Below are 67897 nucleotides of genomic sequence, written 5' to 3'. Positions count from 1 at the left end.
TTAAAAGTGTGAATGGTACAAAATGGAAATAGACATGACAAAGACAGACAAACAGATATGTAAAAGAGAAACTTAAATGGAAGATATAGTAAGAGAGCAAAGAGAAGGAGGCAGAGGCAATTGCAGTGAGGGGATGTGTGGGGGTCCTTGCCAGGGTTTGCCCTCGTCACTTTCTCAACGTCTAATGCGAGTGATTGATTTTTCTGCCTGCTCTTATCGAGGGGAGCAGCCAGCATCAATAACAATGTGGAATTAGACACATCGCATCTTCCAGCTGAAAAGAGAGTAACCGGGGGATCGGGAACAGCAGAACTGACTGGGAATGGGAGACGGAGAGTGTCTGTTTATGTGCATCTGTGCTGAGCCTAAGTGTGCGATTAGATAAATGATTTCTTATTTGACTTTAAAGGTGCAGGCGAGCCTGATGTCGTCCTTTATGCTGCCAAATTCCACCCTTTCCAAGAGCTGAGGGAAAATCTTTAAGAGTACAGCCATGAACTTGAGTGCGTCGTATTCATATCTGTATAATAATAATCTGTGATTGGTGTAGGCTCTGTTCTCAGCACAAGAGGCGGTGAGAAAAACGGAAATTACCATGTTTCAGAAACCTGGCTGAACGTGTGGAAAAGGAGAGCAGTAATTGAATACTTTCACTAGACAGATTTCCCATTTTCCAATTTCCTGCCAGGCACGTTAATAATTTCGCCATCTCATCTGTTATTCTGTTATTCCAGTGAGCCTTGGATCCAGAGGCTTAATGCAGTTCTTTGGAGGTAATTGGAAGGTACAGATGCAGGGGGGTCATTTGCATTCATGCTTTCTGCAAATCTATGGCACAACGACCACTACTTCAACATAGAGCATGGGAGTAGAACACATTCTTGCATGTACGTGCAATGCAACACATCATATCACTGAATTCGGCATTCAGCAAGATAAACTCCTTGACACAGAATCACGTCACAATTATTGTTTATTGTTATTGCTCTGTTCTGTCTTTCACACATACAAGTACAGTATAAACATAATTTGATTTTCCACCATCCAGTTGAATGTTGACACAGTTTCTTTTCTCACTGTGGTGCGAAATCAGGATTAGAATGTACAAAAAAAATACATCAGTGATAAACAAACTGAAATCAACTAAAGCTTTTGGGCTCTCAAAGAACTGTCACTTTAAGAGCTCAACATGGTATCTACAGTATTTCTCATCCATCTTCTCTGGACACTTTTTCAGAAATATTTATTTAAATAAATAAATAAACATATAATGACAAACCCAAATATCCCTCATGGTGTGAAAAAGCTCTGCTCTTAACTCATGCCACTATATGTTGTGCTGCGATGCTCAAACTAACAGAACAATTTACACTCTTCGGATGGCAACTTACAAATGTCTTACACTGTTAAAAATACAGGTTCCAGAAGGGGGTTTCACAGTGATGACCTGGAAGAAACGTTTTAGAGTCCCCCCCAAAAAAAACTTTCAGTAAACTGTTAAAGCCCTATTCCACTGCATGGTACAGTGTACCGTGTATCCTGTCTGTAAACCTTTGGAGAGACTTTAAAGAAAAGTTTGCAAATTGTTTGCAAAAGTCATTCCTCTGCACAAGTTGTAAATTGGCAGGGCTGGTAACCCTGAATCTTTCTTCTTACAATTTCACACAAAGCAGTGTGCATTCCGTCTTTTTTATCATCTCTTCTCACACTGAAAAACGAATTATGTTAATAATATAATTGATAAATAGAAGAGTAGAAAATACTCAGTCCTCTACCACTCACTGACCTTGCTTGTCTCCCTTCATTGTTTATTTTTTTATTAGTGGACCTTTGTTCTAAGGCCATTTATCCTTACCTGGGCCATTAGATAAAGGAGGGCACTGAATCCAACCTCCACATACTCCCAAAACAAAAAACAGACTCTCACTGCCTGCCCAAGGCCCAATCAGAGCACTTGAAAGTGTAAAGCATTTCTCTTTGCTTGTAAGTCTTAAAGCCACACACACACACACACTTGTCAGTCTCCCTGTTTCTCCGACTGTCCTCCATGCAGACAAGTGCCTGGCCATTGATCGGACTAAACCTTGGACCGTATTCAGTATCCACTCATTGATCACAAGGTTCAGGTCTTTGGTCTGATAGGGCTCTTGAATTAATCAAATACACATATGCTTCTGTTCAGCCTCAGTATTAACCACCCAATTCTTCCACAGAATGAACAGAGGTCTGTATTATTCTGGCTTCTATAGAGCTGTTAAAAAATATATATATATTTAAAAGCTCAAAAAAACTAAACAGCTTTTAAAGAAAAGGCCTTGCCAACCTGCATTCCCTAAAGGTTTACATAAAGGGATTCAAGGACCTCTACTAAAAACGAAAAATTACATTATTTCCATTCCCATCTTGAAATCGAGGGACATTGCTTAAGCACAACGCCAGATCTTACTACATTACTAGTGATAAAATGATGTGCTGCTATTTTTTCATTACAAATTATATTGGCACAATTATTAGAGTCAAAAGTTTAATTGAAATATTAATATGAAATATAGTATCATTAATGACAGCATCACTCAAGCAGCACGAACTCATCAAAACTTTTATATTTTGCATTTACTATATATATATATATATATATATATATATATATATATATATATATATATATATATATATATACGTATTAGGGGTGTAACGGTAAGCAAAAATCACGGTTCGGTACATACCTCGGTTTTAAAGTCACGGTTCGGTTCATTTTCGGTACAGTAAAGGAAAAGAAATGCAAACATTAAAGGAGCATTGTGTAGGTTCTGAAATTTCTAACCGTTACTGACACCAGTGGCCATTAGAGGAACTGCAGCCAGTCTCATGCTTGTTCTCAGTGCGCAAGCTCTTTTTTATTTTATTTTTTACTTACGAGGAGGCTGGTCGCTTCTTTCCATCCGCAGAGTCCATTTGAAAACACTATTGCCGCTGCTTACTATAATGGCTGGCGTGACGAGAACGCGCATGACGTCACATTTTGTGAATTTTCGCGCCAATTCGGGCCCAACAGCACACAATTGAGCCTACAGGCTGATAGAGGCAACCGTGGTGAACAGTCGAGGTGTCATTCTTTTTTTTACATCATGGTTGGCTCTCATGTACAAATGAAAACTCTATCTTAAAGATTTTTTTAAAGTAAAAACCTCCACATAGCTCCTTTAAACTGCAGGTTGTTTATTACTATAAACTTTTTTTTACAATTTGTTTACTGCTGCAAAGTTCTCCACTAAATAAAATACTCACAGTCTCAAACCAATATCATATAATAAAATATAATGAAAAATATAAATAAATAACTATGATTACAGTGCAGCATTACCAATCCCAGCTTGTATGCCTGCTCATTCCCACGACTGTGGGAAGTCGTGGCCTAATGATTAGAGAGTCGGACTCCCAATCGAAAGGTTGTGAGTTTGAGTCCCGGGCCGGCAGGAATTGTGGGTGGGGGGAGTGCATGTACAGTTCTCTCTCCACCTTCAATACCACGACTTAGGTGCCCTTGAGCAAGGCATCGAACCCCCAACTGCTCCCCGGGCCCCGCAGCATAAATGGCTGCCCACTGCTCCGGGTGTGTGCTCACAGTGTGTGTGTGAGTTCACTGCTCTGTGTGTGTGCAGAGAGAGTGTGTGTATGTGTGAGAGGGAGAGTGTGTGAGAGAGAGGGGGAGGGAGTGTGTGGGTGGGTGAGAGAGTGAGTGTTTGTGTGTGTGAGAGAGTGAGAATGTTTGTGTGTGTGAGAGAGAAAGCGAGAGATAATTTTTACTCTTAAATAAAACTTCTGTGTGCACATGCTTCTTTCAAGTCATTTCCATTGTCAGTTTGAAATACTCTATAACGTTTCCCCACACTTGTTTGTAGTTCTTCATGTAAGTGCAGATAGTCTTGGCAGAAATGCATTATGTTCCTTGTTGTCTTCTGTAAACAACATTGAAGGGATTATTTTCCTCACTTCGATTTATATAATATATATATTAGTCTATATAGACCCATACTAATACAAAATTACTAACTTAAAGGTTAACTATTAGTCAAGTCTGCTTTATTGTCAATTCTTCCACATGTACAGTACATACATACAGAGAATCGAAGACCCCCGGTGCATACAGATAACATTAACAGGGCAGCCTAAAAATCTAGGTCAAATATAAAATGTAGATACAACTATACAATAAGGGAATGTAAAAAAGACATAATAAAATTAAAAATCAAGTTAAATAAAGCGGCACAAGGCAGATCGAGTGCAAATCAGTGAAGTGAACAAACAGTACAGATAAAAGATTTTTAGTGCAAAAAGAAGCTTTTTCAGTCTGATTAAATTGACAAAGGGCTCAAGAGCTGTTATTTTATTTAACTGACTGATGAGGTAGTAGAATGACGCCAGTTCGATTAGCAGCTTTTAATAAATAAACTACACAAACGGCCTTTGACAATACTACTGACCTCAGACCAAAACATGGCAAGTTAAGTAAATTAAGCCTAATACCAGTAATGAATCGCAAAGTATGGAGGAAAGTGATCATGTATTTTCATGTAACGACTCGCAAATCCTTTATTATTTTGGATTGGCAACCACGTAAACACATAGTAATACATAGCGTAAGCTACATTTAAAAGCATCAAACTAGACCCGCTGTTAAATGTTAAACAATACAACTAACGTTACACAAATATGCCGCAAGTTGTTTCCCCCTTGCCGTCAAGTGTTTTAGTAGGTACCGATAGTGTAGGAAAACAGTGACGTTTTCTACTACGTAATTACGCGCATGCGTAGAACGGATCGTGCAGGTGGAACGGATCGTGTACCGACACCGGCCTTAGAATCAGCTGTAAGGCGGGATTTGCGCTGAATGTGGAGACTTCCGCCACTTAATATGTTCGTTTGGAAACACGAAAATGTACCTACGTTTCAGGTACAAAATATTGCATTCGGTCATTCGGTACACACGTGCACCGTACCGAAAGCCCTGTACCGAAACGGTCCGGTACGAATACACGTACCGTTACACCCCTAATACGTATATATATGCTATTCTTTTGACATTTCTATTCATCAAATAATCTGGAAAAATGTATAATGATTTACACAAAAATAGCACAAGAAACATAGCTGTTATAGATATTGGTAATAAAGATAAATGTTTCTTCAGATCAAATCTATTATGACCACATCAGCATCATGATTTCTGGACGATCATGTGACACTGAAAACTGGAGTAATGGCTGCTGAAAATTCAAATTTGCCATCACAAGAATAAATTACAGTTTATTTACCAAAAAAAAAACCCAGTTAATTTAAATTGTGATATTTCACAATATTAGTTTTTACTGTATTGGTCAAATAAATGCAGCCTTGGTGAGTATAAAAGGCTACTTTCAAAAAACATAAAAAAATCCTACCAGCCCCAAACACTCGGAGGCGGAACCTTTTTAAAAGCTACACCTTTGTACAACCCGAATTCCGGAAAAGTTGGGACGTTTTTTACATTTTAATAAAATGAAAACTAAAGGAATTTCAAATCACATGAGCCAATATTTTATTCACAATAGAACATAGATAACATAGCAAATGTTTAAACTGAGAAATTGTACACTTTTATCCACTTAATTAGCTCATTTAAAATTTAATGCCTGCTACAGGTCTCAAAAAAGTTGGCACGGGGGCAACAAATGGCTAAAAAAGCAAGCAGTTTTAAAAAGATTCAGCTGGGAGAACATCTAGTGATTAATTAAGTTAATTGATATCAGGTCTGTAACATGATTAGCTATAAAAGCTTTGTCTTAGAGAAGCAGAGTCTCTCAGAAGTAAAGATGGGCAGAGGCTCTCCAATCTGTGAAAGACTGCATAAAAAAATTGTGGAAAACTTTAAAAACAATGTTCCTCAACGTCAAATTGCAAAGGCTTTGCAAATCTCATCATCTACAGTGCATAACATCATCAAAAGATTCAGAGAAACTGGAGAAATCTCTGTGCGTAAGGGACAAGGCCGGAGACCTTTATTGGATGCCCGTGGTCTTCGGGCTCTCAGACGACACTGCATCACTCATCGGCATGATTGTGTCAATGACATTACTAAATGGGCCCAGGAATACTTTCAGAAACCACTGTCGGTAAACACAATCCGCCGTGCCATCAGCAGATGCCAACTAAAGCTCTATCATGCAAAAAGGAAGCCATATGTGAACATGGTCCAGAAGCGCCGTCGTGTCCTGTGGGCCAAGGCTCATTTAAAATGGGCTATTTCAAAGTGGAATAGTGTTTTATGGTCAGACGAGTCCAAATTTGACATTCTTGTTGGAAATCACGGACGCCGTGTCCTCCGGGCTAAAGAGGAGGGAGACCTTCCAGCATGTTATCAGCGTTCAGTTCAAAAGCCAGCATCTCTGATGGTATGGGGGTGCATAAGTGCATATGGTATGGGCAGCTTGCATGTTTTGGAAGGCTCTGTGAATGCTCAAAGGTATATAAAGGTTTTAGAGCAACATATGCTTCCCTCCAAACAACGTCTATTTCAGGGAAGGCCTTGTTTATTTCAGCAGGACAATGCAAAACCACATACTGCAGCTATAACAACAGCATGGCTTCATCGTAGAAGAGTCCGGGCGCTAACCTGGCCTGCCTGCAGTCCAGATCTTTCACCTATAGAGAACATTTGGCGCATCATTAAACGAAAAATACGTCAAAGACGACCACGAACTCTTCAGCAGCTGGAAATCTATATAAGGCAAGAATGGGACCAAATTCCAACAGCAAAACTCCAGCAACTCATAGCCTCAATGCCCAGACGTCTTCAAACTGTTTTGAAAAGAAAAGGAGATGCTACACCATGGTAAACATGCCCCGTCCCAACTATTTTGAGACCTGTAGCAGAAATCAAAATTGAAATGAGCTAATTTTGTGCATAAAATTGTAAACTTTCTCAGTTTAAACATTTGCTATGTTATCTATGTTCTATTGTGAATAAAATATTGGCTCATGTGATTTGAAAGTCTTTTAGTTTTCATTTTATTAAAATTTAAAAAACGTCCCAACTTTTCCGGAATTCGGGTTGTACCTAAAGGGTCTATATTGGTAACTTAAAGCGTATGTACTAGTACCTGAAGGGTACAATAGTCTACCTTTTGAAAAGGTACCACCCAAGAGACAGCTTTTGTTTCTTTCTTTCTGAAAGTGAACAGTAGTGTACATTTATTCAATTTATGACGTAAAATGTAAAGGGGTCATATGATGCGATTTCAATTTTTCCTTTCTCTTTGGAGTGTTAAGCTCTTAGTGCATGAAGAAGATCTGAACCGTTTCATAAACCTAGGAGAGGAGGTCATTCTGACTTTGCTGAATCAGCTACTGTAATTATGTTATTAGTTTAAGTATTTGCTATTGAATGTTCAAATGCAGAGTTTTTCGTGTTGCGTGTGTGCGCACGTCTGTGAGAGCGGGAGAGAGAGAGAGAGAGAGAGACGGTCACACAGTGGAGTCAGCTGCCTTAACCATCCGTGGCTTGTGTACTACAAACACATATGAGCTTCATCAGTGTGTCTGTCACACCACTCTGTTCCGCTTTCAGGCTTGAACTGATGGTAAAACTAAGGACATTATTAACTGTCTTTACATTTATTTTGAAAGAAGAAGCTCGCGATTATGGAAAGGGGAGTTACATTTCCGACGAGGAGGGACTTTGTAGGAAACGATGCGTTTGAGAGAGGCGGGGCATAGAGGACCTACAATAATGTACAGTATTTAAAAAAAGAATGTGTTTTTTACCATTAAAGAACATTAAATATATAAATGTTAACTTTTTCAAAATCCTAAAATTACATAAGACTCCTAATACTTTCAGATCTCTTCTTTATGTTTCATGACATATTGTTCAATCTCAAGCACACCACAGTGGTAGTATTTTCAACCTTACTTTCAAACTGAATATATACATTCAGCAATTGGAATAGTTCAACATTTTGTTTTATTTGTTTATTTGCTCATCCACTTGTTTGTTTCTGCAGTGTCATGATGACTTTATGAGAATTAGATCGTTTTTACCCAGTAATACCCATGGATAAGCAATACCTATGCCATTATGCAGCCGATTGGCTGAGAACATGCACAAAGGCATGCAGATATAGCCTACATGGTTCAAAGTAAGTAACAAATTCAGGAAAATCTTGAACCTTATGTGTTGTCATGACCCTTTGTGTTCTTAAAATCCAAGATACCCCACTGTTACGAGCCCCTGGAAGGCAACTGTAGTGGAACACACACCCCTTCACTTTCCCTTAAGTGTGAGCAAGCACACACACATCTCACCCACCCACCCATCTTTACACCCAGACAAAGACCATCTTTGTTCACCCCGCTGTGCTCCATGTCTTTTGAGATGGGCTAAAACTGCTTGTTAAAATTCGTGACATCTATTGGGGAGAGCGACCCCCTATTGCTCACAGTTTACAACTCTCCCCCAGTTGTTCATCGCCTCCCCCACCAGCCCTGGCAGAAAAGAGGAACACAGCCTTCCTCATAAGAAAAGCAGCCAAGAATTCCAAAGACAGCCGATGACTTCTTGAATGAGAGAGCTTTATTAGCAGTCAGATTCGGAACAGACCTCCCTCGTGCAAGTTGACAGTCCCAGCAGCCTCAGTGTCAGCATTGGAGACACTCTCATCACTGAAGTCCATCAGAGCTGAGAATGAGAACACCAACTCAGCTCCATTCCCAGGCTGCTCCGCTCATTCAATCAATACATCAATCTCTCAGTTAAATACAGAATGAACACCATCAACAGAGGGTGACAATTAATGCAGCACCTCGTTAGGTATTGGCCCACACTGTTATCAAGATCGACGAGGAAGGCTGTTAAACCAGCATCTTTTTGCAGCTTTGAAATCAATTAACTCCACCATTGGCTTCTAATGAGAAAAACAAAGATTTTTTTATTTTTTTTTTACATTGATTTCATCCTCTCAAATGAGTTTGTTTGGGACCACAATGCATTTACTGAAAGAGCCAGTCTTGAAAAAGCATTTAATTACAATTTCTAGAGCCATGAAATAGTGGCCCTTATAATCTCAGCAGATAATTTCTTATGATTGGACAAGAATAGGAATATAGGTGACATTAATTAAGAAAGACAGTGTAACTAATGTTCTCCCTCCCAAACGTGGGCCTAAAATTATGATTGCCTGAGGCGACAAGTGCTGCAAGCCCTGAACAAATCAAACCAAGAGGAGAGGAAGCTTGTGGCTGTAGCAGAAAGGACAGTCGCTTGAGACGTGTGTCCATGTCACAAGGACATTCAAGTTTCGTACCTAGATAAACCGCATCCATCCTGCTGGCTCCGTTCTTCATAAACCTGAGGTCACCTGATCCAGGATGAAAGTATGTTCGAGGACTCTAATGAGCAGGAGGGAGGAACGCACTTCCAGGCTGGTGTGATGGACAGCTAGTGATTAGGTGGAGCAAGAGGTTAAGTTACAAACCGCCCACACCCACAAAAGTACTGCAAGAAAGACACATTTACATTTCTCATTTACAAGGGTGTAACTTTAGAACTGTACCCTCCCTGTGTCACACGTGCTGACGGACAAGAACATACTCACACAGAGTTGTGTAGAGAGGAAAGGTTTGCATACCTTGAAACTTCAGCTCCCAGGGAATCAACAATAGAGCACAGCAGTGGCGTTCCAAGGAGTACAAATTCCATTTATCATTTTAGCAATAATGTATACATTTTTTCAAAGTTCTGAGGTAAAGTGATGAAAAATGTGTCTGTAGAAGCTACCAGTCAGAATGACTTTAACTTTTTCTTTTTATATATTTTCGGAAACCTTGCATAAAGAATCACACAACTCAACATTCTAATAAAGCAGAATCCGCCAATCAGACAGTTGCTGCTACCATAGAAATAGAAATGGTTGCAAAAGTACAATAAACTGTTCTTTTAAATTGTAATATTTCACAATATTATTGTTTTGACTGTATTTTTGATCAGATAAATGCAGCCGTTGGAGCATAAGGAACTTCTTTCAAAAACATAAAAACAAAGTGTATATTTGTACATATTTTAAAATTCTGCTATAAATGTTAAATATATTTTATTTTAGGCCATAATTGGTTACTTCGAGTACCTAGTTCTATATTGTACTGTTGTTGCTGATTCAATTACATCATTTGCAATGCTTCACTGGTTGAGTAGTTCATTCCATCATAACAGACGTTAAAAGATAGTCATGTACCTTGATCTGCTCTGCGTCTCATTAATACAATCACACATCAATGCAGGAATAAGATAATTAGGTAATTTTTGTATTGGGACGTGAGCCTGAAAGGTATAGGCTGACTACGTGCGTGTCTCCATGACTATAATTATGATGTCTAAGTTCTGGACCCTTTAGACACAGCTGTCACAGTGAAACTATCATCACTGACACCTGCTGTGTCCATATAGCGTGATGATGAGAGGTTGACATTTCTGTACGGACCAAGAAGCTGGTCTGCTGAGGTATGATCAGCAAATACTAGCACACACTTTTTTGTATGTACAGTTATCAAATGTAATGTACTTTTCTTTTTTTCAGCTCAGTGAGCATTCAGCTGTGCAGAGAAAAAAAAAGCTGCTGTCTCACTTTTAATTGGTTTGTCAGTACAATTGTGTCACTATTTAGGGGAGACCACTGGGGCTGGTTGTCTCAAGGGGAAGAAAAAAAAAATTAATTTCAGTAGTTCAGTAGTTGGTTTCATATTTTTGTAATTAATATTATTGTAAATAAGTTTTTTATTGTTTTATTGATTGCATTTATCATTTTTCCCGTTGCTGGAAAATGAGCTTCTAATTTTAAGGAAGGTTACATTTTCACAGCTCACCCCATAAAATGTGACAACATGTGCCATTATTGAGAAAAAAAAAGAGAGGCTGAGAAAGGCGTCTGGTGCACAGACAGGTGCATGAGAATTTACGTTGGGGCAGCAACAGGAGAGTGGTGGCTCGGTTTTCCAGATGGTTCCTCTGGAGGCATATTATCTGCTCCATCACAGCTAGCAGGTTGAACCTGAGACTGTTGAAGTGTGTATGGGGGGTTGTAAATACTGTGGGCAGTTCGGTGCCACAATGATGCTCCCAACCCTGCAGCTTGTAAGTGATCCTTACCTGGCCTGTCCCAGCTGTGGGGTAGGCTTTCCACCCCCCTCCACCAGCCTAGTCATGGGATAGGCCTGCTGCCTTTATCCCCAGTTTCTCTATCCCACCACAGGATAAACTTACTGCTAAATGACAGGGTTGGCCCGCTCCCCGGGTAGTTGCACCACCAGAATACCTGGACAGGAAAAGCATGTGACATACTTGACTCATGCAACTCGAGATGTGTGGGCATAGGAAAAACAAACAGACTTTTATTAGTTTCACATTCGTACATGAAGGTCGAGCACTTTGAAGTACATGTAATTCTTTTCAACGCCCATATAAATGAATAACTAGCAAGGCCCCATCCCTTTTTGATTTGCAGCCTTTTTTGTTTCTCTGGACTTCACTAATTACACAGCGTCTACAGTTTCAGTGGGCATGTTTGATATGAGTTTATCTGAGCTGTCCTTCAAGCAATTAAGGTCAGCATCCAGCACTCTCTCAAAAGCATAGTCACGGCCTCGGCAAGCAGCGAACGGATCAGACCAGCTCAGATCAGGTGAGGTCTCTGGTACTAGGTTTCCACTCCTGCCGTCCCACCGTGACAACACACAATGGGTGTGATCAGTGTTGTTCCTACATGACTGTTCACCCTGAGCGACCCGTCCTAATGGGCTATTAATGCTCGTGTGGCCTTGGATAGATCAGTGAGTACATTTACATGTAAGGTTATAATCAAGCTAAAGCAAGTTTTACATGGTTACATTACAGTCTTCAGTGTCTGTCCAAGTACATATGATGTAATGCATGATCAGATATTTTATTTAGTTGATATTTCTTGCGACCAGGAATTTCGTGATTGACATTTCACAAAGGGTTCAAGTCTGGCGATTCACAACAGAATTAATCAACAGAAAGCCACTTGGTTTGAAAGTGACTTCACACATTGCTACACTATTGACAGTAGAGAATTTTGCCTTTTCACCAATGACGCATTTTTAGGCCAACTTCACAAAATAATAATTGCTTTAGTCACTCAAATAATCACATCCTCTTTTTTTTTTTTTTAAGAAAACAAGACAAGACAAAATTATTTTTGTATTAATCAACATTATTCAACAAATGCCATCAACTAAATATAACTTGTATTGAATCCAGAATCTGTTACTTGATTATGTCACTTAAAGTCCCTGAAGCATTCAGATGGCGGTAGTTTGAGTCAGTACATTTTAATAACATGTAAATTACATGAGTAAAGCATTCCCTCTGCAGTGGTGTGGATTGCCTGAACAGTTTCACTGCATTAGGAGTGGTCACATTTAATACACTGTGTATGTGTGTGTGTGTGTGTGTGTGTGTGTGTGTGTGTGTGTGTGTGTCATCTGAGTCTTGGTGTGATCTGTGACATGCTGTGTTGAACAGAAGATTAACTAGGTGACACTGTGATAGCCACAGTGGCAGTGGCTTCATGAAGCGCACAGAAGTCCTCTTTCAAAACAATACTCTTCTTCTTCTACTCTCCTTCCCTCTCTCTACAGTCCTTCCTTATCCCTGAGATGAATTTGCATAAGAAATAAGAGTCATGCAGACTGCATTGATGAAATAACACCAACCCACCCAACCTTTTTTACTGTAAAACCAAACAGGAACACATTTTCTGTAAACGATTTTAAAATTGAATGCTGCCTTAAATCCATACATTAAAAACTTTACAGCTATATTTTATGTCTCCACATGCAGTGTGATCACCTGTGGTGGCTGTTTTCCTGGATGCCAGAGGCACAGAATTCAGCATTGAAAAATAAACTTCACTCAGCATGATAACTTCATGGCTAGTGTGTCAGATTACACTGCAAGGTTTTTTTTTCTTTTTTTTTACTGCTCATGAAATATTCAATATATATACTGCTTCTCCTTTGCTCATATATTTTACCATATTCATGCTAAATTTACACTGCAAAGATGGCATAGAAGCACTTCGGAAGCAGCACTTGGGTGTCTTTACACAGAATGTTTAATGCTGCTGAGAGATGGCAAATTTGCATTTACACAGCAATTTACCGTATACTGAGTCTTTTAGTCTAGCTTTTACACAGAACTTGTGTAAAGACAGAGTTTGACTGCGGGGCAATTCAGAGAAGACACAAAAGCTCTGACACTTGTGCAAAATAAGTGCAGGAGTGTCACAGAGCTATTATTAGCGAGCATCTGATAAATAATATTGAACGGCTCGTGGAATACTTGATTCTTATTGGTCAATTGTACTATCCAGCAATCAGACATTAATTAATATTCGCCATCGCCCATGGTAACACTGTACATCAGTCTCACGTATCACACCGAGGACTCACGCTCTTGTTTCACAAACTCATCTCAGTCATGAAATTATAGTAAAAAAAAGACCCCAGAGGACTTCAGTATAAATATTATTATAATAATGTTGCAGTGTTTGGCTTGTTTCTACACTGACTGTTTGAAACATTGTAATGGACTATTTTTCCTAGCAGAAGCTGAGAGAAGTAGAACTCAAATCAATATTTCATATATGTATTTATTTAATGAGTATCCACATAATAAGTTGAATATCCTTCAAAGTAATACAAGAGTTGGGAAGAAAAAAGAAAGACGTACTTTGGTGCATACTTTTTGGAATTAGTGAGGAACAAATGACAAGTAGGACCAGGATGTTCGAAAACAATAGCTTCCTCCCCCACCTGGAATTCAGGGAAATGAGAGAAAACCACAGCCAGCAGAAACAGCAACCTGAAGGGTATGAGTAAAAAAGTCAAATATGTAGGGGGCATATTGAAAGAAAGGCTAATATTCAGAAACAACAGGCAATGAAGGCAATATCTCATCATGGCCTAAGAGCACATGGTGGGACTCTCAAATGAGTCTTGATTGTACTGAGCAATTTGGAACTCAGCAGAGCACTCAATTAAGGTGAGCGATTAACAGCGGATCTGACTTGTCCTGCTCCCTGTGATGTCACCGTTCTTAGAGTGTGGCAGCCATAGCAGGTGTCTGATTTGACCAAAGTACTGGCCAGCAGCTTGTATCATTAATAAAGCCCAAGACTCAACCTATCAACACTGCAGTACCCTCCATTTTATGCCATTTTCTCCGCATGAGGCTTTCCTTTTTCCTGTTTTGCTTTTAAATGTAGTCCTATGTGAACCCATACTTCAAACCTACATGCCTCCTGAATTAATTTAGCGGTAGACGTTTCTATGTAACACTAAATGGTACAATAATCTGACTTCCTTTTGAGGGGAGCTTTTCAGAAACACAAAATGTGCCATGATTTGGTCTCCAGTGGTCATTTTTGAGAAGATTAAACTCTGCTCTTAAAGTTTAGTCAAAGTGCACTGAGGTTACCTTTCATTAGTCTACTTAGTTTACCATGCCAGATTTGGTGAAGTAAAATAGAATGTAAACCAAATATAGCGTTTCTCTCACAGTTTATGAGAACAGAAGCTCTGTGACAGTATAGGGCTTGGTTCTCCTTTTGTGTGAGCTGCTCTAAAATCATGTGTGCCGTTTGCCGTGAGTCTACCAGCGTGCACCGTACCTCCTTCAAACGTCTTCCCAGTCAATGGAAAAACAAAGGTCAGGACTCTGGAAATGTCACTCAGTTCCTGGCTTGGCACTTAGAGGTCCGAGGGAAACCAGAGGGGGGGCTTGGCCTTGCTGCAGGTTCCGGGGGGACAGAATAATGTGTCGCACGGCTGCTGCTGCTTCCTCTTCCCCTGGTGGTTGGGGGCAGGCAGAGAGGCACGGTGGGGGCTCATTGTTACACTGCCTTTTCCATCAGCTGTCAGGAGAGCAGGGGGCCCGGCTAAATGGGCACTCTAAAATACAGCACGCCGGGGAGTTGGCCCTCTCAAAAATATACAGTATACCTAGCGAGCAGAAAGGATAGATTTAAAGCTTTCATATTTAATCACAAAAATGACATTTATACGTTATGCGTAATAGGGGCACTCATTTTCACTTCCATCATATGTGTTTGTTTGTCAACACTTGTGTTAGGCTTTAGGAATTCGTACTGTGCCATTAACAAGAACACTTTAGCAAACAAAATTATTACCCAAAGTAGCATTTCAAATCTCTATTCAAAGTCCCAGGAATAGGAACTGCTGCAGTTTCCTAACATCTATAACATCATATTGGATTGCACTCTTAAAAATAAAGGTTCTTTACTGGCATTGATGGTTCCATGAAGAGCCTTTAACATCTACAGAACCTTTGCATTAAACTAAATACTCTTTATAGTGGAAAAGGGTTCTTCAGCTTATTAAAAAAAGAAATTAAATCAGTAATTTTAGGAACTGTTCACTGAAACGTTCTTTGGGGAAACAGTTGGAACAGCCACTTTTGGAATCTTTTTTTTTTCTTTTTTTCTTTCTTTTTGAGAATATACTATGAAATTTCAAAAGCACTGCATTCTAATTTAGAGAACACGCCATCCTAAAGTGTCCATTCAGTCATACACCTTCCGTAAAGGAGGAACCAGCTCCACTAACATTTACCGCCTTATTTGTTTTGCTTCAGAGTAACTGCAGACAAAAGGTGAAAATACAGACTGTACTTACATACAACAAAGAACGGAAAGGAGTGAGAGAAACAGAGAAGGGAGTGAGAGAGGGAGTGCGAAAAGGAAGCTGATCAGATGATTATTTCAGCCGAGCAGGATAAGTGGTTGAAACGGAGCCGTGTTTGTCGCTGCGCTGCGGGTGATCAAGGTGAAGAAGGAGAAAAGGGCAGCCACGCCCCCGAGCACACCTGAGATTACGTTACCTGCCGTCTCTCAAGCGTCATACTGGGAGCGTGGAAACCTGAGCGCAGCCACAAGAAGAAATCTGGCCGTCAGTCAAGTGCTTTTGTTTGCAGTTCTACGAACAGGTCGGATCTGGTTTCTCTGCTCCAGAAACAAGGAAGCTAACCCGAAGAACAGCAGAAGAGCATCTGAACACAACTACAAATTTCCCAGACTAAATCATTTGTCACTACAGACCGACCTCTGGAAACTTGAATAAATTGGTAAAAAAAAAAAAATATCACTATTTATTTTACCCGTATCAAGGTCAGTGCCAACTTACTTTATATGACAGTTTCTGATTTGGCTGACTTCAATTATATTTACACATTTTTAAAACATTGTTGTAGGTTGTAGAAAAGATATCACAGTATCCTGGCAAATATCTCAATTCAAGTTAGCTTTGTTTTTATAAACACCGTGGTTTCATCTTCATCCAAATCTCAGGGTGTAGACACAATGCCATGGACACAATAATGTCAGGCATGCTTCAAGGTCATATTGAATTCAGAGAGACTTTAAATAATTAAAATACTGAATCATCTGTAGACAATCCTGAGGGAGGAAAAATACTTCTGATGCTATTCTTACATTTGAAAAGAAAATACTTAATATTTTAAGTCATTCAGATGTTATTGTATTTTATTCGCTTATATTTTGTCATAAATACTGAGTGATTGATGTACTTGAACCAAAACTCGAATGATCTAAATGATTTGAGGAAGATGTTGCCAAAAACACTTCAGATGCATCAGCATGTATCTTTTGATTTGGGCTTTTCCATATTATCCCTCTCTAATTAGACCCATTAGAAAACAGCTGGACATTACTGGACAGAAAGGACGAGTAAATGATTAGAGAAAAACAAGGCACTGAGCAAGAGGTGGAGGAAATTAGGTAGAAGAGGTTGGCGGAAATTAAGCATCTGATGTAATAGGACACTGTAAGTAGGCAAGTGAAAGCCTCCTCCTTTCTTCCGTGAGGGATAATTGTTGTTTAGATATACTTTTACCCGTGTCTCACTCTCAGGTTGTGTTTATACAACTCGTTATTGTGGGTTCTCTTTGCCTTTTCTCTCTCATTTCCCTCTCCCTCTCCCTCATCTTCTTTGTACTTTCTTGCTAGGGGAAAATCTGCGAGGCTTGCTCGCCGCTGCCAGCAACAGTTAATCCTTTTCCAAAGCACCTTAACTATGCTGGGAATTCTGCAGATGCTAAATAAAACAACGGGAACAACCATGCACTTAACACCAGCTCATGCTGGCAAGAGTGCCCTGTGTCTTCAGATGCTCTGTGTTTTTTTTCATAAGTAGTTCAAAACAATCTGCTGTTGTGTGATAACTGTCTGTTTCTCTTGAGTGAGCTGGTAGCAGGGCTAGCAGCACCCCCTCTAATCCCATTATGGCCATTCACCCCAAATTACATAAAAATAAATCAGGAAATATGCAAGGAGGAAATAAGACATTTCTCTGCATTAGTTGACCAAAGGTGTCAAGCATTGATGACCGTCACATTACGAATCAGTTTTTTGTGTTTGTGTGTTTTACATGTTAAGGTAGCTGTATCTGTCATGTAAAAAAATACATGCTACCAGAGCTCACTCAAGATCTCTCTCTCCCTTCTCTCTCTCTCTCTCTCTCTCTATATATATACATATATATATTTTTTTTCAACTTATATATCAGTTTATAAGTATATATATATAAGCTTTTATTCCTAATTGTTGCCATTTTGTTGAACAATCTGTTAATCAAATAATCCTGAAAAACAATTACTACTAATATATTAAGCAGCAAAACTGTTTTCAACATTGATAAATGTCCCTTAAGCACTAAATAAGCATATTAAAATGATTTCTGATGTATACTGATTTCTGTTTTTATATACTGTGTTAGGTATGTAAACATGCGCAGTACGAGTCAATTTTAAAGGCAAGCACAAACAAACATACAGAACAACGGAGTACATGGTAATGTTGTTGCTGCAATCGCTAAGAGTATGCTAATACACTCTTCAGCAATCCACCTGTCACTCAAGTGGCCACGCCCTTAATTATGCAGAACATTAAGGCTTAATAATTTAAACGGATGAGTTCTAAAAAAAGAAATTACACCTCTCACAGTTGTCATGAAGGGCAAAATTAGCTATATAGACCAAAACCACTATTTTTACCAGGCTGTAAACATTTTTTTCTGCTGTAAAGTTGAGAACTTTAACATGGGGAGACTATGGGACTGACTCCCTTTTGGAACAAGTCTGCAGCCGATGATTTATAGTTTAATTATTTTCTTTGTTGGTTTTATGAGAGAGACCGGAAGGTTGCCACTTGGTGTAAACGCGAATCGTTGACGTGAACGTGAAAAAAACAAGAGAAAAACGTTTCAGTTTTTTTACTACGTCGTTGTCATGTAAACGTAGCCTGAATGTAAAACACATGCATAAAAACTGTTTCGTAAGGTGACGGTCCTCAATGCTTGACTCTTTTGGTTGTTTGTTTGCTGAAGAAGCTTCCAACAAAAAAGATGTTTATAAAACAATTCTTTAAAAATACATACATTATATTTTTGTTGTTAGTGATGTGGCTGGAAACATGGAGAAGTCAATTGCCCTCAAAAATGAATGAGTTTAATATGAGGGATTGTAATGTGATCAAATGCAGCTTAACAGCCACCCCCTTTATATCAATCTAAATTTCTAAATTTTCTACTAACAGATTATTTATTTTATTTATTTATTTATTATTTTTTTTTTTTTTAAAGAACATGGGACTTTTTCCTACCCTGAAGTGCATGCATCAATTAGTCTGAGATCAATATGATTTAGTGAACTCTCACGTATGTAGACTGGGTTAGAAAAAGAGACGGTGGGAACAGGTGTAGTTTCAATACCGCGTTCATTATCCTTGAGTGATGACCTTCAGTGGCATACTGTACTCCTCCGTAATCATCCTTCACTCTCCATCTCTTTCTCTAAATGCTAACAGGAGCCTTTCAAAGCAGCCAGTGAAAGGCAAAATTGGCCTATTGAAGAAGTTTATTAGAAATTGATCTACTCTTTTCAAAAGGGGCAAGAAGACTTCGAAAACTTGAACGGACATGACACGATCACAGCACGGTCCCATTCACGCTCTCAGTGGTCCTTTATTTGAAGAGTCGCCTTTAGAACAGCAGGTCAGAGTAGCAAATGTGAAAAGTCATATAATGTGCATGCAGTTAATTATGTTAATGTATAAACTGACTGATTTTCATAGCAGGTTGTCTGGCAAATTTAAGTTTATATGTCCTTTGGCATTTATGTCCTCTTACTGAAGCTGCACGGTATTGAAAGATATTCTGAAGTAATGTTAATCTAACCACATGCTCAAGGTTATCTCAGGAAGAGGTTTGTCAAAGTTTTAACTGTGGCCTAGTGGTGTAATATAATGAAGTAATAATACTTCGCTACAGTACTTAAGTATTTTTGGGGAGAACCTGTACTTGAGTTTTAATATTTCTGTCAACTTTCACTTTTTTATTCCACTATGTTTCCTAATTAAAATGTACACATTTACTCTGATACATTTCCCTGAAGCTGCAAGAAAGCAGGTTAGACGAATCAGTGGTCTGGTGCTTGCAAGTTATGACACCTAAAAAACACCTTTGCCCATGTGTAAACAGGTTCTCGCACAATCATGGTTGATTTCATTTTCCACTCAAGTCAAGGCTGGGGTGTACGATATATCATCTGTGGTAATATCCTAAGTGTTGTTTTAAAGATGTGTGATCTGACATTATGGAGTATATCACAAAAAAAACATTCAAAGACACACCCAGAGAGTGCACGCGTTCATGTGTGATTTAGTCTGTTAAAATACATTCGGAATGCACATAAGATTCAAGATAAGAAACAAAGTGCCTCTGTATGTCTTTTTATTTATGTCATTTAATATAGTTAATCTGTATCACACTAAGAGTGCTGATTTTTCTCCAAAAACGACATGATAACAAATATTGATTTTATTCAAGTTGAATAAAGTTAGTATTATGTTACGTAGGCTACATTATAGATGACTGTTTTTGCTGTATTTCATCATTGAAAACAGTTTCAAACAGCAATGTTTTGCACCGCTGAGCGAAACACTGGATGGCGTTTCCTTATTGAATGAATCAGTTATTTGAAGGAATGAAACAGTCCAATGTTTCATTCCTGAATGAATCAACTTTTTGAATGAAGCAGTGACCTGCTGCCAGCTACTGGCTTCTTTAATTTCACATTTCAAGTATCTTTTCCTGTTTTAAATATTTTCAAATATCAATATTCAACGTTCCTCTTCAGGAACTCGAGCTGCGTCGAAAGCGCTTTGGGGAACGCGTCCAGCGTACGCGACTCTGAATATCGTGTGTTATCAGTCCAATGAAAGGGCGTGACGTCACCGACGTGGTGACGTAAGCAACCAGGAAGCTATAAAAGCACGTGCCACGCAGCTGGCGTCAGCTTCGCGTCTTTCAGCAAGCGCTCTGTGTGTGAATGTCATTTGTCCGTCTTGTGAGTCTTATTTACTGTTGTCTATCCAGTTAAAAGAGCTCCTAGACATGCCAAAAAGCAAGGCGAAAGTTAAGCACTCTGATGGCGATTCCAAATCGCGTTATAGGCTGTGTGTTCCTCCCTGCCCAGGATATATAACGGGTGGGAATACACACAACCTGTGCGTGGTTTGCCTGGGTTCAAAGCACGCTGAGTCGGCTCTCGAGGGGGCCGACTGCCCGCACTGCGAGCGAATGTCGGTGCGGCTGCTTCGTTCCCGGAGGGCCCTCTTCGAGGAGGGGGCCTTCGCCAGCGTTCCCCGCGGTGCTGGTCCCGCTTCTGCCGAGGCAGAACGGCGGCTGCACTCGTGGGGTTCGCAAGTCGATCTGGTGGAGGGAATGAAGACGGGCCAGTCCCTATCTCCTTCCACTTCTGCCAGATCCGGCACCCAATCCCTAGAGTCGGAAGCACGCACAGCGGTTCCTTCCACTCAGGGTGAGGGATCGACGCTCCGCCTCTCTTCCTTCGAGAAGGTCGATGTGGAGTCGCTCGATAGGGATTCGCCACCCCACTCGCTACAGTATGAGGAGCTCTTAGAGGTGGTTACTCGCGCGGTGGCCAAATTAAGCATCGATTGGCCCGCCGAAAAGTCAACTGAACCGCAGAGAAGCAAGCTGGATGAACGCTTCCTGCGCGCGAGTCAGCCACCTCCCAGCCGGGGCCTTCCATTCTTTCCCGACCTGCATGAAGAGATCGCCAGGTCGTGGAAATGTCCATTTCTCTGCCCGCCTCTACATCCCCTCGTCTGATTACTACGGAAATGTAGCGGGGATGGGAGAGCACGGTTATAGAGCGATGCCCCGGGTGGAACAGACGCTCGCGAGCTATCTGTCCCCTGGCACGGCATCGTCTCTAAAGGCCCCGGCATTGCCCTCAAAGCCACTAAGAACAACTTGGGCTTTGGTGGGCAAAGGGTATGCGGCTGCAGGTCAGGCTGGTGCGTGTCTGCACACCATGGCGGTGTTACAGGCGTACCAAGCCGACCTGCTTAAGGAGCTAGACGAGGGAGAGGAAATCAAGTCCCATGATATCTCTGAGTTAAGAAGGACTGCTGATCTCTCCCTCCGCGCCACAAAGGAGACCACCCGAGCGATTGGGCGGTCCATGGCAGCTATGGTGGCTGCGGAGAGGCACTTATGGTTGACCCTGTCCGATATGAAAGAGCAGGACATGGTCTGCCTCATGGACGCCCCGATCCAGCCGACTGGCCTGTTCGGCGATGCAGTCAATTCTGTCGTCGACAGGTTCCAGGAGGCCCGCAAACAGGCTGTGGCGTTCCATAAGTTCCTCCCTCGTCGCTCCCTCGGGGCATCTGGGAAGGAGATGCCCCAGCCTCACCCTAGCTTTTCACACCGCGAGGCCCAGAAACAGAGCGTCGCCTCTCGTGCTCCTCCGCGTCGGGAACGAGAGTCTCAGCGACGCTCTAGGCCGAGGTCTTCTAAGCCCAAATTAGATCTAAGGACAGTTATTGAAGCTAAGAAGTCCTCGGCCAAGAAACCCTGACGCCAAGGGCCCGTGGTTTCAGAGGGCAGCCTCCGCTGGGGTAGAACGGCACACACCACAGTCCACGGTGCCCGTCCCACCTCAGTGCCCTCTGGGGGTCGTTCTGCCAACCCTGCCAGTGCTCCAGGGCGCAGCGGCCCCAGGCGAGCATCGCTCTCAGTATCCTCCGCCCATGCGCGTAGCGGGGCTGGGACGCAAGCCGCCCCTGCGGGGGTCTCTTACACCAGAGGTCAGTCTCGAGAGACTGATTCCCTTAGTAGATTATTTAGCAGCGTGGAAACTACTGCCAAATGTATCTCGTTGGGTCCTGCATATAGTAGAAAAAGGCTACCGCATTCAGTTCGGCTCCGTGCTGCCTATATTCAACGGGGTCGTTTACACGATAGTGGGCCCCAGGCAGGGTCTGGTTATGGAACAGGAATGAAAACCCTATTAGAGAAGGGGGCCATCGAGGTGGTCCCTCCTCAGGACAGGGAGTCCGGATTTTACAGCCGGTATTTCATAGTTCCAAAGAAGGATGGGGGGCTGCGTCCGATTATAGACTTGAGGGTCTTAAATTGTTCAGCTATGAGACTGAAGTTCAGAATGCTCACAATCAATCATGTTGTAGCTCAGATCAGGTCCGAGGACTGGTTTGTCACGATAGATCTCAAAGACGCATATTTTCATTTTCATATTTTCATATCTCCATCCTTCCACAACACAGGAAGTTTCTGAGGTTCGCTTTCGGGGGCGAAGCCTACCAATACCGAGTACTTCCCTTTGGCCTCGCACTCTCACCCCGCACGTTCACAAAGTGTGTAGATGCGGCTCTGGCCCCCCTGCACATGCAGGGCATCCGCATTCTCAATTATATCGACGATTGGTTGATCTTAGCTCAGTCAGAGCAGATTGCGGTTCGACATCGAGATGTCGTTCTCGCACATATGGGGGAGCTGGGTTTGAGACTGAACGCCAAGAAGAGTGTACTTTCTCCAGTTCAGAGAACCACCTATCTAGGCGTAGTATGGGATTCGACCGCGATGCAGGCACGATTGTCCCCTGCTCGTATCGAGTCGATCCTCATCTCAGTCAAGAGAGTCAGAGAAGGCCAGTCACTCACTGTCAAACAATTTCAGAGATTGTTGGGTCTGATGGCAGCTGCGTCCAACGTGATACCTCTTGGCCTGCTGTACATGAGACCCCTACAGTGGTGGCTCAAGACCAAGGGATTTCCCCCGAGGGGCAATCCGCTTCGCACTATCAAGGTCACGCGGCGCTGCCTCCGTGCCTTAGACATGTGGAAGAAACCTTGGTTCTTGAATCAGGGCCCGGTGCTGGGAGCTCCTTGTCGCCGTGTGACACTAGCGACAGACGCGTCCCTCACCGGCTGGGGTGTGGTCATGAGTGGCCACCCTGCCCGTGGTCTGTGGAGCGATCGCCATCTAAAATGGCATATCAATTGTCTAGAAATGCTAGCAGTTTATCGTGCACTGAAGCACTTCCTCCCAGACCTGAGAGGTCACCATGTGTTGGTGCGCACCGACAACACATCAGTGGTCTCTTACATCAACCACCAGGGAGGTCTGCGTTCGCGCCCTTTGTACAAGCTGGCGCACCAGATCCTGGTGTGGTCCCAGAGCAAACTCCTCTCATTAAGAGCAGTATATATTCCTGGGAAGTTAAATATGGGAGCAGACATACTGTCGAGGCAGGGGCCGAGGCCCGGGGAATGGAGACTTCACCCACGGGTGGTAGATCAGATATGGAGAGTGTTTGGCAGGACTCAAGTAGACCTTTTTGCGACTCAGGAGACATCACAATGTCCCCTCTGGTTCTCTCTAGTTCATCCAGCTCCTCTGGGACTGGACGCTATGGTACAGACCTGGCCGAGGCTTCGTCTGTACGCTTTCCCCCTATCGCTCTGCTCCCGGGAGTTCTGGCGAGAGTACGCCGGGACGGGGCCCGTCTGCTATTAGTAGCCCCGTTCTGGCCGGGCCGAGTATGGTTCTCAGATCTAGTCTCGCTCCTCGACGGCTCTCCGTGGGAGATACCGATCAGGACAGACCTACTCTCACAGGCGCAGGGCACAGCAGGTACACCCTCGCCCGGAGCTGTGGAAGCTGTGGGTGTGGCCCCTGAGGGGGCACAACTGTTAGCAGCCGGTCTCTCAACTGAGGTTGTTGAGACCCTTCTCCAATCCAGAGCTCCCTCTACGAGGAAACTGTACGCCCTGAAGTGGAAGCTCTTCACTTCATGGTGCAGAGACCGCCAGCTAGACCCAGCAAACTGCCCAGTTGGTACAGTTCTGGAGTTTCTACAGGCTAGGATCTCTGCAGGGTTGACCCACTCTACTCTGAAGGTCTACGTGGCGGCCATTGCGGCCTACCACGCCCTTCTCGACGGTCAGTCTTTGGGAAGACACCCCCTAGTTACACGTTTCCTCCGTGGTGCACTGAGGCTGAGACCTCCAGTACGGTCCCGTATTCCCCCGTGGGACTTGGTTGTGGTGTTAGAGGCAATGTGCAAACCCCCGTTTGAACCTATTCAAGATATCTCAGACAGACATCTCACACTTAAAACCTCTTTTCTGTTGGCTATTACCTCTCTGCGGAGAGTAGGAGATCTTCAGGCCCTCTCTGTGGCCCCTTCTTATCTTGAGTTTGCACCAGGCATGACTAAAGCGTTCATATACCCTCGAGCGGGATATGTTCCCAAGGTTCCCTCTGTTACACCACGACCTGTAGTGCTGCAGGCCTTCTGTCCTCCTCCCTTTCGGGAGCCCGACCAGGCGAAGCTAAATTGTATGTGTCCAGTTCGAGCACTGGACGCATACATCCACAGAGCTGCCCTGTGGAGAAAAACTGACCAATTGCTTGTGTGCTACGGTCCCCCCAAGAGGGGTTCTCCTGCTTCTAAGCAGACTATTAGTCGTTGGATAGTCGAGGCTATCAATGTTACCTACGAGTCCTCTGGTCGTCCCCCGCTGTCGGGAGCCAAGGCTCACTCTACTCGGGGTATGGCGGCCTCTAAGGCCTTCTTAGCAGGTGTATCCATGCTGGACATCTGCAACGCTGCGGGGTGGTCCACGCCCTCTACATTTGTTAGGTTCTATGGCCTAGATATGTCTCTCCAGGCGCTTCTGTCCTCCTGTCCTGAGCTGTGCTCTTCGGATACACACCACAGTCTGGCGGCGTTAGGACTCGTTCCCCAAAGCGCTTTCGACGCAGCTCGAGTTCCTGAAGAGGAACGTCTCTAGGTTACGTATGTTACCCTAGTTCCTCAAGGGAATGAGACGCTGCGTCTCGGAGCCATACCCCCGGCACCCCTGCCGGCGCTTGCTGGTACTCGAAGCTGACGCCAGCTGCGTGGCACGTGCTTTTATAGCTTCCTGGTCGCTTACGTCACCACGTCGGTGACGTCACGCCCTTCCATTGGACTGATTACACACGATATTCAAAGTCGCCTACGCTGGACGCGTTCCCCAAAGCGCTTTCGACGCAGCGTCTCGTTCCCTCGAGGAACTGGGGTTACATACGTAACCTAGAGACGTTTTATGTTTAAACCAAAATATGTCCCCCTCTGAGCTGCATTAAAACAGACTGTTTAAATTAATTTTAAACAGTCTTAGTGTTGTGATTGGTTGGTTGTCCCAGTGCGTTGTTATTGGCGAACAGCTTAGACGGTGTTTCAGTACTATCATGCACCTTGACAAAGCAGCAAGTTCCACCTGATTCGATATAGTAAAGGATCAGTTCACTTTCAAATTATAATTTCCTGATAACTTACTCACTCCCATGTCATCCAAGATGTTAACAAACCTTTTTGATAAAAAAAACATTCCAGGATTATTCTCCTTGTAGTGGACTACCAAAAAGGTCAAAATTAACATTTCAGTGCAGCTTCAAAGGGCTCTACACGATAACAGACGAGGAATAAGGGTCTTATCTAGCGAAACGATCTGTCATTTAAAAAAAATAAAAAATAAATGTATATGCTTTATTAACAGAAATATTTGCCTTGCACTGCTCTGTGATGTGCATCCATGACTTCACATAATACGTAATTACGTTGAAAAGGTCACGCTTGAAGTAGGCGGAAGTAACCGACTCAGTGAGTGTTTATAAATGTGGAGAAGGAGGACCATTCAAAAGTTGTTGAATGTTAAATGACACATATTACATTTTTTTGTAAACAGCTTTTGACTTAGTCTTTGCATGTTCGACTTGGAAGCGCATCGCAGATCAGTGCAAGGCCAGCATTTCTGTTAATAAAGCATATACTTTTTTCTTTAATTTTTTAAGATAATGACTGATCGTTTCACTAAATAAGACCCTTATTCCTCATCTGGTAGAGCCCTTTGAAGCTGCACTGAAACTGTCATTTTGACCTTCAACCGTTAGCCGTTGAAGTCCATTATAAGGAGAATAATCCAGGAATGTTTTCATCAAAAACCTTAATCTCTTTTTGACTGAAGAAAGAAAGACATAAACAGTGGCTGTAGAAACACATTTTTAAACTGTTTAGCATTATGGTTTTTATGCAGCATGTGATAGTGTGTTATTCTGCAAGAAAATCCTTTTATTTCTGAGAACACTATTTGTTCAATTTATACCACAGCAGAAAATGGTCAGTTATGAACTCCACATATCTTGCAGAAGTCCTTTTCACACCCTAAAATGACCTTACACTTCCCAATATTCCAACCCAAATCATCACCCACTGCCTCCTTGCTGATGTTGCAGTCTCATTGGAATAGGATGGCCATTCATCAACTATCAGAGATCCATTTATCTGGACCATCCATTGTACTGAAGCATTCGAAAGTGAATAAAACTATTTAAAAACAAGTCTTCATGTGTTTCAACAGCCACTGTGCAGGTTTCTCTTCGTGAGGTTTAGTTAGCAGTGACTGAAACACAGCTTTACACTCAATTGCAAGTCTGCATGGAGAGGATCTTGAGACTCCGGCAGCTTCAGACACCTGTCTGCAGCTCAACAGTATAATCTCTATTTGCTTTTAGAAAAATATTGTATGTTTTGATGCCTTTTGCAAGACATTGCATTGTTTCATATTTTTCATCTTCAGAAAGATCTTTCTTCCCCACCATATTTCATGAGAACTGTGACTTGCTTAATAATGTGGAACAACCTCTTTAAGTAGAGTTTCCATTTACCTAAGAACACCTGGCAAACTATTGACCAAACCAGTCTGAGATTTATACCAGTTACCTGAAATTATGTGAAAAACAACACAAACAAAAATCTGACTCTTTATTGTACCAAAATCCTATTGATATGTCACTTGCATAATTTTATATATATATAGGCGCTGTTGGAGTGGTAGCGATCTAAGATTCCCTGGTAATGGCTGTACACAAAGCAGAGCCGCTCACAAACGCTGCCTATCAAATCATTATATATAAATATAAAATTAATAATAATAACAATAACAATGAATAAAAATAATAATAATAATAATTTCTGCAGCCATGATATTAAAATTCAAGACTAATTCACCACTGGTTTCCTCTAGATCTCCCTGGGTATAATGGTGCTTTTCAATTAATGAGCAAAATAGGTAATCATAACTTGTTGTTACTTGGTACTATTTTGATCTACAGTACAATGAAAATTACACACCCATGACAAAAACATGAATTTTGAATCAGTTCTGTTTATTTATTTTTTATTTATTTATTTTTTTAAACTTCTGTTTCTAATAAGTAACTAAGAGCATTAGGGGTGTGAGTGTATGTTGTAGAACAAAATGTCAAAATATCATCATATTATATTAACCACAGACTTGATTTTACTCATGAATTGAAAAACCCATTAGGGGAATCTCAGGGGACCCAGTGGTGAATTAAACCAAATTTACACTGCAAAGGTGGCACAGAGGCACTTCTAAAGTGGCATTCAGGCATCTTTATACTGATTATAACATATAAAAAGCAATTATATATCTGATAGGGACTGAGGTGGGTCTGAGCAGGCATAAGTCTTAGTGCTTTTGAGGCATTGCGTCTTTACACTGAATTTTGAGCAGGCATGAACAGCCTTAGCTTGGCTCTGTAAAGATTTCTTTAGTCTTCCAGGTTTTGACGTCATGGGTGCAGCACTCTATATCATTGTTTTTAATGTATTTGTGATCAAATAAATGCAGTTTTGGTGAGCATCTTTCACACACACAAAAATAAATAAATAAACGTTGGAACTAGTGTATTTAGATCAAAAGGTGGGAAATTGTTTTGATTCAAACTGAATGCAATTTCAAAGGGCATCAATAGTGTCAGTACCTAAGGTCGTTGTTACAAATGGACCCTCTTTAGCTGTGATTTTGGTTATCATTGAAAGCTATATTTCAGTGACCCTTGTAAAAAGGATCATGTGTCCATCACAATGATATTGTAATCTAGTCCATCTAAATGGCAGAGTCTGTTGATCACTCACTGTAAGGGTTGTCAAAGGTCAGCTGCAGTAAGAGCTATCAGTGACATCCAGAGGAAACTGAGTCGTTGTTTCTTATGGTCACCTCCTGACCCCTCATTAACCCTATCTCCTCTACTTAAAATAAACACCAAACTGTGTGTGTGTTTGCCAGTATTTTTGATTGAAAGAGACATCTGTGTATTGCGTTCACTAAAAGATTTCTCGCTTAACAGTGTAAAAGGATTGGCTTTTTTGGCAGAGGCCTCAGGTATTGGCTCTGCGACTCAGAGAGAAATAACAGCTTTTATATATAAAATAACAGCAGAGAAATACTGCCACATTAGAAACAGAGGAATCACAGCAATTTAAACAGCTTCGCTGCTCAGCTTAAATAAATCCATCAGCCATAAAGTCATCACTGTGTTTAAGGTTACTCTTCACAGAAACTGCATTACTCTCTTTTTTTCTGCAAACACATCAGAGGTGCAGGGTCAGAGTAATACGCATACTCACAAGGAGCTGACTGAAACAGAGACCAGCATGTGCATGAATCATTGCAGTAATATCTCAAAATACACAGCTCACACTTTCACTGAGAGTTTGGCCACAATGCATGTTTGTGTTGTGAGTACTGGCAGATTATTCTGAAGATGAATTACTTTTTATTATTGCTTTAAAAGTTAAAAAAGATTGCATGCAGGGAAAGTTAAAAGTCATCCACTGATTTTTTTTTTTTTAGTTTGAATTACTCTTTCTGAAAACAGTGTGTGAATGCAGAGACTGAATTCTGTTTATTAGGGCCAGATCATTCAAATCCAATTAACGTGTGTGAATGGCAATATAATATGACCAGTTTATACTCCAGATATTTTTTAAATTCTGTTCAGACTGATCTTTTAATTGCATGAAAACATAAGACAGAAGTTTAAAGGTTTAAACTTTAAATATTGTATACAAACTCACATTTGAGCTTCCATGTTTAATTATTAATAATAAATTAAATATAGAATAAATTATTTAATAAAATACAATATTTAAAACTTTTAATGTATGTAGTCAGGTACAGAGTCCAAGCATACAGCATGTGTCTAATTCTGTATTTTAATGCAAAATCATTAATATTTCTGGTGTCACCAAGTCCAAAACCTATTCAAGTTTCCCACCAATGTACCACATAATGTAGCATTTTAATAAACAGTATACTTTTTGTTAACTGCTTATCATGTCTTAGAAAGTAATAAAAAAATTAAAATACCATTTTAACTCTATTTTGATGTTGATTAAAGTATAATGAGAGTATCATGACATGACATGAGCATATTGTTACAACCCATTCACCCCAATATTCAATAAACACACACTCACACACTGAAAGGTGGCTGGTCATTCTGATTAATCTGAAGGTTGAGCTCAATCTAAATGTGTTTTAAGTGCTAGAGGAAAGTAACCACTAGGGCTAAAAAAACCTTTGTATATGAACATAGGGAGTCCATCTATATGTAAGAGCTGAAACAATTAGAGGGAAAGCTGCTTATTATTCACAATATGAGTGCCACCTTACTCACACCAGGGGCTTGTCACTGCAGACCACAAACTAACCGCAAAGCACTCAAAAAAAAAAACACAATCTATATGTTTACTTCTAACATTGAGCACAATGCACTGCAAAACAAGGAATTTTATTTTGGTAGATGTTTTGAGTAGGAAAGATATCTGTGAGTTTTATTTACTTTGTAACTTGAGTATATGAGCCTGAGTCGTGCTGTGGGGGGATCTCATTAAAGCTTGCTATAGAGCTGATCTGATCCAGAGCATGATCTGAGCCATACAGGCCATGTTTTCAGTAGTAAGCATGAAAGGTGCACTGAAGCTAGTACAGACACACATAAGGTTTTTTCAGTGTAAGAGGCAGATCAAAAAAATTATTCAACAAATTTCTGCCAGGAACCTATGCATGCATAAAAATTAGTCTCTATAATGCATGTAAGCAGACACTAGAAAAAATAGGGAAGTGAGAGAGAATGAGGGACAGGGAAATAGACAGGGGGCGGCAGCAGCAAAGAAGCAGTTGTACAGCAGACAAAAGAGGACACAGAAGCGGGAAGTAAGTTGCTGAGCTAGAGCGCCCAGTGCTGTGAAAACGAGGCAAAAAGCCCCATCCCATTACAATGTCATTTCAGCCCAGCACAGTCTTTAAGTAATAACACTCAGTGGGGTGTGTCATTATCACCCATAACCCCTCTGCCCCCAATCCGTCACACAGTCCTCAGGGCAGGTACTTCAACTGTCACCGACTGTCCACGCAGACTCCATCCACTCCTACAGCTTTAGCCCAAGCTGCTGTGCACGCTTCCATATCCTTGTTTGTCTTGATTAAAAAAGGGGCCCATATACAGCCAAGAGCAACAAAATCAATGACCAATCCATAAACATCAACTTCTTTTATTGTTGTTTCTTTCTGTCTCTCGCTCCATCTTTCAGATGTAAAAGCAACACAATCAGACGCAGTCAAAGTTTATCCCATCACATAATACAGATGCACAGTGGGACTCCAGCAGCGGTAAAACACAAACAAATCTCAGGCCTATTTTCTGACCCCTGCTGAGAGGAAGGGCACCTTGTGAGATGGGTCAAACTAGATGCAAGAAAAAAATAATTTACAGTTAAAGTTGTCATTCTTTTTGTATATTTGCTACAAGTTGTTTTCTAGGTGCAGCTGATCTCAGACTGAAAAATGGGAGAAAGACAAACAAAAACAATGGCTAATCAGAACCAAATAGGGTTGTAAAATGACACAGTAAATCGAGTTTTCAAATAACTAAAATCATTATGGTGGCATAAACGAATTCAAATCTGTCTTTGTGATAGAATACCTATTATGCACCAAGTGATATTCTTATTAATTTGTGTTCAAATCTTCATTCGATATGACAGGCAGGACGAACATATTCATATTCTTTATTGGATTTGTCCAAAAACCCGAAGCACTAACTTTGACCAATTTTTTATTTAAACAACTCACACGAGAGTCGTGCAGAGGTGAGGCTACTCGAAGTATAAAGAGGCGGAAAGAAAGAAATGCAGAGCGCACATTAGAAAATGCATTACTATTAAGAAGGCTACTAATAAACTTATTAACTTACATTTATTAAAAGATTGTTCGCTTGTGCTATAGAGAACGTATGCGGATATGCGTTTGAGTCGCGTTCATTTCAGGACCTGGACAGCTCCTCAAAAACTTCAGAGCGCGTCTCATTTATCTCTTCAGTTGTATGATATGCCACAAAACTATGGTTTCTGGTATAAAATGACAACTTTTATAGGAAAATCGTGAGTAGGCCTATTCCAAATTCCCTTCCTGTTCGCACAGACTTCAGCTTACAGTAGCGTTGTGTCAGAAATAAAGGAAGATTGTATTGGGAGAGAATAGTAGCATTGCAGCTGCGCTGAGCTGTGAAATTCGCCGAACAATTGGGATCACTGTTCGTCTTCCTCTCGCCTTTCCCCTCAATTAGAATAGTCCGTTGAGGCTGATTGACTACCATAGCCGGGCCGGGTAAGTGCTTTTGTCCTCTAATCATATGAGGACAGCAGGGGTGACAGGACACAGGTGAGGCCAAGACTGGAATAGATTTATAGGAGCCTATATTTATAAGGCTAAGCATGGGAACTGAAACATGCCTACATCTCAGAGGCCTACATCTCAGAGACCTTTGGCATTTGTATAATTCAGAAATCAAAGCCAATATAGTCTTGATCTATAGACTGCCGCAATATGGTTACTTCCGAGAGCCCAAAACCCAAGCAACAGGACAATCGCGGGACACGGGAGAAACTGATTGTGAATGGGTGTTAGCGCCCCGCTGATCTCAATTAGCCCTTGTTGACTTCGCGGAGGATTAAATTAGCCGTATAAAGTAAGACTGAGCCCTCACTTAAACTGAGGAAATGTTGACACTAGACTGTCCATATGTGCATGGTATTTTGAGGCTACATTCAAAATATTTCATATTTAATAAATAATTATTTGATTAATTAACTTTGATTGTGAACAGTGGTATTAATATAAAGTTGTAAAATCAAGTCGAACACTAATAAAAATGAGGAAAACTCCAATAAATCTCTTTCTACTAACTACTAACAACCACACAAATGATAAATGTAGTTGTATGGGATGTTGACAGGAAGAAAGACAAACACTGATCTCTGAACTGAGTACAACTTACAACAGCATATGGCAATAAATTCAAGCTCACTCTTCACAGCAGTGCTAAAACTTTAACATGACAATCTCTTTTTAATTCCCAGCAGAGCTAGAAACACAAACAAGCTTCCTTGGAAGAACACAATTTCAAAACTACTCGTTCCAATCAGGCCCATGTAAAGACGACAGGAAACTGAAAATGCTGACAAAAATGACCACCAAGTAAACTTCTTACAAATTCTGAAATTATTACTACCTGTTTTTAATTATATATGTAAAGTGAACGAGCATAGCCTATAGCCTATCTAGAAGAGAAAAGACAGTGGGCATAATTTAATTCAGTAAGCAAAACCATTAAAAAGTCTCATATCGCCTACAAGTCAGTCACCATTGGGTTAAATTGAGCAAAAACTACGAGTTATTAAACTTCTGAGAGGCAACAGGAAGCAGTGGAAATACTGTAGGCAGATGCGTCGCCGCGCCCTGATTATTATTCCCGCCTGTCGCTTTGCTGTAATGAGCGCGCGGCCGACTGTTGGCGCGCTGATTACCGGTCCTTGGGGATCCTGTGTTTTTCTTGAGTAATTGATAGTTAGACTCCGCTCTAATTAAATACGCCGTCTGCTTCATTGATGTAGATTTTTCGCACCAGGGGAAATGAATTGGGCACGGTGAAGGAGAGCAGGTCTTTACGTTTTATGAATCGTCGTGAACCCCGAACCCCCCATCTTACGAGAAACTAGACTGGATTCAGAATGCATATGGCAAAAATGAAGACAGAAATGTGTGCTAAAAGTAGCTAACTACAGGCATTTTAGTTCACTGTCTTGGGGAGACTGGGCATCGTTTTAATAAGCCTTCGGAAAGTTTCTCCTCCCTTCCCTTTTCACGCAAGGGAGAGGGCATTTGAGGTGTTCTTTTCCCACCAGATCCCTGGCCGCTTCCCGGGACGCTTTGCTTTTTGTGTGGGCTCCCGGGTTGTCTTGCTCTGTCATATAACTCTGAAGGGTTGCCCCGGTTTCCCGCACACCTGCGTGGCTGCCCGGTCTCTTCAGGAATTCACTGGGGCTTGTAATCAGCTTTGTGGAGCCATTGAGTGCACGGCTCAGTGAAACTTCCCAACCTCACAGCGCGCTGGACCGCTGAATGGGAGTCACAGCGTGGGGCACCTCTCCAAGCTGCGGGCCTGCCAAATTCCAGCAGAGTCTCTCACAATCATCCTTACACAGACCTCTCTGCCGAACACGAGGACGAGAGAAAGAGAGAGGGATAGGAAGAGAGACAGAGAAAGACAAAACAGACTGTTAAGGCACGGAAGGCTAGTTTATTAAACAAGCAGTTTGCTTCATAAGCGCCTTGAAAATTCATATAGCCTTGCGTTGGTCAGCTAGCATTTTTTCTTAGATAAAGCAGTCTAGACTTTTTTGAACAGCAGTCGTTTTATAATGGTAATTGGATTCTCAGTGATGAACAACAACACGAGAAAACTGTGAAAAGCAATCCCACGGGTGCATCAACAAATTAGTCCACTGAATTAGCCTACTGTTTGCGCTTCCGAGAAATAATGACGCAATTCAGACAAAAATCGTATTCAAATTTATAGGGTTGAATCTGATTAACATGCGACAATACCCGAGCCCCTGGTCTGTATCTGTCGCGGGTAAAAGAGACTGTTGGTCACGGTGGGGAACAAATAATTTATAATTAGCTGAAAGACAGTAACATTATTTTGGTAAATGAAAGTTTGAACAAAGTTGCTTTTTCGTGGCGTTCTGCATACATGCTTAAATTACTGCTCCGGAATCACAGGCTGCAGAAATTACGGCGCAGCATCTCTCCTCTTGCAAGGGCGCAGGATTAAGAGGCAGCAAGATTGTTAAACATGTCAACGTGTAATTGCACGATAAGGCCCTCGCGAGGAATTTATTGGCCCAGTTGCTATTTCTATTCCTCCCTAATCTCGTTCAGCACATTCGTTCCGTGCAATCTGTCTCCTAATCTTCTGTGACAGAGCGGCGACCAATAGCAGTGTACCGGGTTTTTTGGAGAAGGGAGAAAATATGCAGAGGCGTGATAAAGTGATGCTAATTATCCCCATTTAGGACAGCGAGTGCAAGAGATCGGGAGTTTTCGTACGAGCCAGCAGTGTTGATGGTTTCCCAGCACAGAATATATCGGTGGCTATAGATAAGGGTATCGCACGTTGAGACGATTTATTGGTTCGAGTCCACCGCCACCCCTCCCACCTCGAGCTCCATCCCATCCTTTTCAATCATCCCACCCCGCGTGTCTTCCCCTCTTTTGGCGGGGTAGTAAATTATTTTGGTTAAATTTACCAGAACGCTTCTCTTTAACCTGGCAAGTGCCGTGACTTGGTTCTCCGCCTCTCTATTTTCAGCGCTAATCCGTGTAGTTTTTTCGTCTGCAGATAAATGCAAATGGATTCTGAGTGGACCTTCTCATGTTGTGTCGTTAGTGGAGTGTGTTCACAATTATGGGCAGTTAAATATACGATTTCATGAATATATATATATATATATATATATATATATATATATATATATATATATATGGCGGAAAAAACCCTAAAAAATTCCTATAATGGAAGAAAATTTTATTTAAGGTCATGCTGCAAGACCAAGATCGTTCAATTTATGATGTACCCTATATTACAGTTCTAACACTCCTGAGCCTGTTCTGCTTTATACTTATTTTAAGTGTGTGAAGTGGCACTTGCAGACTTGAAGGCCTCACATGCGCATCCCAACAAGAAAAAGGACGTCTGGTGCCATAGTGTGTTGCGGCACTTCTGACACTTGTTGCTAAACTAACCCCAGAGAGACAGCAGGTAACTGTAATAACCTTTGACTTTCTGTCCCAGAGGTCAGCGTCTTTTGTGTGTTCAGCCACAAAGGTCTTATAACGACTCAATTCTTCACATGCAGGGAATCACGAATAAATGACACAAAACAAACTAAATCGTAAATAACATAGCCTACGAAATAACACTTATCAAATAATCATAGATTGTTAATTCAGAACAGAAATATGTAGATTTGATTAATCGGTGGACCTACTCAAATTTCTACTTCTATTTCCTGTTAATTAAATCTACTTTTAAGAGAGAAACGTGGGCTTTTCATTACACCAAATAATGGGAACATCTCGAGTGAAAAACTCGCTACATTGATGATGTTTTTAAACACACAGGTGTGCTGTCTAACAGGTGAATTACTTTTCAAAGTTGTTACTAACAAAATACACAAGTAATCACGTAGTAATTAGTAATTTACTCTTGTGGTTAAAAAAATCAGGCTAACTATAGAGGTAAAAACGTCAGTTAAACAAAATGTGAACTGAACTGTAAATATTTTTGTGATGGACAAAATGACAGTTAATCCAATTTCAGGTCACTAAACATTAAGCAAGTGGTCAAACCAGCCCTTGCCTAAATGATACGCATTTAGTTTGTGTCCATGCTTCAAGTACTCAGAATTATGCACCTTAAGTACCAAACAAAGTCTACAATGGAATAAGTAAAGGTGAACTGAGTACAGAGCTACGACCTAATTAAGTAAACAAACAATTCAAATTATAAATAAATATAGACCTGAAGTCTTGTATCTTAAGTAGCATTTAAGTATCCTGATATTTCATTAATGCAATACGATATTAAGTTTGTTAACGCATCTTCGCGTTTTTTGAATGATAATTTATGTATTATTAGTGTAGGCAATCGGCTGATTGTAAAATGTTATTGCGAAAAAAAAGCTTAAAAAGGAGTCACACATTTAAAGCACATTTTAAAAAGAACATTTAAAAACAACATTAAAGGACTACAGGCCTATATAATTCCCCCTATCTAATGCATATTAATTGTAAGAAATTGTTCAAGTTTCTAAGACGTGTAAGCTAAAGTGTGACCTATTTAGAAATACATTTTCAATGTTTTGATACTTTCAAAGATCTCATTAGCAGCACGTTCATGCTTATAAAATACACATAAAATATAAAGGTCTTAAAACAAAATAAATCAATATCTTCTGACTGATATTTTGTCTTCAATCAACGAAGAGAAAGTGTCCATTAGATAGAGTGGTCAATCAAACACGTATTAAATGACAAAGTCTGATGAATTGGATAATAAAACTAACACCAATTTAGAGCAGAGTAACTTTTTCTCCAATTTTATTTAGACCATGAATCAACGCAAGGTTACGATTAAAACTGGCAGGAATGCATGTCATAAATTATGTACAGCAGCAGTGACGTGCCAGTCTTTTGAAATATTAAAACTTATTCACAATTTACAAGAAATATTACAACATAAATCTGGTACATTAATTCACGTGTACAAACGTTTTGGTAAATGTAATAAGCAGAAAACTCTATATGGGCTCTCAAAAACATTTCATTGCGTTATTCTAGATTTTTGTTATTATCAATTCAAGTCAATTTGCACAGAAACTTAAATATTTAAAGAATAACAGTATGTCGCATATTGGCCAGAAACGCTGTTGAATCATTTTTAAAGAATTCATATTTAAACAATGTTTTCCTAAAAGTGATACATTTGATAAGATCTCAGTTTCTCTCCGAAATGCAATCGAAACAATATTTACCTTTAATTTACAAGAACATCATAAAACATTCTGTACAAAAGTAGTTCAAAGACAATCTAAAAAAAAAAAAAAAAAAATTGGGTAAATATTTTGGTGGAGTGTTTCTGAATGCGCGTTACCCGTCACTTTCCATCAGCTGTTTCAAATATGCGTCAATGGGACAGTTCCGTTTACTCCGGCGGTTGTGCTCTGATAGTGCTGCGGTAAGGCGTGCAGTCTGCTCTGCACTGACGGATCCCCGGACTCACCGGTCGGTAAATACATACTAATCATCTCTCTCAAGTCTCCGGGGCAGGGGCCTCGTGAGTGTGTGGTAACCGGAGGGCTTATATTGGGTTCGGACTTGACGAGCGAGCTCAGCGTTCCGATGGCTGCAGAAGAAGCGACGCTGGAGTTCTGATGCTGCGTGTACGATATCCCACCGTAGCCAGACGGAGAGGCGCTCATGTAGCTCTGGGAGTTTGAGATGGGGCTGTACTGAAGAGCAGTCATATCGTAGCGGTGCATGGGCTGAGGGTTGTGCGGGTGATGGTGATGAGCGTGGTGATGGTGAGACCCACTACCTGGGTGCTGGCTGTAAGCAAGCTGTGCCTCCTGCATCATCGCAGCCGCTGCTGCCGCGGCGGCCACCTGACCGGAGTAAGTGCCGTTCGCCCAGCCGTTCATGTGTGCATAGCCAGCGCCGGCTGAGCCTCCGTGACCCCCAGGACTCTCCAATCTCTGGCCGACCCCTGCAGGACTCATCCCAACCCCAGCACCCGCACCGCCAAGCAAGCCGCCAGCCAACGAATACTTGTCCTTTTTAAGCAGGGTCTTGGTTTTGCGCCTCGGTCTGTATTTGTAATCCGGATGCTCCTTCATGTGCATTGCTCGCAATCGCTTCGCCTCATCAATAAAGGGCCGCTTTTCAGCCTCTGACATCACCTTCCACTCGGCACCGAGTCTTTTGCTAATTTCAGAGTTGTGCATTTTGGGGTTCTCCTGGGCCATTTTTCTGCGCTGGCCCCGGGACCAGACCATGAAAGCGTTCATGGGTCTTTTTACGCGGTCTTGGTTGGCTTTGCTCCCCGAATTTGGACCCGTTTGCCCCGGATTCGTGTTGGTCTGGGGTCCCGGGGAATGCAGGTCCGTTTCCATCATCATGCTATACATTCAAGTGGCTTAGAAGTACTCAGCTAGCAGAGAAAAAGCATGAACTTTCTGCGCTCTCTAGTCCGCTTGAAGCAGGTGCCTCACAAACCAGTGGAGTTCCGGTGAAATGTGGAATTCAGCTTATTCCCAACCGTTTGCTGTTAGTTTCGGGGTCTCCTGTAGCCTGTTTAGTGTAGTGTCCGACTGCCGTTTCACATCCACATTAATTGAACGTGGGTTTGAGTTACTTTTCCTAATGGAGTTGAAGAGTTAGTTAAAGCGGTGGCCATATGATGCGTTTTGACAGCGATTAAAATGAGCGAGCAGCCAATGGCGTTCCAGTGAAGAGCGATTTGCATGGAGCTCGGTCATGTGACGTAGACAACGAGGAAAGAACTAGGCGGGGTGCACAAAGGGTCAACACCGCCCCCTCTAAAGTAGAGTAAATACTGAGGTAGCAGTTTGAGCCTCTTCAATGGTTGCTATAAATGACCAGGAGACAAATGGTAGATTTTATCCATTTAGATGACATTACAAGATGCGATCTAATTCTTTATAATAACTGTAATGGCTCCAATGCTCCTGTCGTGACGTCTTGCCAAATCTTTGTGCGTAAAGGGTAGCCAACTACTTGTCAGATATGCATGCTTGAATGACTGATTACAAAACAGTTAAAGGGAAAAAAAATCAGTCGAAATGAATTTTTCATAAGTGCACTTTCTAAAATAGGATGTCAAAAACGTCAGTAGGCTAAAAACGACCGTAATTTCATTTTGCATTCGATTCACATCTTTTTTTGCCAAAGAAAATCACCACACATAATTCCCTTCATAAGAACTTTATAATAAGTTATTCTTTGAGTGAAATAATATTAAATCACACAATATTTTAAGAGGTAAACAACACTATTTTAAATAGAGGTTTCTAAATCGAGGACACTGCCGTCTGGTGGTGCACTGCTAAGATTTTGAAACGCGTAAATTTGATGACTTTAAATTGGTATAGGCTGGAAAACTCTGAAAGTCTAAAGTTTATCCAAATAAAAAGACAACAAATGGAAGGCAAACATGAAGGTGATGTCTAAATGAAAATCAGACTTGTTATTTTTATTTAACTAGAGCAAGGATAATTGTACAATATTTACATTTTCACATGTGAGCCAATCGTATGACCGATCGAGAAAATTGTTCATGAAAGACTAGACAAATATATTCTTGACCTGGACCGCAAAATTATCATTTTGCCATCAAGTTTGATTCCAATACGCATAAAATATATAACTTGAATACATACCCTGTAGGAATGTTATCATATTTTTGAAATGTTACAAGAACGATTTACTAAATCAAATAAACAAAAACATGTTTTAAGATAAGGGCTTTTCATTGCCCACGTAACAATAGTTTAGATATGGTCATTTACCCAGTGATGGTGTCTAGCCAATCTTTTAATGTTGATAAAATTATTATTTTCTTTTATACGTATTTTAATTAAAAATACATTATTTTGAAAAAAGCAATAATTTTATTAAACATAGGCTACTTAAGATGGCACATTAATATGAAAGTTTTTTTATGTGTTTTGTTTCAAATATGCCCACACCAAAGCAAGCTCCACCAGCACTGAGCAATAATATGACCAATAATTATATAATGCTATTAATTTTAGTAGATAGTATAAAACTTATTTGACTGGTTTTTATTTAAAAATGTGCCATACAAGCCTACCATAAAATGTCAATTTGAATTTAATTCAAAATGTTGTCATAATTCAAAATAATAGTTCAAAATATTTTGTTATTTTTGTGTTAATGATTAAGCAGATTTAATAACAATAATAATAATAATAATAATAATAATAATAATAAATTCTATTCCTTCGGATGAGAGTGCTAAACCACATTGTGACCCTCTTGGAACAACGTACCTTGTCAGTTCTTATTTTGCTCCAGTGTCGCGCTCTTCACAGGGTCTTTGTTTTGCGCGCGCTCGGGGCAATAGGGCTCTGTTAGCACACGTGCGAGAGCCGGGGTTACAGCAGTTATCTAAAACACAGACGATTGTAACATAAATAAAAAATAAAAAAAAAAAAATAAAAAGAAGAAGAAATTTGAAAAAGAAAGAAGAAGGCCTAAAAGTAAAATTAAAGTAAAAGTTTAATAGTAGTAGTTACAGGTGCTTGCGACAGTCCAGTTCACAAAACATTATAAGTAGGTGATGAGGGATCGAACAAGGGGACGGGAATATAACCTGCTCTATGCAGTTTAAGATCCCAAAATAACAATAAGCGAAATGTGAACTGATAATTAAAATAATCCAATTTAATAAAAAGTAAAATTTTTCATATTTGTGGTCCAGGTCTTCTTTTGACTATGAGCTTTCAGTGTTTGTATAACTGTTCATTACTATGGCTATTTCACTGCAAAATTGAAGCGTGCTAAACTTGTTTGTTGCTGTAGACTTGTTTAACCTAATTTGAACGTTTAAGTCCTTTGTGTGGCTTTACTTTACTTAACAAGGGCTGTGGTAAGACGATGGCTTAGACGCTTGAAAATGATATCCTGTTAAACAAACGATAGTGACAGTCTGATGATCAAATGTCCAACTAAAAGTTATATTCCTCGTATCACTCAACCTAAGTTATTTTAATTTAATTATAATTATTAACTTATAAACAGGCAAAAAAAAAAACTGGGACAATACGTTTAATCAACATTAGATAGATAGATAGATAGATAGATAGATAGATAGATAGATAGATAGATAGATAGATAGATAGATAGATAGATAGATAGATAACAAACAAACACTGGCTCACATATTTTGATATAGATATTAAATTAATTTAATTAAATAGCATACTGAATTCAAACTTTTACAATTAAATTAAATTATATATATATATATATATATATATATATATATATATATATATATATATATATATATATATATATATATATATATATACGGAGGAGTGAGTATGTTTGCCCTTGCAGGTTTTCTTTTAAAGCTGCAAATGTAAAAAAAAAAAAAAAACTGCATGGCTAACTTCCATCAAGAATCCACGAGTAACGTTACAGACAGCACATCATGCAAACCAGTTAGCTCAGTAAAACTGACCGATGCTCTCTGTTAACAGGCTTTATGGCGCAGTTCGTACTTACGCACCGAACTTCTGTCTTGCCGTTAACCAGTTAGTCAGACGACGTCGTCTCAATATATCACGCTTCCAGACGAGAATATTAACTTCCAATTTATTAAAATGTCCAAAAGTAAGCCTTTCCCCATAAGAGAAATACATATCAATCTAAATCTTTTTTTTAATTCTTACTGCACTGTCCTTCATCTGCAGTAATGTAAAATCGTCCTTACCGGTTCTATCGCTGTCCTAACCCAGCCAAAGCCACTCGCCAGACTGCCATCCTTGCTAAAATCTACGCTTAGTGTGCCAAGGCCAGCTATACCCAGCTCCCAGTCCCACCACTCACTACAGACTGAGAGAGAGACAAGAACATGAAATTTATTATAGACTCTAAAGACAATTTAAAGTTATTGTTTCTCCCGGCGAAAGGGTTCCTTCTTACATAATAAAGCCCCTTTTGTGTGACGCGGAACAATACAAAACAAGTATTCTAATAAATAGCCACTTTTTTGTTCCCTCTCGAGGATGAATGCAATTGAGCAGTTGGGTTTGAAAGCAGCTGCTCGCGCATTCAGGAGAAGGGGGCGGAGCCCTGGCGCGAGGCGTCTCTCCTCCTTGGAAACGAACTTGAAGAACGGACCCGGCGGCAGCATTACGGAAAAACGCTGTGCAACCTTCACTCCGACATCAGCACAAAAGTCTGCCCCCGTCGCCCCCTGCTGCACGGCTCTGAAGAGCATTGTGCTCAATAACTTTAATTAACCCGGTCATTCTCACTCTCCCTAAACATGTGATTCGTCAGAATTCAAGGACATTCATAAAAGAAAGCATATGAGCTACTCATGGCTAGCGCTGAAAAAAACAAAAAACAGCCAATTCCCTACACACACACACACACACACACAAATAATAATAATAATGAATAAATGCAGACTACTGCAGCCTATAATACATTTTACAGAGTTTTTACAAAGATTTTATTTTGTCTGCTGTGCAAACATTCTTGAATTAAAATGATCCCATATAATGATCCCAGTCTCCAAACTTTTTCAGGCCTCTTGGTGAATAGAGAAGCAGAGACACCCTGTTACAGCCTATAAAAACATGTATTACATGTCTTAGTACATTAAAATAACAATTGATGTACTGTCATATATGTGTACATTTTAATTTGACATTAAAATGGTTTGACATATGATCGACAGCTCATTGTAGACCTCTGTTCTTATACCTAAACTGGAAAAATACATAATAAAATATAAAAATAATAAATTATTATTCCCCTAAACACTTGTTCATTATGACTAAAGGTGTTAAAATACAGTACACATTCAATAACTGTATGATATAAGCAATAAACATGTTTTTAAAAGCCTTCGGGTGCCATTCAAGGCAGCGGCTGCAGCAGCTTGCCACCACATGGTTCTGACAGGTTTCCACAGAGTGGAAAGCTGTTGTGTCGTAGTTTAGATGAACTCACACTGCCATCTGATGGCACACATACATTGCCTTCGGTCCTGTGATGAGCACACTCTCTCAATGCTCAGGGCATCCTTTCAGTCTCCTTCCGGCCATTAAAATTCTAAACTTTTCAAAACCACTGCAATGCTTGTTCATGTAGGATGAAGTATGGGGAATCAGTAAGGCTCACACATAACATATATGTGAGTTCTGCATGTGCAAGATAACATTTAAATTGCTATTCCACATACCCACTTAACCTGACTGCAAATACTATCTCACTACTCCAACAACATGAAGCATGAAAAGTTTTCCATCGGCTGCAAATATCTAATAGAATTTTGTTCCAAGCAGGTTCTCCCCCAGCTTCAAGTTAAATGCAGTAATGACCACTTTAGGGATATTATCAATGATTGAAAGGAATATACTCTAGACCAGGGGTGTCAAACTCAATTCCTGGAGGGCCGGAGCTCTGCTGAGTTTTGTTCTGACACAGAAACCATGTAGTTTTCAAATAAGCCTGGATCACTTGATTGATGTGATCAGGTGTGTTTAATGAGGGTTGAATATAAACTGTTCAGGGCTCTGGCCCTCCAGGAATTGAGTTTGACACCCCTCTAGACAGTCTAGATTTTATCATATGCCTCATGATACCCAATGAAAAGAAAGCCAGTCACAGCAATCTCTAGGAGAGTCAAACCATCACGCTCAGACACAGAGTCAGTTCACAAATCAGTTTGATTCCGTATACTCAGTCAAATTAATTTCTCCCTCATACATATCAAACACGGGATGAACTTCAACATGTTTAACTACTTATATTTACACAGATTTAACAAAACAACTTAAAAAAAGGGGAATGAAAATATTGTATACCATTACGCTCTAGTATAAAATAAACAGTGTTATGAAAAGTAATTACATGGCAACAGGCACTGATTAGGTTTATCAATGTCTAACTAATTTTACATCAAAATGTGTTTTAGAGCTCGGTGGTGAGGGAAAGCGCTATCCAGTGTCATAGTGTGTGCAGTGTCTTCGCCGAATCATTAGCCCCAAACAGAGACTTGTTGAGCCCCATCATCAGCACGACTCTGAGCTCCATCAGTGCACAGTTCATTAATCTCTCACCATGGCTTTCTGGCTGCCAGTGGTTAAACACCCCTCTCGGAGTATAGCTCTCCTTCACCAGGATACCGCTGTGTTAATTTCCTCTCTCTATTAGCACAGCGCGGTTAATCAGGTTTCCTCTCCCCAGTGGCGGCATGAGCAGGAGAGCCACGAGCAGTTGTCGATCCTGTCTGTGTTGCTTACGGTGGCAATCTGTCTCCCAACTTCACCACTGCAGGATAATGGAGGACTCATATGCAGCTGATTCTGCCACTGCCATTGTGTCCAATCTGTTGCATTAAACACTTGGCACGCATAATTACAAATAATCCTGCCTTTTTTCCCTCTGCCACAGCTCTTCCCAGGCTCTCTCGCCCTCCTGTGTAAACAAACACAGTAACCCTTTACTAGCAGGCCTCATTAGTATTTGTCGATATCTCACTGCTGGATAGAATTATTTGCTTGTTTTAGGCAATTATGGTCTCATTATGAGGATTAGTTTGAGTGAAGTCACGTATGTTTGCCGATCATTTAGTTTAATCGAAAGGTAACTCAATTCATCAAGTTTTATCTGTGTTAATTTAACTCCCAGGGCAAACTCGATCTGCTTGAATTGCTTTACAAGGTTATGCTGAAGCCATTCGATTACTGGAAAAATAGTAGTATGAAATAAAAAATAAAAAAAGTAAATTATTTTAATTACAGAAAAATGTTAAGCTTGAAGTCAACACGTCTGGGTGTCAAAAAGATTCAGGGATACAGCTCATGGTAAAAGTGAAATCATATTTGATGGCATAACTTCCTCAGTCTGTTTACAGATTCATATGGTGGTGCCGAGAAAAGGGGCATGTTGATTTATGCATCATTAGCATAAATGCAAAATATACTGAAAGGCGGAACACATTTCGGCATAGCCCTTTGTATTGAGATGAAACAGCAGTCACAACACGGCTTTGAAGGCTCCTCATATCTCTGTCCAGAGCTGTCTGCTGCCTCATATGCTTTAAGACACACACAAAAAAAGAGAGATGAGGCCATGAGACCAAAGGGGAAGAAAAATTGTGGGGTCAAATCTAAAAGCGTGTTGGGGCTTTTAAGTCCAAAGAGGTCCTCCTTTCCCCTTCAAGCCTGCCATCAAATAGATCAACTTCACCAGCCTTGGTTTGTGCTAACTTACCAAATCTCTCAAATTAAAGACAAAATGTGGCAGAGAGGAGCTGGATGTCCCCCCCAAAAAAGAAGACATTTCTCTGACACAGCTTGGACCCTTGATAAGGAATCAAGTTTCAATATTAAAAACTTTAAATGCACCACAGAAAATGGACAGTTCAAATGTTTACTAAACTTTACACATTCTTATTTTCTGAAAAAAAAAACTAATAATAAAATAAAATACATAATGCAAAAAAACAAGCAATAATATTTATTATAATGTATATTGCTTATTATTATTATTATTATTATTAATTTTTATATGATGCAAAACGCATCTTAAAACAAAAAATGTGTCAAGTTTCACAGTTTGGACAATTTACAGTATTACAAATTTTAAATGCATCACAGTTTATGGTGATTATATTTGGTTATGATTATTACAATTATCACTGATATAATTTGCAAAACTATACATTTCTGAATGAGTCAAGTTGCAACAATGTGTAATTTACCAAAAACAAAACTTTAAATAATAATGATACTAATAAAAACAACAACAACAATAATAAATTATATAGTTTGTTATTATTAATTGTATTATTATTACTCTTTTTATTATTGTTGTTGTTATCATTATGACATACAACACTTTATAAATGACTGAAATTGCAACTATGTGTAATTTACTACAAAACAAACTTTATACTTAATACAGAAAACCCAGGATATTCTAAGAATATTTGCAAATAATCGATAACTCTGCTAACCTTAAAATAATTCTGCAGCTCTTCTCACTGGACATGTTAAGGTATTGCTCAAGATAATTTCATTAAAAGACACAGGATGTTCACTCAGAAACCAATCATCCATTATGCAAGAAAATCTATCTATCACACAGAGAGCGTATATACCCATTATCCAGACATCGATGGGGTGTTTTTCTTATTTTCATTTTTTACCCATCAATTACAGCAAGATTTTAAGCATTGTTCCACTCCTCAATTAGCCGCAACACCTTTTCCTTTGATTGATCCATAATGAATGTAATGGTTTTAACAGACCACAGACAGATCACTTAGAGGAGCTCTGCTAATGGCAGTGGCAGCTCCAGGGCTGGAGTGATGTCAGTTTCTCCAAGCCCCGGCTAATTAGACACTGTGTCGCTCATTACCCAGGTAATAAGCCCTACGCTAATGGGTATCAGGCAAGACCCCCAAACACTAGAGAAAGGCAGAGAGAGGCGGGAGAGAGGACGGCAAAGAAGATGAGGGGGTTGTTAACAGTGAAAGGGGGGAGATAGAGAGAGAGTGAGAGACAAGAAAATGTAAGCAAAGAGAAATCGTGAGAGAATTTTCATGATGGAGAAAAGAGCGTAAGATGAACGGATCTTACAGCGCTAATGCATTTCAATGCTATACTATTTAATATAGTACACCAGTCCTATTGGTCTAGAGTAAACATGTCATTTTCACTACGAGCTAAAGGCACAATGGTTGCTATGCAGTGGATGGGGGAGTGTTGGTTGGGGGAGGAAGGAAAAGAAGGTGCTGGCATTAGAGAGATGGTTTCCTTGTTAACCACTTTCCCACTTAGGCCTTGTTAGTTCCAGACCTCTCAGCTTTAACTATTATTGGTGACGGATGCTATGCTTGACTTTCTGAGAATTAAACAAGACGCTCCTCGGTCTACCAGATAAAACCACTTCAACCTTCACTACAGAACTTTGACATAACTGTACTCCAGTTTGGAGATTTGTGTTGCTTTCGGCAACAAAGATTATGACTAAATCTCGTCGTCAATGAACCTTTTCTCATTCTCATTTTGTTTTCTGTGTCTCACTTCAGGGGCTGCATCAGGTCGCACTGCACAGACGCAGGCGACGTCACTTCCTCAAGCCCTACTAGCGGCATTATTTAGAAGACGACAACAAACAAAGTTAAGTCTGACACAGAGAAAGGGACCGATGTGTGTACTTCTAACATGTTTGGTTGGTAAAATTAATATTGTAAATTCAAAATCAAAACATCTTCTGTGTCTGGAATGGATGTATTCTCGAGTCTATAACAATAATATAATAACCTTGTTTGAAATGGGTTTGGCTTAAAGAAAATTTTGGTTTATACTACTAGGTACTTATTAATTTGATTTGCATTACTAAAAAGAGACTAAAATCGATTTTTCATTCACTAGAACTAGACTAAATGTCATCGTTTTTCGTTGACTAAAACTAGACGAAAATAGTCATCTATATTCTGACTTAAGACTAAAATACTCAGTCACAAATTCAGTATATGAAATCCTTATGCTTTATAATATAAAATATAGAATATAGTTAATACAAACTATTTATTTCTTCATAAAGATTTCCACTTTCATAACTAGACTTGAAGCAACAGTTCACCATAAAATGAATATTCTGTCATGATTTACTTACCTTCATGTCATTCCAAGCCTGTATGATGGATCACAAAAGAAGATTTTCACTGTATAGACAAATTTTGTCATACAACTTTGGAGTGACATGAAGGTGAGTAAATGATGATAGAATTTTAATTCCTATTAACTGCACGTTTTTTATTTATTTTTATAGAATTTCTGCTTTTTAAAACTGTCAAACATTGTGCCAACAGTGTATTTTGCTTGTCTAATTATTGTTAGGGTCAGGGAATTTCTGCAAGCTGTCCCAAGGCCCTCTATACAGTGCACTGAAAGCTATGTGAGGTACTAAGGTGAGTAATTTGAATTTTATTTTATTGGTCCTAGTTGTTGAGAGTAATTTTTTATCAGCTAATTGCATTTGGTGTTAATGCCAAATTCCACAGCATTCAGGCTCTGCAACAAAAGAATGTGAGTCCATCAAGTCTTTGAGCCATCATTCTTAGCCATCAGACAAATGTCATCACTTTTATGTGACATTTTTAATACATTATGTGGCTATTTTGTAACAGAACACAAAAGACTGGTGTTATGAAACATGCCACTGAAAGTGCAATCATCACACAGAGCTGTATCATCATCATCAGCCACAGGTGCATCTGTAGTCTTTAAAAAGTGTGACCAGAGCAGCCCTATTTAAGTACTAAAATAAAGTTCATTTTTAAATAGGGAGGGTGCATAATCCCTCATCTCATTTCATCTCCACACGGGGTCATGGCTCGCACCTCTCCTAATAACTTTAATCTTATTACACACACTGGCAGGAAAACTTATCCTTCAAAATGAGGATTTTCAGCGTGAGATTAATGCGGCTTACTTTACATTCATTACTGTACCCAGCTAAATGAAAAATAATAGTGAGATAGCCTTACCGAACTCATAACTGACTCTGACCTTTATCAATAAATATTCATTAACTCAAAAAAAACATTTATGCATTAAATAATATTTAATATTCATCATTTTCTACGTCAGTGTCCTCACCAGTCAACCTTCCTCTGTGTAGCAAAGCTTCTAATAGGTTGTGTGGTTAAATGTGTGTCTCTAAAATGTAAGAAATCTGTGTATGATTGTTCTGGTGGCAGTACAACAGAGGTCTCTCACTTAATTAACAATCACAATCGAAATTGGAGCATCCAAACTGTTAGCGAAGGTGTCAGTGGCTGGAAAATGTTGGAATTGTGACCGTCTGTGTGTGTGTGTGTGTGTGTGTGTGTGTGTGTGTGTGTGTGTGTGTGGGTGTGAAATGGCTATTTAACATGCCCATGAGCTGAGCAGCGGGGTCTGAAGACTGTGTAATCTCATTTAACCCTCACTACACAACACTAATTAGAGCTGACACGCTAACAACACACACCGAAAAGCCTCTCAGTGAAAAAGTCAACACCAGCCAATGACCCAGCATGCTTTCCCTCGCTCTGCCCCAAAACCCCTGCTCTCCCTGGGGAGGAGGCGCAATTTTAGCCTAAGGATAGCAGGGAGCAGACTGTCCCTTAGAAGGGGCCTCCCCAGAGCCAAATTAAAGCTCTTTGGTCCCTTTTTTTGTGAGAAAGGGTCAACATGGTACCCCACCACTTTTTGAGCACACAAACGTGTGCTTGTGTGTGTGCGTAACAGTCCAGCGGGTGAGCGCCGAGCACCTCCTTCTCCCTCTCCTGGCTCCCAGCGTTTGAAATGAGGTCCTCATTGTAAAGGAGGTCTGAGTGGATCAAAGCCCCCTACCTACACCTGCCCTTTTCTTCCCTCCTCGCTCTCTCTCTTTTCTCTCACTTCTCATTTATGTCTTGAAGTTTCCTATTGACTAGTAGCTTCTAAGGAGCCCCCTGATGCCCCGAGATGCCTGCTCCTCTAAAAAGCCCCCAGTAAATTTTGCTTACCACTATATTTTCAGCCAACTGGCTATGGTTAAAATTGTGGGAGGAAAAAAAAGCCACTCACTAATTCACTTATATTCGATTACCCACTCTGGGTTTTTAAAATGCATTTTTTTTTAATGAAGCAGGCATTGACAGAAGTGATGAGATGGGCCATGTCGCAGATAGGGCCTCTAATCAGCATATTTAACTTTGCCGTGCGTTTTAAAATTGTGAGGATTTGGAATGACAGAAATGCACATCCAATATCAGCCCACACTGAGGGACAATAACACACTATTTTGATGCAAATCAAGGGACCCATTAATGTTTAAATTTATTTCAGTCCCATCCAGTAAAAGAATACATTTTTTTCCAGCAAACCCAGATAATTACTTTGCCACAAAATGCATATTCCATTAAGTCAGGTGAACATTGTTTATTATATTTTGTTTTGTTGGGTTATGATAATGCAATTTAAGAGTGAATGGCATTCAGACCATTACACATGATGAGAAAATAAATGTTAAATAAAAAAAAATCCATAAATCCTGAATAAAAGTACATTTAAGTTCAGCAATAACATGAGTGCATAGCTATGTTAAATACTTGCTTTCGTCCTTCAGTTTCTTAAGCCTCGTAATATTTCTAGTTGTAATGCCATGTTAATCTTTTCTTTAGCTTGACGCCTGGGATAAAATTATGCTCTCATTACACTGTCCACAAAAAAAGTGCTATATTAGTACATGCTAACACAAAGCAGCAAATCCTTTGGACGGTTTCACAACCAATACATATATAAGAACAATATTACATGAGGAAGAGTCTTCTAATTGACTTACTGTTGAAAACCACCCACACAAAAATGGCTCTAACATGTAAGTTTATTTAAAAGAGAGATGTATAAAGGACAGCTTTTATTTAACAATATCAGATCATATACTAATAAAAAGAGGCATTTGTGTGATGTCTCTCATTTATCAAAGTGACTAAAACTGAATATGTTCAGCGCCAAACAAATGTAAACATATTACAGATACACAGGTACACAAACACACTGAAATCCCTAAAGTGAAAAGGTTTCCTGCAACACAGTGATTAGTAGTATGTGCACTCTCATTGCATCTTAAAGCTGAAAAACTGTAATGTGAAAGTATCTGAATGAATAAATAAAATACAAAATAAACAGCAAAATTAAATCATTTGTATTATTCTTCATGCCATTGTTCTCATTTGGTTAATATATAACAAATTCAGATGAGCGGTTATGTAATAAAACTGTGAAATCAACAATCTGTGTACGAGAGAAAGGGATTGACTTTGATTACCTATGCAAGCATTATTTGATTTGTCTGTTGCTGTATATACAGAACAATGTAAGAGTCATTCCTTTGTTTGGTCAGACACTGAGCAATAATCATTGCACTCTTTATAAAATAAAGTAAAAACAGCGATATTGTGGAATATTATCAAAATTTAGTTTTCCAGTAATGGCAAAGCTGAGTTTTCAGCATCGTTATTCCAGTTTTCAGTGTTACATGATCCTTCAGAAATCATTCTAATATGTTGATTTGATGCTTAAGTAACATTTTTTTATTATTTTAAATAAAAAAACTGTGATAGATTTTTTTTCAGGAAACTTTGAGAAAGTTTAAAAGAACACAGTTTATTTGAAATATAAGTAACTGTATTAATGTATTTAACGCATCCTTGCTGAATAAAAGAAAAACAAAATGCCAATTCAAAAGAAAAAGAAAAAACAATTACTGACCCCAAACTTTTGAAAGGTAGTATACAAGCAAACACAGTCAGTTAACAGATAATGTAAATATTTGATTTTGTTTGTCCCATTTATTATGAAAATTTAGTGTAGAGTGTGCATACATATTATATAAAATATGTGTGTGTGTGTGTGTGTGTGTGTGTGTGTGTGTGTGTGTGTGTGTGTGTTTGAAAGCATTCACTATTGACAAAATAATACTGAATATAATTCAGGACTCTCTCTGTTATAGATAACTATTTAATGAATATCTCAAATTGCATTTCTTCTCTCACTCGCTGCCTCTGCCTCTCTCCCACACACACACACACACAAACAATTATTACAGCAACACAAAAGATCCAGGACTAGGTCATTTGACAACAAATGACAGCCAAGAGGATAACCCAAAATAGTTTGGCTGCATCAGCAAACCTCCATGCGCTCATATTGCCTATTCCCCTTCCACCTCCTGACACAATGAAGCAGGCAGAACCCTCCAGAGAGAGACAGAGCAATACATGCAGAGTGAGTGAGAGAGACTGAACAAAAACACACAGTCTGCTCTCCTCCACTCCAGAATACTAGAAAAGCAAACACGTTCACTCCATCCACAATAACACTGGAGAATCACTGTGTTTCCCGCAGTCCTGCAGATTCTATATCATCCCGCAATTATGAACGGAGAGAGCAGTTTAATTAGCTTCTCTGTCTCCACCTCTAACAAGGATTTAATTAACAAGGAGGTTGGTGTAATTAGCTGGAGATGGGCTTGTGACGCTCGCACAACACTTTTTGTTGACACTGAACACTTAGCCTTCAAAACACTCCCTCTCATATAATAATATAATAATTATTAATAGATATAGAATAGATATATTAATGAATACCATAATATCAAAATCGATATATTCATGGCACAAAAAAAATAAAATCATAATATAATAGCAGAATAGCAGCAATTTTATAATTACAAATTATAAATATTATATATAAATATCATTTTATTAAAAAAGAATGAACAATTATTTAAATAAACAATTCAACTTCTTACAATAACAAATATATAAAAACCTTTACTTGAATATTTTCGTCCTCACAGATGATAGTAAATACACCTGTAGATTAACAGAAATATATATAAATGTATTCATGATTATATACATCCTCTTTAGTCCTGTGCATGTGCTTTCACTGACTTTCCACATACACACACAAACAGATACTATCGCTCACAAACCCATGCATATACACGTCGACACACACACACTGTCCCTGGTGACAGCGTAATGGATAGGATCTCAATGGAGGCGACTGTCAAACCCGACCACCCTAATCAGAGCATCAGAGAGGAAGATAAAGGAGAAAATAATGAGTGTCGGGTCGGGCTTTTCAAAGAGCAACAAAAGAGCCCAGGATCAGATAGACTAACACAATGGAGAGGAGAGGAGAGGAGAGGAGAGGAGAGGAGAGGAGAGGAGAGGAGAGGAGAGGAGAGGAGAGGAGAGGAGAGGAGAGGAGATTAAAGGTGAGCCTATGTGTTTCCCTGTGTGACACTGAGAGATTTAAACCCTTCTAATGTAATATTGAAGCCATAAGCAACTCACTTTGACTCTGTAGGATTGAGAGTGCTGGAGACTGTTGTAAGTGTCAGGGAATGTTACACATTAAGCACAGTAAGCACACTTAAACACAATAGTTTGCCTGCTGTGACAAACACTTCATCATTACTGTAACATTACAACAATATATCTGTACTGTGTTGCTTCTCGCTAGCAACTCTCTCCTGTAAACTCTCCACTGGCCATATATAATGGATGGCTGCCTGGCCTTAATATAACGTGGACATCAAATGGTTATTAGGGATGCATATCAGATATCAAAATTCATTTTGACATTATAATCCAATAATTATTTTCATGTTATGGCCAGTAAATGAGTAACAATATAGTACTGATGATAAAGTTCAGTACTATATAACATCAAATAAATTGTTTGCATTTCTACAAGTGTAGATGATTACATTTAACGGGGGTGTTAATACATTATTAAAGTGCCCCTATTATGCCATTTCTAATATTGCCTTTCATGCAGTGTGTAATGTAGCTGTGTGTGAATGTAAATGATCAGCAAAGTTGTAAAGCCAAAAGTGCACGATAAATAAAGTTATTGTTTTCCAAAATAAAGAATCGACTCTCTACAGCTTAAACGAGCCATTAGTAGTTAAAATCCCAGTACAGTGAGGGCGACACGTTACAGGATAAAACATTTGCGTCATTCCCGCCTATGTTCTACATTGGCCGGCAGCGAACAACTTGAACCCGCCCACAAACACATCATTCTACTGATGACCGCTTCTCTAATCTTGGGGAGTTGACATAAAAATACAAATCTGGGGGAATTCAATGCGGGATTCAAAAAAAGATGGCTAGTACCCTGTTTATTTGGACCAGCTGGCTCCACTGAATTAGAGCTTAGATCGGGCCAAACAAATCAAGCCCGACCCTGCCAGAGCACGTTGTGTCCGAGCCCGGCCCGGCCCGGCCCAACACGTTCACTGTAATTATGAGCCCGAGCCCGATTTAAATCCGACCATTTTTAATATGTGGGCCGTTATAACCAGGGGCGGCGCCAGATATTTTTTTTTTTTTTTTACCGCAGGTGCTGCTGTGCTAGATCATTTAGGCTATGGGGGAGCTGCGCAGTATATATATATATATATATATATATATATATATATATATATATATATATATATATATATATATATATATATATATATATATATATATATATATATATATATATATATATATATATATATATATATATATATGCGTGCCACATTTAATGCACGAGACAAAGCCAATACATATGTTGTCACTCCCCACGACTAGTTTCAAATGTTTCCATACGTCCGATTTTCCTCCAAACTTGCTCAAAGTTAATTCTCCTGTTTTAATTTTTTTCTTTGCTTCTTCAAGCTCCATGTTGCACTTATTCTACTGAATAGTACAGCACGCACAGCAGGTGTGATTCGTCACGCATGCGAGACTGCGAGTGGACGAGACGCTGCGCATGACACGTGACGTGCTTTATCAAGGGCGCGGGCCGGGCCGGGACGAGAATCTAAGCTCTACACTGAATCACAAGTACGATAAATATTAGATGTTTATATTTTCTATCCAACGTTCAAAACTGAACTATATGGCAATGGGCGAATCGTTTCCAAAACACTGTACGCGGTAGACCAATCACAACAGACTGGCTCATCTGACCAATCAGTGCAGGTTCACGGAGAGGAGGGGCACTTTAAATCTACATGTAAAAAGTAGGCAGAAATCAGCATGAAGTTGAACTATTACATTTCTAATATGGACCGATACCAATAAATAAAAATAAACAAATCAATACAAAATATTTAATATTGAATGATAACAATATATACTGTGCATTCCTAAATATTATAATTTGCACAATAAACATAAATGGACTAAATAAATATTGGTTTCGTCAGATAGCCCACCTGTATTGTGTTATCCCTACACATCCTCTTCTATTTTACAGCCCTGTGGAGCCTAATTATCAGCCGCACGCTAATTATTACTGCTGAATGTTATTGATATGAATGTGAATATTATTTAGCTGAATAACAACAATCATTAGAAATACCCCAAACCGAGCAATAAACAACAGCAAGACCCACAAAATAACACCATCACTCTTAACTGTTGTGACAACCTGTGAGCAAGTGTTGAACCGACACTCCCATGGTATTGTGGGAAAATCAGCCCTATGATAAGGTTAAATCATTCCTAAGGTTAAATGAAAACAGGTAGGCATTAATATATCAGCCATAAAAATCCATTTGTTTTGAGAATTAAAAAATTAAATAAGAATTGATCCCGGGTGGATGTGAATGGCACTAAATATTCAGCAAATGATTGATAAAATAATAAACTAAAGTGACCAAATAAATATGACAGCTAAAAAATAAAAATAAATATTTAAAAAGCATTAATAAAATGTACAATATTTTCAGCAAACTTATCAAATAATATTATTATAATATAATTTTACAGGTGGGAGTGACTGGATGAAATGAGTAAGTGGTGGCCAGCGGCCGTGTGAACTCCAGATGAACAGCAGAGCTCCACTGTAAGTCGAGCTGACGGAAAATAGCCCCTAATTAAAGACATGACAGCCAGCACTATCATATTCAGCCACCTACTTAATAATACACAAAAAATTAAAGGAAATATATACCACCCCTTCCCTTCTCCCATTCAAATTTAATAACCTGATCACCTCCCCTGAGAGCTTCCGGCTCAGTGGAGAGGAGAGACTATCTGAGGCTAAGTTATGGCACACCAGCACAGGTAAAATTCATGTTGGTGATAGTACAGGATAAAATAGTTATTTTTGCATGTAACTTCTGGTAAACTTTCTAACAGTGATAGGAAAGGAGAATTTCGAGAAGACAGAGGGAGAACGAGAGGGAATGAAATTAGAAAGCTGCGCACAAAAAGCAGGCAAACTCCTTGGCAATTTCTCCTCTGACAGAGATGGGTCATTATCTGATAGATTTCAGAGTCAGTTCCCACGTTATTGTTCAGATAGACAGTAACCATCCTAGAACAGCCTGGGAATGGGATACACAACACCGCTTCTATCATCCATGAGAAAACGCTGAGAAGCTCTGCACAACAAATCAGCCTCAATCACAGATACAAACAGCCTTTCACTGAGAAATCTGTGAGGAGATCATTATTGTCTTAACTGGAACTGTAGCAACACCACTGGTTATTATTATGTACATCCATATAGGGATGCATAATATATCAGCTCCGTATCAGTTATCAGGTAATATTAGAGAATTTTTATGATTAATATTTTTATCAGCTCAGTATTACATATTTAATTGTGCTGCTCACTGAATTTAGATTAACTTTAAATAGGTGTTAATCTTCAGAAATATAAACTGAATAACACTTCAGCGTAATTTTTAGCATATCTCAAAAAGAATATCCATTTTTCATGATGTACATTATAATGTTGTGATGCCTAAATTAACTTGTTGCATTTAAAACTACAAAGTTAATTTTACTTTTTTAAACATTTTGGACAAATTAGTGATCTTGATCTTATAGGATATGAATATACACATATACACAGAATAATATTTTATTATTCAGAACTGATAGTCACAATATTTTTGGGTTCATTAAAAGTGTTACAGTAGTTTTATTCAAGTTCAGTGAAGTACACGTAAAAGCAGACTAGATCAAATTCTCAAAGAATAAAGTTTAAACTATATTTAAAGATCAGCTATCCATGTATCTCTGATATTCCTGTGGTCAAAATTACTTCCTGTGGTGTGCAAAAACCTCACAAAAGTGCTCTTGGAGAAGAAAAACAGACCGATCAATAGAGCTGACAGGGTCTTTAATTTGAAAAGGCATTTCTCTGGATCTTACTGAGGAGAATCCGTCTCTGGGGATTTCTGTAATGCCGACATTCTCTTATGTTTGGGTTGAAGACATGTCATATTGTTAAAACATAGGATACATGTACAACAAGACAAGGCTAAAAAGCATGCACACACACACACACACACAAAGATTTTGGGTCCACCCCCTCTCATCTTAAAAATCCACATAATCCCATCAAATCACATATTCACACCCCCTACACTCTAAGAGGTGAAGAAACATTTGTTTTCCTCCTAATTCTGCTTTTGTAATTTCATTCCCTTGTTTATCCAGAGACGTGCAGCAGATTTGTGAATGCGTGGGCAATGGAGAAAACAGTGCTGATACCTGATCAGCCCAGCAGCAAAAAGGTGACACTTAATCCTGACGTCAGGCTGTTGACCCTAAGCAGTCACCTCACTAATTCAACATAAATAGTTAATGACGGCCTACATACACACATCTTATGTAACCAAACTTGACAAATAAGTGGGGAGAACCACTCAAGTGCAAACTACTGGAAATGAGAGGCAATTTTTTCCGCAATCGCTCTTGTGTTTGACAGTCATCATGGTCCATCATGTACATGCATTCACCCAAAGCTCCACTTCTGGGGGGTTTTAACCACTGATACTACTAAAATCAACTTGTTAGACCGTTTCACTAATTCACCAGCTTGCCTAAGTTGCCAACTTGCAACGTTTAAATATTTAGTTGTCTGCAAATTACTTGAAATGTAACCCTACATATAAACTACAAACATGCTAACATATAAATCTTTACGAAAAACCACTCACATAAAGAGTAAGAACTGGAATAAAATTACATCAGCAAGCACATTTTTAGCCAATACTTTAGATATTCTTATACTTTTGACTGACATTTGCTGGTACTGTTGTACACAATTTAAGAGAGAGAACATAATAGAATTTAATAAAATCGATTCTTAGTGGCTATAGATGTTCATGTGCACTCCTGACATTCAGGTACATTTCCTGAAAATTTATATTTTTAAATCTACTTTACTACCTAGACACATAATGTAAAAATGTATGGTCATTCTTTACAAGATGATCTCAGTTGTTAAGAGTAATTAACACGCGAGCTAAAATGAACAATTAGCAATGTATTTTTTACAGTATTTATTAAGCTTTGTTAATGTTAGCTAATAAAAATGCAATTGTTCATTGTTTGTTCATGTTAGTCATGTTAACAGATACCACTTTTGATTTTAAAATTGTATCATTAAATACAGGGCTCTAGACTAACTTTTTGCACTGGTTGCACTGGTGTGCCTAACGTTGTTTCTTAAGTGATCCAGTACAAAAGTTAGGTGCACCCAAATTGTCATCGCATTTAACACCACAGTTTTTCCAATATTATATTTCCAATAGTATATCCAATAGTTTGTGTGGAGACGCTTCAGGACATGGAGACGCCAACATGATCACTTCACATCATTCGTAACTGCAAAGGGTCTGCTTTTATCTGTGTGCACTCACAATATCAACAAAACGTTGTGCTTTTATAAAAAATAAAAAAAATAAAAGAAAACAAACATGATGCGCTTTCTGCCGTCTAGTCTTTAAAAGGAGTACAAAAATGAACCAAAACTCAGTGAAAACATGCCTCACAGATATGATAAATATATCTATAGAAAGCTTTAAATGACTACTTAATGAAATAAAACAATCGAAAACAAAAACTCTTTCAGTATAATCATAATCCATAAAGATGCTCTTCTCTCTAAAGGAGTGTCTAATGAAGAGATGGCAAGTCAGGATTGGCAACTTCATCCTTGCAACGCAGGCTGGTCACACCGGTGCAACCTGATTTCTTTTACTCACACCATTGAAAAATGAGCCCTGCAATATTAATATTTTTTATAAAAATACTGTAGCAGTCTTATTCATCATTAATTCATGTAAACTAATTATAATAAATAAAACCCTACTGTTAAGTGTTACCAAACTTTTATATAGCTATGAAATATTTCATGATTATTTATGCATTACATTTTAATGGAAAACTGCTTTAATTGCCATTGACAGTTAAGTGTGACAAAACTACAACCATAAGATAAGCATAAATCCACAGCTATTTAACAGCTGTTTACAAACTTGAAGGCTGCTTACTGGATCGATAAAGACAGATGTCATTATGATATTATGCATTTCTCTCTGAAGAGCTTATGACTTAACAGCAAGAGTCTTCCTTAACAAACGTTTCAATTAACACAAAAATTCTTTTTTGGCATCTATTGTTTGATTAAGAACCTGTAACATCCATGGAAACTTTCCATTCCACATAAGGTTTTGAGTGGAAAAAGGTTTTTCAGATTATTAGAATGTTCTTTACAATAAGAAATAACGGTTCTTTTAAGAACTGTTCACTGAAAGGTTTTTTTCGGGAACTAAAAATAGTTTTTCTGTGGCATCATTATGAAAACACCCATTTGGCACCTTTATTTTTAAGAGTATATTTTCAAAGTTAGTTACAAACTAGTACCTACTAAGCCCTTAGTGCAAAGTTTTCTCAGTGTAAGACCCTATGAACGGCTGGTGCAGTGCAACCCTACCCTGTTCCTCATCGTGGCTAATATCTCACAGAGGGCAGTGACAGTCATGCTGTAGGGCAGACTGCAGGTTTCACCCCCTGAACTTCATTATGAGTGTGGTATTCCAGGCGACTGATTCTGGCCCGTGCTCTGATGACTAATTGATTGGTGTTAATCTGCAGCTAAATGAAATATTCAGTTGATTCAGGGAAAGGCAGACAGGGCTTGATGGGTCATGTGACCCTAGAGGTCATGTGATAGGGCTGCGTGAGAGAACTCATTAGCTGGCCTGATGAGCACCAGGCTGTTGGCACGTTAACCCCGCGCAGGATTGGTTTCACTCCCAAGATGGCCTGGTCACAATCACAAATGGCGGAGGGAACAATTAATTTTTTCTTTTTTCTTGTCAAGCTATGCTGCCATGCCCACACTGTATCTGTGCAGTTACAGTTAAACTGCTCAAGCTCCTGAAAACAAATTATAAAGTCCTTTTGTCTCCTCAGCTCTATATTATTATTACATGGCCACCATCCATACCGTGACACTCGAACACATGCGGGACCCTTCCCCCCACCATTTCATCTGCGGAAATGGCCCTGTGCACTGCAGCACACGTAAAAGTGCACTCCAGTCTTTCAAAAACACCTTCACTTTGCTCTCAGCGGCAAAGCCTTTGAACTACTCCTTTCAAAAATGCTGCCCTTGTAGCCATGAATAATATTTGCCAGGTGTTAGAGAGAGAGTAAGTGAGAGACAGAGAGAGAGAGAGAGAGAGATGGAGAGAGAGCAAGGGAAGAGGTTCCTGGTGCTTGTAGTGGAGGGAGCAAGAGGCCTGCTTATTAGTTGTTTATTGGTTCCTTGACACACACACAAACTCAAATGCAAACACACACACACTCTATTACACAATCACACAAGCATGCTCACAGGTACACACATAAACAAGATGAAAGATGAAAGGCCTGGCTTTTCCCTATACCTTTAATTTAGATTTTAAAAAGGGAGGGTGCAGGGACCTGGTGAGTTACGTTACAGGTACAGATATGGAAGAAGCCACATGAAGGATCTCTGCACAAAACAATCACTTTAATCTTTAAGGAGTCTTTAATTTTTCATTACTTTAGTCTTCATTGTAATTAACAGCATGACTGGCTCATAACAGTAAATTATGTTGACTATACCAGTAAGTACCTTTATATGCACTTTAAAAGATTGATTTCAGTCAGAAATAAAAAAAAGAATAATAAATCAGTCAAAAAAAATTGAAATGTCATGTAAATGCTTTAGCATAACTGAAATTGTACCATTCGGTTTTTTGTTGTTGTTGTTGTTGTCATCAGATTACTGTAATTTATTTGGCTTCGTCCATTATGTAAATGTTAATCGGACTACAAATGGGCTTCACGTTTTGTGCTTGTTTATAGAAATTAATGATAATTAATGAAAAAATGACAACAATTGGTTAATGGAAAATATGAGTTAAAAGAATCACATTTTTTGTCTACAATAAGGTACTTGAGATCAGGGGCATCACTAGACCCTTTTTGATAAATCCTTAAATGTGTCAATGGAGATTTCTGTAGACTTATATGAGAATCATTTTCCCTGAAAATATGTCAGCAGTTATGTCATGTGTTTAGAATGATTAGAAAGATTAGTGTTTATGAACTAGCAATACTAGATCACAAATTGATTACTCTTTTAATTCAAATGGTCAAACTGGTTTGCAAAAAGGTTGGCAATTCAGTTTGATTCATTCTGACAGTTCACTCATGCAGTGAATTGTTTGCAGTGGTTTCTCACACTAAATAGAAATGAGATATTTTACAAGTCAGAAAACAAAGAGAGTGCTCGATGAGGTTTACATTTACTTACAATCCGCTGTAGAAAACTAAACTTGCAAATGTCTTTTAACACAAAAAAATTTGATTTGACTGCTTTCTCAGAACTTTGTAGATGTTCATAATGAACAAAAGACTAAACCAAAAAGGAAACAATATAGAATATAAGGAAGAATAGACAAAGACAGAGTGTGACATGAGCTCACCTCTGCCTGAACACCATCACAACACCATCACTCCCCACTTTTACCCATTTATTGTACAGCCGGGCCATTCTGAAACTCACCTCTCCTCTCATACTAGCTCAAGGTAGCTCTCATGAGCTAAACACTAATTGAGAGCCCTGGCAGATTGAATGTGAATTCTGAGAGCAATGTTTGAATAGCATCTGTCCTTGGGTTCAGCCTTATGAAGAGTGAGGGAAGGGCTGTGGAAGGCTGCATCTGTGCGTGTCCTCAGGTTGACGGTTTCAACCCACACACTCTCTCAGTCATGTAGCCTTGACTAAACTTCCATTATACAATGCCGTGACCCCATAATGAGTTCAGTGCCCCGGCCTTGAGTGGAATATGCACCACTGCACCATTGTGCACGTGAATATATCCTCAAATGGGCTGAGAATGCCACCGCCTCAGTCCACTACCACAGGACCCTCCAGAGTCCAAAGTGAGGAATTATATTCTCATGATCTACTAAAATACATAGATATGTGCTTGGACAAGTGAGGCCTGCGTCAGCTCGTGCACACCAATGTATGGCATACTGCTGCATATTATCGATCTGCAAGAAAATACATGAGCAGCTCTTTTGTCTTCTCAAGGCCCGAGGAGCAAACTTGCTTACACCAAGCACACAGTCACGTAGCAGCACGAACTCTTCCATACGTTAGAATGGAGATCCAGCATTATTCTACAGGTCACCGGTGGAGTGATAAACGCTAGGCGCGCACATCTCTCAGCCATTGTTACATACACAATAAGATGCTGTGCTGAGCTCTGCCATAGAGAAGCTTGAGGTAATTTAATCCATTGTGAATACCGATAATGACAATGTTTTTTCAGATGGAGACATCAGTATTGACTGTAACGCAGTACAAAATTGCCATGCACCACAGGCCACACCAAACAGAACTGCCATCCAGCTATGCAGAAGAGCAGAGAGCGTGCATTCACACACAATTGTGTGTGCGTTGACTATCTTCAATGTTATTTTTCCAGCTGACAACTGCTCTGAAAGCAACACGTGAAAAAGTAAACTACATTTTGCAGTCTATTAGTATATAGTTACAACTGTAAACCAAATAAAACTTAAATGAAATGCAGTCCCAAATGGGGTTGTATTTGTAAATGATTTTGGAGAGCAAAAGATGATGCTTTCGCTCTTAAACACACAAGAATTTTACTGCAACCACAGAAATGAGGTCTGACATAATACAGAACAGAGTTAAACAAACAAATCAAAGTGGTTATTTCTGATAGCAGCCACATAAAATAAAAACCTATTTCAATTGCATTGAAGACAGCGCTTGTAAATAACCCACCTGATGGAGGTAAGCACTTGATCCTATGCAGCAAATAGTACACACATATCCAAAAATAAATAAATAAATAAAATAAACCATACAATTAATGGAACTATGAGCATGAGGGCTTTGAATAGGTACTCAACAACCTTGATTTGAGACAGGAACACATTTGACAAAAAAAATTGATGTGTTTGAGGACATTATTATAATTTTTTCCCTTATAACACTTATGCACACTCTTGTTCCTCCCTCCGTTTCACTATCCCATTAACCCCCCTCCCCCCCCCCAGGAGATGTACCTGAATAGGAATAGCATGTTCTTTAGATTTGCATCTGCTGTTAGGCGCTTGCTGCATCACAGGCTCTGAAAGCTCCCTGAATGGAACCTTGTTCTGCAAGGCTAATTAAGGCCCAACAATTAGCCATGCAGGAATCAGGACCGTTGTTTCCTCGCTGACATTTGTAACTGATAAAGTCGAAGAGAAAGGCCGTGTCACGCTGATGGGGATGAACAAATCGCTCTCATTTGAAATGCGACAACCAAAGTCTTATTTTGCTCGCTGCTTTTTCAGATGGAGCTGAACTTTGGCCATTAGCTCAGGGTCCCTTGTGCTGACACCTAATAAGCATAAAATCAGATAAGACAGGGAGCATGAGGAAACAAGTGAGGGTGTCGAGCTAGAACACAACAGGACAGATGTCTTACTCAGCTGGTTCAAAGGGAAGCTAAAGAACACTAGGGCTGCTAATGTGATTTAGCTAGAATGCATTCAGGTTAAAGGTTACAGTGAGACCGCCGGGCAGCAGCAAAACAGATGACAACTGTGAAACTAACCATGACAGATGGGAATTAAAGTGACTGACTGAACTCACACAGAACCATGTCAAGAGTCATTTCCCCTGGTCTTACAAACACTTATCTCAATCTCTGACAGCAATGGGACTGACATATAGAAGAAAGTGCCACATTTCTTTCATACTTAGATGTACACAAAACATTTGCATTCTTAAAAATATAGCCCTTAAAATGTAATCCTTGATTAATATTGTCTGAAAAAAATGGAGATGAATGTGAAAACAAACTGACGATGCTTACCCTTAATCAAATTTAGATGTTCCTCAAAGACAAGCCATTGTAGTCTTTTACTTATTGTTTCCTTGTCAAATCCTGGTAACACAGGCACTTGTTGAGAAACAAATTCAATATATATCAGCCTTTCAGACCAATTAGTCTAGTTTTGAAAGACCAATCAGAAAGCCATCAGTCACAGAATGAAAACTTCACAACAAGGTCAAGCAAACCACAAACTACATCTAGGTTTAGAGTTCTGAATAAAATAAAAATGTGAGGCTTTTCTACCAAAGAAAACTGATTAAAGATACTAACAAATAGCCACATTTCAGATGTTAGGTTTTGGCAATGAATAATAATAATAGTATTTAAAAAAATAAAAATCAATTAACACCTCAAACAGAAAATCCAGTACTATGTCGAAAGGTCATGGGGTCATACTGTTCAAGCAATGAATTATAAGGATATTCAATTCAGAAAAGATATTCAGAAAATAAATATTGAGAGTTCATAGACAGAATTGGTTTGTAGCTCTCTGTGTTCTGGGTTTTATTATCTCATTATTGCACACTGCTTTTTTAAATATTACATTTGTTTCAGGTTTAACAAGCAAAATGAGGGTTAAAAAGGACAAGAGAGAATAATGAAGAGATTATAGATCAGACAATTGATTTTAAACAGTAACACAAACCAGGAATTTGTGTGTGTAAGAGAGAGAGAGAAAGAGTGATCCTCTGAAAGGGTTAAACTCGAGTCTCCAGCTTTTATGCTATCATCCTTACTTAAATTGAAGAAGAAATTAGCAGAGGAATTAGCAGAGCAATTACCACTTTAAATTAGACTAATTCCTCTGGTCTTGTCACAGCTGTATTCCAAAATATGTGGGGGGTTTTTTCCTTACCCATCTAGCATACTGTTATTAATTTTCCTAATTTGAATCTTCGCCTTTTCACCAACTGACACCTGGGGCTGCTGATGGGGGCGTCTCTGTCAGACCTCTTTCAAATTTGCACCCCTCCTTATTCCCTCTTTCACCCTCCCTCCATTAACACGAACATACTGTTTTTACCATACTCAAGCCATTACACCATTTTCAGCCCTCTATCTTTATCTTTTCATCGTTTACATTTTCTAGCAGCTGTTCAACATCTACTTCTTTCTGCACAAACCACAAATTTTATAATACAGATTTAAATATAAATGTTATCTTTGCATTGCTATGCTTTTTACTCCTCGGATGTTCAAGAGCTTCTCATGCATCCAAATTGTGATTATCCTCAAGCGTACTTATTGACTGGTTGTCTATTGCCCAGTTCCCCAGGTGCTGGCTCTGATACACTGCGTCTAGAGACCAGGTTTATAGGATTAGGTCTGACAGCTTATTCTGTCTGCGCACTGGATCTGGATACATTCACCTTAGCCTCTTGTTGTTTCGCCGTATGTAACCGAAACAATCAATTTGATTACAGGAGACTTCGAGCGGATAGGACATCTGTCACCCCCAACTGCTGAGACATAAACCAGCACAGACTGTGATGTTTGATGCATTGAAACCTAGATCATTGTTCCCCCACCACACAGGATTTAGAGTCGTAATTACCCCCTGATTGGAATAACATCCAATCAATAGTCAATAATAGACCTTGCTCATCAATATCGCCACAAGGGTAAACTGTACTGTGCTCAGAGATAGCATGAGACTTAATTAACCCGATTCATCTGTACTCTCACTGCTTTCATCCTTTAAGGACATATCAGATTGACTGTCTGAAGCTATGCTAGGGAAAATATTGGAAAATGTCATTTGTGGAGAGTGGGCGTTTGTTAATAACACTGCATGACACAAAGTTGTGCAGTGTGAACAAGTTTGGTATCATTCAAACGTTTATGTGTCGAATATGATTCTGGTAACAGCTACTAACAAGTTCAGGGATTACTGACACTCAATAAAAAAAAAGGTTCAGAGGACGTAAAATATAATAATGAGGAGTGTTAGCATCAGCTGAATTGGTTAATGTTTAGGGATAGGCTTTGTAAATCTAAATTTATTGCACTCAGACATGTGGAAGATGCTTTCAAAATAGAGTTAATACATTTACATTACATAAATCTGCCAATGCTACACTCAGACCAATGAGTTCCTCAACTATTGCTGACAGTTACAAAATCCTACTTTCTTTGTCCCTTCCCAATCTCCACTGTTAAAACAGCAAGTTGCTGTCCAGGCTGTTGCAGTAGAACAAACCTCCTCTATATTCCAAGGAGATAATTTACCTGTCTCCAAAACTATTTCATTTTCAAACCAGAGATGTGACAATGGGTTATGAATCCGCCTCAGATTGGTTTCAAATCTAGGCTCTTTTAATTCTTACAAACATGGCATAAGTCATTTGCTAGCTCAGTATCATAATCTTTCCCAAAAGTAGGGGCAGATTTGCTTGACAGGAGAAATCAACTTCACAATGTTAAAGATCTGAAACGTGCAGCTTTATATACCAATATTCAATTCTTAGTTAATACTTAAGTTATGCACAGAATTATATTCAATTAATAACCTCTATTGTGCTAAAAATCATTACTGCAATAAAGATGCTTAGTTGACATTCCAATTCATAGATAACTCTTCCATTAACCAAGGCCTGGGATGATTGGCTCAGTGAACCAGAAAAGACATTTTAGAGTTTCTAAAACTGCTAATTAATTTCACTGTCTGAACAAAAAGGTTGCAACAGCTATGAGAGTAGTATTACTCTATTGACTTAATATGGTTTTAATTAATGAATTTAATTTATGAGCAATTTTTCCAAAACATTTATAATTAACATAAATATAATTTTAAATAAACTGCATTCACACAAATTAATTACATGTGAAGCCATGGCATTTAAAATATTCTCATATGCTTTGTCAAGTATAATATAAAAGCCAGTGTTTTGTTCCTGCACTGATGGTTATTATATAAATCCATAATGAACAGGCACTCCAGATTTAAAAAAAAATGAATCAAATGAGTCCCAAGTATACAATTTTGGTGTAAGCACAAAGTTTAAGGTTGAGGACATATGTTTTTCTGTTAAAATAAATGTAAATAAGCATTGTTTCTACAATCTTTAAAATGTCAAGATAAAGATGGTGGAGAATTCATAGAATTTGATGAATGAAAGTTGGCAAAACCTTGTACTGTCCTTACATTTAGTGATTGTCAATAGAGGCTCTTGTCCCACATTACAAGCCAAAAGCATTCCTACCAGTATGTTGAAAATTCTACTTCTTGCATCTCATATATGAAGAAAAATCTCCAAATGTTATTACAAAATGTTTACATAAACAGGAATAAGATAGATAGAGGAGTCGGTACACGATGAATTTACATATGCGTATATTTGCGGTTTTCTTTAATGAATGGAAACCTTTTGAATTGTGTGAGGCTTCTGGGCTCCTTCCATATGTAATTTCCTGAATCTGTCTTAATGTTTTTAACATTATGCAGTTTTGCCCTCCATAAAAATGCAATTAATTATCTTGACCACATTTGCCACCTTAACCAGGAATTTAGAAATTAACGATAGTGGCATATCTCTGCCTCCATAAGCTCTCTCTCTCTTTCCATCCATCCCTCTTTCTCTCTCACTCACAGTTGACATAATAGAATCAAAAAATCATTAATCCAATAACTAGGAGGAGGATATTGAGTTTGACCAATTTTCATTTTCCACAATTCCTTTTCTTTTCTCAATCTAGTGGGAAAAAAAATTGCATCCCAGAGAGTATTCTTTCCTTGTAATCTGCTCGAACAGCAGTTAACTTTCACTGATAGGAAGAAAGACTTCACGCAATACTGATGGGAAAAATAGGGAAGAAAATAATAAAGAGAAACAGATCTCCACCAGAGGGTGGAACAACTGAAAACTGCCAAATTATTTTGATTTCAGCCCGAGAAGGCCCCCTTCAATAGGTCAAACTATGTGTGTTTGTTTGTGTGTTCTTTTGAGTGGCTGAGCGCTCGTGTCAGTTGTAGTGTGTGAGAGAGAGAGGTGGTGGTGCGGAAGAGCGAGCTGAGAGTACTTACTGTCAAATGGAGGATGAGAGGGGCGTGAAACACAGCGCTG

The 67897-nt window shown here is 39.4% G+C and overlaps 1 protein-coding gene across 9 annotated transcripts; it reads right to left on the bottom strand.

The window, feature by feature from the left end:
- Positions 1 to 10808: 10808 nt before the first annotated feature.
- Positions 10809 to 42026, bottom strand: LOC132152847 (transcription factor Sox-1a). 9 transcript variants are annotated; one of them, XR_009436585.1, is made up of 5 exons: positions 37393 to 38742; positions 33459 to 33886; positions 14724 to 15054; positions 13784 to 13866; positions 10813 to 11345 (listed from the first exon to the last, which is right to left on the bottom strand). XR_009436585.1 is itself a non-coding variant. In XM_059561775.1 (2 exons), the coding sequence occupies exon 1, from the start codon at positions 38423 to 38425 to the stop codon at positions 37415 to 37417; it is 1011 nt and encodes a 336-aa protein (XP_059417758.1). In that variant the 5' UTR covers positions 38426 to 38742; the 3' UTR covers positions 32788 to 33886; positions 37393 to 37414. The 9 variants fall into 9 exon arrangements, 1 of the variants encoding a protein (XP_059417758.1); XR_009436584.1 differs by having other exon boundaries at positions 10809 to 11345; positions 13784 to 15054; XR_009436590.1 differs by lacking the exons at positions 10813 to 11345; positions 33459 to 33886; positions 37393 to 38742 and adding exons at positions 40331 to 40448; positions 41779 to 42023 and having other exon boundaries at positions 13740 to 15054.
- Positions 42027 to 67897: the final 25871 nt, after the last annotated feature.

Source organism: Carassius carassius, chromosome 11, assembly GCF_963082965.1.
Source record: "Carassius carassius chromosome 11, fCarCar2.1, whole genome shotgun sequence".
NCBI lineage: Eukaryota > Metazoa > Chordata > Actinopteri > Cypriniformes > Cyprinidae > Carassius > Carassius carassius.
The sequence above is the reverse complement of the archived record's forward strand: the minus strand, read 5'-3'. Positions and strand labels throughout refer to the sequence as shown.

Coding starts and splice junctions, on each gene's coding strand:
- LOC132152847 (XM_059561775.1), bottom strand. CDS start 38,425: ATGTATAGCATGATGATGGAAACGGACCTGCATTCCCCGGGACCCCAG.